Below are 72,089 nucleotides of genomic sequence, written 5' to 3' on the forward strand. Positions count from 1 at the left end.
AGATGAGCTGAGAGAGGGAAAAGGGGAAATGGAGAAGGAAGTCGGGTGGGGGTGGGGGCATTACCGGAAGTTTGAGAAATCGATGTTCATGCCATCAGGTTGGATGCTACCAAAAGGGAATATAAGGTGTTGTTCCTCCAGTGTAAGTGTGGCCTCATCACGACAGTGGAGGAGGAGGCCATGGATGGGCATATCAGAATGGGAATGGGAAGTGGAGTTAAAATGGGTGGCCACTGGGAGATCCCGGTTTCTGGTGGACAGAGCGTAGGTGTTCAGCAAAGCAATCTCCCAATCTACATCGGGTCTCACTGATGTACAGGAGGCCATCACCGGGAGCACCAGATAAAATAGAAGACCCCAACAGACACACAGGTGAAGTATCGCCTCACCTGGAAGGACTGTTCAGAGCCCTGGATGGTAGTGAGGGAGCTGGTGTAGGAGCAAGTTTAGCACTTGTTTGGCTTGCAAGGCTAAGTGCCAGCAGGCAGATCAGTGGGGAGGGACGAATGGACAAGGGAATCACGTAGGGAGTAATCCCTGCAGAACGTAGAAAGTGGCGGGGGGGAGGGAAAGATGTACTTGGTGGTAGGATCCCATTGGAGGTGGCGGATGTTTCGGAGAATTATGTGTTGGACACAGAGGCTGGTGGGGTGATGGTTGAGGACAAGAGGAACCCTATCCCTGGTAGGGCGGCGGGAGGATGGGGTAAGAGCAGATATGCGTGAAATGGAAGCGATGCGGTTGAGGGCAGCGTTGATGGTGGAGGAAGGGAGGCCACTTTCTTTGGAAAAGGAGGACATCTCCTTCATTCTAGAATGGAAAGCCTCATCCTGAGAGCAGATGCGGTGGAGATGGAGGAATAGAGAAAAGGGAATGGGTGATGTCAGAGGTAAGGTTTTTTTACACAGAGCGTGGTGGGTGCTTAGAACACCCTGCCGGGGTGGTTGTAGAGGCAGATGCATTTGGGATATTTAACAGACTTTTAGATAGGTGCATGAATGATAGAAAAATGAAGGGCTACATCGGAGGGAAGAGTTAGAATGATGTTAAAGGGTTGGAACAAGGTTGTGAGCTGAAGAGCCTGTACTGTGCTGTACTGTTTTATGTCCCATGGTCTATGAAAGGAGGGATAGTAGCCGGTGACAGAGGAACTGGGGAGCAGCAGCTCCTGGCATTGGTGGGGTTACTCATGTGCCGTGCTGTTCTGTGTTGTATGTTCCCTGTTCTATATTCAAGTCAGATAGTGTTGGAAGAAGTGACTTCTAGAAAGATGTCAAACCAAGATGTCTTCACTTACTTGGGCACCCCAATGACTCCACTCACTTTCAAGGACTGTGCCTTTGTTATGTATGAACTTTCATGGATTCTATTGTATTTCTTTATTTTCCTGCAGATGCCAGCAAGTAAATGAATCTCAAGACTGTATATGGTATATATACTTTGATAATAAATTTATTTTGAACCTTGAAGACTGTGTCTATATTGCGGACTGCAACCACGTTCCACCATTTTTATCTTGAGAAAAATCACTAAAATCAGATCATTGTGGGAGTTTGTTGTTGTGTTTTCTACGTTAAAACAATCACAACTTTAATACAACTTCATTGGATTTGAAAACTTCATTCCAATATTATAAGAGATGTTGTAGAACAGTAAGGCTTTTATTCCTAATCAGAATCAGGTTTAATATCACCAACGTAATTCATGAAGTTTGTTGACTTTGGGGCAGCAGTACAATCCGATACATAGTAATAATAAAACAGTAAATATATATAAAATAGTTAAAGTAAATCCACAGTGCAAAAATAAAAATAAAAAAGGAGTGAGGTAGTGATCATGGGTTCAATGTCCATTCAGGAATCAGATAGCAGAGGGGAATGAGCTGTTCCTAAAATGTAGGGAGAGGGTCTTCAGGCTCCTGTACCTCCTCCCTGATGGCAGCAATGAGAAGAAGGCATGTCCTTGGTGATGAGGTCCTTGATGGATACTGTCTTTTTAAGACACCGCCTTTTGAAGATGTCCTCAATGCTGGGATAGGCTACTGCCCATGATGGAGCTGACTAAGTTCATAACTCTCTGAAGCTTATCTCAAGTCTGTGGAGTAGCCCCTCCCCCATAACCAGATGGTGATGAAACCTTCCTGATGAAGGGTCTCAGCCTGAAAAATCCACTGCTTAACTGCCTGACCGAATGAGTTCCTCCAGCATTTTGTGTGTGTGTTGCCCTGGATTTCCAGTATCTGCAGAAACTCTGGTGTTTAAGATTTTAGTTTTGGTTTAGAGTCACAGTTCACCAGTTCTCAGTCAAATATGAATCAGCTTTTCATTAGCCTGCAATAAATGTTAAAGTATTTTAAACAGTGTCTACTCTTTATGGGTAAATCATACACTTCTCTTCTGTTCTGTTGACATTAAGCTCTTTATTCCCATGGTCACTCAGGGAAGTAACAAAGCAAGATAGACAGGAATAAATTCACTCATAAAAAGACAATGATTTGATTAGTCATATCCATAATTGATTATGGACTAATGGTTGCATATGTACTATATAACCAGACCGAAGATAGCATGACATCAACAAAAGAGATTCAGCAGATGTTGGAAATCCAAAGCAACATGCACAAAATTCTGGAGGGACTCAGCAGGCCAGGCAGCATCTATGGAAATGAATAAACAGTCGATATTTCAGGCCAAGAGCTTTCTTCAGGACTGGAAAGGAAGGGGGTGGCGAAGACACTAGAATGAAAAAGTGGGAGGAGAGGAAGGAGGGCAAGCTGGAAGGTGATGGGTGAAGCCAGGTGGGTGGGAAAGGTAAAGGGCTGGAGAGGAAGGAATCTGATAGGAGTGGAGAGGGGACCATAGGAGAAAGGGAAGAAGGATGGGCCCCCGGGGGAGGTGATAGGCAAGTGAGGAGAAGAGGAAAGGGGCCAGACTGAGGAATAGAAGAATTGGGGATGGGGAGGTGAAAAGAAAAAAATGAGAAAAAAAATACCTGAAGGCGAAATGGTTGTTCATGCCATCAGGTTGGCGACTACTTAGACAGAATACAAGGTGTTGATCTGCCATCCTGAGAATGGATTCATGGTGGCAGGAGAGGATACCACGGACCGACACGTTGGAACAGGAATGGGGATCGGAATTAAAATGGCTGGCCATTGGGAGATTTTGCATTTGGCTGATGGAAGCTAGCATGGGTAGTTTAAGAATGAATCCAAGACTTCTGCCCAGTGATATCCTCCACTTGACAATGCCAAAATCCTATCAATTCCAACTTAAGTATTATTTTCCATATTTAACATCTCCTTGTATTACAGCATGTGAGTAAATACATTTCAGGAACTAACAATACATTTCCAGCAATGACTCTCACAGTAGAAAACATGTCCCTGCAGTCTGTACACTTGCTTTAACTTAGGAATCACAACAAATGCTTGGGATAGCCACTATTGGTGGTGACTGTACTTTACTTGAAGGACTACTTTGAATTAAGGGAACGATTGAGCATATCGACAAGGAGTACTGCCACAAGAAAGCAGCATCCATCATCAAGGATCCCACCATCCAGGCCACGCTCTCTTCTCAGTGCTGCAGTTGGGAAGGAGGTGCAGGAGCCTTGGGTCCCACACCACCGGGTTCAGAAACAGTTATTACCCCTCAACCATCAGGGTGGTGAACCAATGTGCATACCTACACTCTCTTCAACTCTGAACTGATTCCACAAACAACAGACTCATTTTCAATGCTTTACAATTCATTTTCTCAGGTTTATTTATTGCTCTGTCTATTTGTTTATTTATTTCTCTGGTTGCCAATTTGGTTTTTTTGTTTATTTACTTATACTTGCACAGTTTGTCTTCTTTTGCACATTGGCTTTTGTCAGTCTTGGTGTGTATGTTTTCAAAGATCCTGTTGTATTTCTTTGTTTTACTGTAAATACCCGCAAGATAATGAATCTTAGGGTTGTATATGGTGACATATATACTTTGATGCGTTGGCGCGTGGCCAAATGGTTAAGGCGTTTGTCTAGTGATCTGAAGGTCGCTAGTTCGAGCCTTGGCTGAGGCAGCGTGTTGTGTCCTTGAGCAAGGCACTTAACCACACATTGCTCTGCGACGACACTGGTGCCAAGCTGTATGGGTCCTAATGCCCTTCCCTTGGACAACAGCGGTGGTGTGGAGAGGGGAGACTTGCAGCATGGGCAACTGCCGGTCTTCCATACAACCTTGCCCAGGCCTGCACCCTGGAAAAAAAGGCGCAAATCCATGGTCTCATGAGACTAATGGATGCCTATAAATATACTTTGATAATAAACTTAGTTTGAACTTTGAACTTTGAATTTACTATATTCCCATTGCTCCTCCTGACATAGGATGCCCCTCTGACCATTGTGTTTCTGCTAGCTCTCAAAGCAATTTCATACATCCACTTATTTCCCTGAAACTTATTCTTCTCACACGCAGCTGCAGTCTATCATGCCTCCTACTACCCTCCAATGATGGGGGGCACTGTGCAACAGCCAACTAACTTAGCAGCACATCCTCCAGATGTGGACAAAAAACAGAGCATGTGGGGGAGTCCCGAGCTGGGAGAACATGCAAACTCCACACAGACATCACCAGAGGTCGGGGTGGAAGATGGTTGCTGGAACAATGAATCATTGCTCTACCTGAAGCACAACGACATGGCCTCTAAGTAAACTCCAAGGTATATTTGCGTGAGAGGTGTAAATACATTTTATCATTGAAACCTATCGAATATTGAACAGCCTAGATTGAGTGGATGTGGAGAGGATGTTTTCTTTAGTGGAGGAGTCAAGGATCAGAGGGCACAGCCTCAGAATACAAGGATGTCTCTTTTGAACAGAGATAATGAGGAATTTCTTTAGCCAGAAGGTGGTAAATCTGTGGAATTTATTGCCACAGCTGGCTGTAGAGGCCAGGTCATTGGGTGTATTTAAAGCCATGGTTGATAGTTCCTTGATTAGTCAGGGTGTCAAAGGTTATGGAATAAAGGCAGGAGAACAGGTTGAGAGGGATAATAAATAGGCCATGATAGAATGGCAACACAGACTCGATGGGCCAAATGGACTAGTTCTGCTCCTTTGTCTTAGAGTCTTATGAGAGGCACAGATGGACTCCAAGCTTGCTGGGTTCCCGGTGATTTCCTAACCCTTTCACAACTGATGTCATAGTCATAGTCATACTTCATTGATCCCCAGGGAAATTTGGTTTCGTTACAGTTGCACCAACCAAGAACTGAGTATAAATATAGCAATATAAAACCATAAATAATTAAATAATAATATGTAAATTATGCCAGGAAATAAGTCCAGGACCAGCCTATCGGCTCAGGGTGTCTGACCCTCCAAGGGAGGAGTTGTAAAGTTTGATGGCCACAGGCAGGAATGACTTCCTGTGACGCTCTGTGTTGCATCTTGGTGGAATGAGTCTCTGGCTGAATGTACTCCTGTGCCCAACCAGTACATTATGTGGTGGAGTGAATTACGTGTGTGAGTGAATGCAACCTGGGGCAACTGTGTATGTGAGGATAATCAATTCACACATCACCCAACAGCTATCAATACAGGACTGTAGAGGAGCATGTCTAACAGAGGGTAAAAATTCATTTCACCAAGAACAGTCACATTTCAAAAAAAGATTAAAGAGCTAAAAGATTGGTAGTGTAACACTACTACAGAGCCAGTGACCCAGATTCAATTCCACCATGGTCTGAAAGGAGTTTGTACAGTATCCCCGTGACCATGTGGGTTTCCTCCAGGTGCGACCATTTCCTTCCAGGTTAGTAGGCACATGGTGTTACTAAGTGCCTATCTTGCCTGTCCATCGAAAGCCACTCCCCCAAGCTAGCTAGTGATTGGCTTGTTTAAGGAGCATTGCAGCTCCTCCCACTGACTGCTGATGACATCACAGTGATTATAAATCCAGCGTCAAATTCCATGCGGCCTCTCTTGTCACCCTGATTGAGGGTCACAGTGCTATGGAAACAGTAAACGGTGGGGGGGTGCTGCAGTAAAGAGGGTCCGGGTGCACACTTTAAGTATTTGCCACTGTGTGTATATTTGGTGTCCGTCTTATTAAGAGAAGTACTTGTAACTGAGGGTAACTTGAAATTTACTGAATGTTTAGTGTCTGTCTTGTCCTGTAAATAGTTACCTTACTTACCAGTAGGGTCTTCTGTCCCCACTCACCGAACCTGCAAACCTGATTTCACACAACACAGCATGCAACGGTTGAGCCAGAAGGGTATGAAACCATGCTGTATCTCTAAATAAAAAGTAGACTGAGAGAATACACATCAGCAGAAGCTAACAGATCCTGGTAGCAATGAGAAGAGGGCGGGTCCTGGGTGATGGGGATCCTTAATCTGATTTCAGTCTGAATTGCAGTTAAACTCTAGCTGAGGGAAGCAAATATATAATAGCCTGATTGAAGGGACCATTGGGGATCATAGACTTTTACATTTCTCTGCTTGGGACCCAGTTTCAGACCTGATGCCTGAGACTTACGTCAGTAAAGTGATGGAGGAACTCAGTAGGTCAGGCGGCATCTAAAGAAAAGAGTAAATAGTCAAGAAGGAGGGGCTCATCTTGAAATGCGAACTGTTTATGCTTTTCCATCAATGCTGCCAAACCTGCTGAAATCTCATCCCCCATTAATCTCAACCTCATGGACCCTGTACAGATTATAGAGGAAGAGATGTTTTCTACTCTGGGGCAAATCAGGGTGGATAAACTCCAGGGCCTGACAAGGTATTCCCTCAGACCCTATGGGAGATGGGTGCAAAAACTGCCGGGGTCTTAGTAGAGATATTTAAGATATTCTTAGTGTCAGGACAGCCAATATTGTTCTGCTTCTTTCAAAAAGGCTTGAAATATAAACCAAGAAATTATAGGCTGGTGAGTCTGACATCATCTGTGGGAAGGTTATTGGAAGGTATTCTAAGGGACCAGATATATAAATATTTGGATAGACATGGACTCATTAAGCATGGCTTTGTGCATTGTAGGTCATGTCTAACCAATCTTATAGACTTTTTTGAGGAAGTTACCAGGAAAGTCTAGGGCAGACATGATCTCAATGGCTCTCCACACAGCTTTGGATCACCTGGACAATACAAATACCTAAGTCAGGACTTTATTAACTTTGCCTCCAACTTTCACCCTGCCCTCAAGTTTACCTGGTCCATTTCCAACACCTCCCTCCCCTTTCTAGATCTTTCTGTCTCTGTCTCTGGAGACAGCTTATCCACTGATGTCTACTATAAGCCCACTGACTCTCACAGCTATCTGGACTATTCCTCTTCTCACCCTGTCTCTTGCAAAAACGCCATCCCCTTCTCGTAATTCCTCCGTCTCCGCCGCATCTGCTCTCAGGATGAGGCTTTTCATCCTAGGACGAGGGAGATGTCTTCATTTTTTAAAGAAAGGGGCTTCCCTTCCTCCACTATCAACTCTGCTCTTAAACGCATCTCCCCCATTTCACGTACATCTGCTCTCACTCCATCCTCCCACCACCCCACTAGGAATAGGGTTCCCCTGGTCCTCACCTACCACCCCACCAGCCTCCGGGTCCAACATATTATTCTCCGTAACTTCTGCCACCTCCAACGGGAACCCACCACTAAGCACATCTTTCCCTCCCCCCCTCTCTCTGCATTCCGCAGGGATCGCTCCCTACACAACTCCCTTGTCCATTCGTCCCCCCCATCCCTCCCCACTGATCTCCCTCCTGGCATTTATCCGTGTAAGCGGAACAAGTGCTACACATGCCCTTACACTTCCTCCCTTACCACCATTCAGGGCCCCAAACAGTCCTTCCAGGTGAGGCATCACTTCACCTGTGAGTCGACTGGGGTGATATACTGCGTCCGGTGCTCCCGATGTGGCCTTTTATATATTGGTGAGACCCGACGCAGACTGGGAGACTGCTTTGCTGAACATTTACGCTCTGTCCGCCAGAGAAAGCAGGATCTCCCAGTGGCCACACATTTTAATTCCACATCCCATTCCCATTCTGACATGTCTATCCACGGCCTCCTCTACTGTAAAGATGAAGCCACACTCAGGTTGGAGGAACAACACCTTATATTCCGTCTGGGTAGCCTCCAACCTGATGGCATGAACATCGACTTCTCTAACTTCCGCTAGGCCCCACCTCCCCCTCGTACCCCATCTGTTACTCATTTTTATGCACACATTCTTTCTCTCACTCTCCTTTTTCTCCCTCTGTCCCTCTGAATATACCTCTTGCCCATCCTCTGGGTTCCCCCCTCCCTTGTCTTTCTTCCCGGACGTCTTGTCCCATGATCCTCTCGTATCCCCTTTTGCCTATCACCTGTCCAGCTCTCGGCTCTATCCCTCCCCCTCCTGTCTTCTCCTATCATTTTGCATCTCCCCCTCCCCCTCCAGCTTTCAAATCCCTTACTCACTCTTCCTTCAGTTAGTCCTGACGAAGGGTCTCGGCCTGAAACGTCGACTGCGCCTCTTCCTATAGATGCTGCTTGGCCTGCTGCATTCACCAGCAACTTTGATGTATGTTACCTAAGTCAGGATGCTGTTTATTGATTACAGCTCAGCATTTAACACCATCATTCCTACAGTACAGATAACCAAGGCCTCTGAACCTCCGTCTGCAACTGGATCCTCTACTTCCTAACTAGAAGACCAGAATCTATGCGGATTGAAATTAACATCTCCACATTGCTGACAATCAACACTGGTACACCACAGGGATATATGCTTGGCCCACTGGGCTCTACCCTCTCTACACCCATGGGTGTGTGCCTAGATATATCTTAAGTGCAATCTGTAAATTTGCTGATAATACACCATTGTTGACAGAATTTCATATGCTTTAGAAAGGGTAAGATGAGGAAACACAAACCAATCCTCATAAAGCGATCAGAAGTGGAGAGAGTGAGTAAATTTAAGTTCCTGGGTGTCAAGATATCTGAGGATCTAACCTGGTGCCGACCAGCTATAAAGAAGGCAAGACAACAACTATATTTCATTAGGAGTTTGAGGAGATTTGGTTTGTCAACTAAAACACTACAAATGTACCATGGACAGCATTCTGATTGCCTGCATCACCATCTGCTATGGGGGGGGGGGGGGGGGTGGCGGCGTTGCTAATGCACAAGATCAAAATAAGTTATAGAAAGATGAAAAATTACTCAGCTCCATCATGGGTACTGGTCTCCACATTACCGAAGACACCTTCAAGGAGCAGTGCCTTAGGAAGGCGGCGTCCATTATTAAGGATCCCCACTACCCAGGACATGCCCTATTCACACTGTAACCATCGGGAAGGAGGTACAGAAGCCTGGAGGCACACACTCAGTGATTCAGGAACAGCTTCTTTCCCTCTGCCATCCGATTTCTAGATGGACATTGAACCCATGAACCTGCTGAGCTCCTGCAGCATTGTGTGTGCATTGATTGAACCCATGAACACTACCTCAATACTTTTTTTATTTCTATTTATTGCACTACTTATTTTAGCAGAACTATTTAATAGACATATATCTCCTTAATGTAACTCAGTTTTTCTCTCCATATATTTATTTATCATGTATTTCATTGTACTTGCTGCTGTAAAGTTAACAAATTTCACGACATATGCTGGTGATATTAAATCTCATTCTGACTCTTAAGTGGATGAAGGTAAGGCAGTTGTTGTCTACATGGACTTTAGTAAGGCATTTGTCAAGGTCCCACATGGGAGGTTGGTCAAGAATGTTCAGTCACTCAGCATTCAGGATGAGAGAGTAAATTGGATTAGACATTGGCTTTGTGGGAGAAGCCAGAGAGTAGTAGTAGAGGGTTGCCTCTGACTAGTGGTGTGCCACAGGGCTTGGTGGTGTGTTCTTTGTTGTTTGTGTTCTATATCAATGGTCTGGATGATAATGTGGTTAACTGGATCAGCAAATTTGTGGATGACACCATGATTGGGGGTGTAGTGGACAGTAGGGAAGGCTATCATGGCTTGCAGTGGGGTTTACATCATCTGGAAAAATGGGAGATGGAATTTAATGGACACAATTTTTTGCACTTCCATAGGACCAACCAGGGTAGATCTTACACAGTGAATGGTAGGGCACTGAGGAGTGTGGTAGAACAAAGGGATCTGGGGATACAGGTCTATAATTTGTTGAAAGTGGTGTCACAGGTAGATAGGGTCATAAAGAAAGCTTTTGGCACATTGGCCTTCATAAATCAAAGGACTGGGTACAGGAGATGGGATGTAATGTTGAAGTTGTATAAGATGTCAGTGATGCATAATACAGAGTATTGTGTGCAGTTTTGGCCACCTACCCACAGGAGAATGTAAATAAGGTTGAACGAGTGCAGAGAAAATTTAGAAGGATGTTGCCAGGACTGGAGGATTTGAGACATACATAAAAATTGAATAGGTTAGGACTGTATTCATTAGAATGTAGATGATTGAGAGGAAATTTGATAGAGGTATACAAAATTATGAAGTGTATAGATAAGGAAATGTCAGCAACTTTTTCCACTGAGGTTGGCTGAGACTGCAACTGGAGGTCATGGATTAAGGGTGAAAGGTGAAATATTTAAGGGGAACTTAAGGGGAATTTTCTTCACTCAGAGCATCGTGTGAGTGTGGAATGAGCTGCCAGCACAAGTGGTGCATGCGAGCTCAATTTAAACATTTAAGAGAAGTTTGGATAGGTATATGGATGGAAGGAATATGGAGGACTTAGTCCCAGTGCAGGTCGATGGGAGTAGGCAGTTTAAATAGATTAGATGGGCCAAAGGTCCTGTTTCTATGCTGAACTTCTCAATGACTCTGCCTGATTGCAATGGTATTCCTGAATCTCCACCCAGGTGAAAACCAAGAGACCATAAGACACAAGAGCAGAATTAGGCCATTTGGTCATTGAGTCAATTCCACCATTCAATCATGGCTTATCCTTTTTCTTCCCTCATCAGCCCCACTCGCTGGCCTTCTCCCCATAATCTTTGATGCCGTAGCCAATCAAGAACCTGTTAATCTCCACACCCAACAATCTGGCCTCCACAGCTTCCTGTGGTAACATATTTAACAAATTCATCACTCCCTGGCCAAAGAAATTTCTCCACATCTCTGTTATAAATGGATGCCCCTCTATTCTGAGGCTGTGCCCTTTTGACCTAGACTCCCCCACCATGGGAAACATCCTTTCCACATCTACTCTGTCTAGGCCTTTCAATATTCAATAGGTTTCAATGAGATCCCACTCATCCTTCTAAATTCCAGCAAGTATAGACCCAGAGCCATCAAATGTTCCTCATATGATAACCCTTTCATTCCCGAAATCATCCTTGTGAACCTCCTTTGAACCCTCTCCAATGCCAGCACATCTTTTCTTAGATAAGGAGCCCAAAACTGTTCACAATATTCAAAGTGAGGCCTCACCAGTGCCTTATAAAGCCTCAGCATCGCATTCCTGCCATTATATTCTAGACCTCTTGAAATGAATGCTAACATTGCATTTGCCTTCCTCACCACTGACTCAAACTGCAAGTTAGGGTGTTCTGCACAAGGATTCCCAAGTCTCTTCACAACCCAGATTCTTGGATCTCTGCCGCCACCTCTTTTAGAAGTGTGGTTCTTCTGGTCTGGGTGACTTATGCACCTTTAGGTCTTTCAGCTTTTTAAGCACCTTCTCCCTTGTAATAGTAACTGTACTCATAGTAGGGGAGTTAAGGGTTATGGGAAAAAGGCAGATAGGTAGAGATGTCCATGGCCATATCAGCAGATGGCCTACTCCTGCTTCTATTTCATATGCTTTTATGTTCTCACTCCTCTTCCCTCACATCCTTCAACACCTGGCATACTGCTACTGTCTTCCACAGTGAAGACTGATTAAAAATACTTATTTGGTTCATCTGCCGTCTCCTTGCCCCCCCCCATTATTATTTCTCCAGCCTCATTTTCTAGTGGTCCTACACCCACTCTCATCTCTCTTTTGTTTTCTACACACTTGAAAGAGCTTTTACTATCCACTTCGATATTGTTTGCTAGCTTGCTTTCATATTTCATTTTTTCCCTCCTAATGAATCTTTTAGTTGCTTTCTGTAGGTTTTTAAAAGCTTCCCAATCCTCTAATCTTCCTGCTATTTTTTTGCTTTGTTGTATGCCCTCTCTTTTGCTTTTACATTAGCTTTGACTTCCCTTGTCAGCCACAGTTGTACTATTTTGCCATTTGAGTATTTCTTTGTTTTTGGAATATAGCTTCCTCAGAAACTCAAGCCATTGCTGCTCTGCTGACATCCCTGCCAGCATCTCCTTCCAGTTTACTTTGGCCAACTCCTCTCTCATACCACTGTGATTTCCTTTATTCCATCAAAATACGGCTGCATCAGACTTCAATTTCTCCAGATCAAATTTCCAGTTGAACACAATTATATTGTGATCACTGCCTCCTAAATGCTCCTTTACCTTCAGTTCCCAAATTGCCTCTGGTTCATTACATAACACTCAATCCATGATAGCTGATTCCCTGTTAGGCTCAATGACAAGCTGCTCTAAAAAGCCAATTACTATCATAACATTGCTCTTTTGACACACCTTTTCCATGTCCTGTTGTAATTTGTAGTCCACATCCCAGCTACTATTTGGAGGCCTGTATATTACTGCTATCAGGGTCATTTAACCTTGCAGTTTTTTAACTCAGCCCACAAGGATTAATCTTCCAGTCCTATGTCACGTCTTTCTAATGGTTTGATGCCATTCTTTTCCAGCAAGCTACACCCCCCCCCACCATCCCCCCCCCCCGCCTACATTCCTGTCCCTTCAATACAATGTGTAACCTTGGACAGTTGTCTCCCAGCGAGAGCTACCTTCCAGCCACCGTTCAGTGATGGTGGCAACATCATGCCGGACAATCTGTAAAAGTGTAACAAGATCATCCACCTTATTCCTTATGCTCTGTGCATTAAGGTAAAACTCCTTGAGTGCTGCATTTGCTATCCTTTTTGATTCTGCATCCCAAAGGCACCGATACTCACCCTGCAGGCTGCATTTTGCCCTATCATCTGCCTGCCCTTCCTGACAGTCTGACGACACACTATCTTTGCTTTTTTCTTAACAATCTGTCTTATCCTGTGTCTCTTCACTCCGGTTCCAAATCCCCCTGCCAAATGAGTATAATTCCTTCTCAACAGCTCTAACAAACCTACCTGCGAAAATATTGGTCGCGTAGCAAAGGCAGCAAACCAGAAATTACTACCCTGGAGGTCCTGCTTCTCAGCTTTCTGCCTAGTTCTCTAAATTCTCGTTTCAGGACCTCTTTGCTTTTCTCCCCCATGTCATTGATACCAATATGTATCTGGCTGCTCCCCTTCCCCCTCCAAAATGATGTGGACGCGATCTGAGACATCCCTGACTCTGGCACCTGGGAGGCAACATACGATCCGGGTGTCCCGTTCACATCCACAGAATCTCCTGTCTGTTCCTCTAACGATTGAGTCCCCTATCACTAGCGGTCCCTTCTCTCTCTTTCCCCTCTGCACCACGGACCCATGTTCAGTGCCAGTAACCGTGGCATTCCCCTGGGCAGTCATCCTCCACAACAGTACCTAAAATGGTACATTTATTATTGAGGGGGATGGCCACAGGGGTGCTCTGCGCTAACTGCCTATTCCTTCTCCTGACAGTCACCCAGCTTCCCGTCTCCTGCACTTCAGGGGTGACTACTTGTGTGACTCCGATCGACGCATGCCGAAGGCCATCCAGCTGCTGCTCCAGATCCCTAACACTGTCCGTAACAAGAGGACGTGAACCACCAGAGATGAAGGGTCCTCATTACTGCCCTAAACACCGGCGGCGTAATGGGCAGTAAACTAAACTAAGTTAAACAGTGCACCGCAACCTCGCGATGATGAACCTGGTTCTGATTCTGATCTTCGCGAAGGTTCGGTGTGGGTTTTAGTCTGTGACTCTGATCTGTTCGCTGGTAGTCAGTGGGACCGTAGGAGTTCCCGCCGTGTCCTGCTTTTAAAGCATCATCCACTACCGTTTTTAATTTTGCCGGACTCACCAGGTTTGGCGGGGGCGCCGGGGTGTTAACGCGAAAAGCACCACGTGTCTATTGCGCCAAAACAGGGTGAAATTCGGTTTTGGGGCGTCAGTGTGCAGCAGAAGCGTAAACGGACTTGCGAGAAAACGAACTCCGGTGTTCGGGAATACACCGGACACAATGGGAATAAAAATGCCAGTTAACCATCGTACAGAGAAAATTTACAAGGATGTTGCCCGAGCTTGAGAGCCTGAGTTACAGGAAAAGGTCGAATAGGTTAGGTCTTTATGCGCGGGAGCGTGGAATAATAAGACCATAAGATATAGGAGCAGAAGTAGGCCATTCAGCCCATCGAGTCTGCTCCGCCATTCAATCATGGGCTGATCCAATTCTTCCAGTCATCCCCACTTCCCTGCCTTCTCCCCATACCCTTTGATGCCCTGGCTAATGAGGGGAGATTTGATAGAGGTATTTGAAATTATGAGGGTATAGACAGGGTAAATGTAGGCAGGCTTTTTCCACTGAGGTTGGGTGAGACTAGAAATTGAGCTCAGGGATGAAGAGTGAAAGATGAAATATTTAAGAGAAGCTGAGGGGGCGATACATCACTCAGGCGGTGATGAAAGTGTGGAACGAGCTACCAGCGGAAAAGGTAAATGAGGGTTTGATTGCAACATGGAGGGCTTATTGGACTAGGCAGAATAACAGTTCGGCACAGACTAGATGGGCCGAAGAGTTTCCCTGTTGTAGTGCTCCCTGTGACCCCAAATCACACCGCTAGAGTTTAATCCAATCTATCGCAGCGCTCGGCGTGCTTATAAAGTGTTTTTTAAAAAATCATGAAGTTCATTTATTAAACACAAAGAAAGATGAACAATGATGGACCTTTCATGGGCCTGGGCGATGAAGATCATTGGTATTTCTAAGTTTGGTTGTCAGACTATAGTTTGGTCATTTGGCAGAGGAATTCAGTAAAGGTTGAGGTATAATTTGATCTTAATGTGTTAAAGATTCATAAAACAATCAAAGCTACTCATGGAAATGTTTCGTCCGCCCCTTACTGTGAATAAATTTATACATCGCGCGGAGATCATCTCCGCTCGGGACGAATGTGTAAACTTCCGTGGGTAACAGGAAATCTGTTGATTCCAAAGCGTCTTTCTGCTGGAGATAACTTTCCCCATGAGATTAAAAATGAGGTGATACTTGGACAAATTGTTTGGTCTCAAGCACAAATAATGACAATATAAGCACCATGTACATTTCAGTGCGAAACGGACCACGCGAAACAGATCTCCAGCGGCAGTGGATTCTCTCCAGAAATTCAAGTTCAAGTTTATTGTCATCTGACAGCCTAGCAAAACACGCTCTTCCTGACCACGATGCGCCTGCAGAACAAACACCACACACTGCAGATAAAACTAATTAGTACCAGAAATAAGTTAATAAAATATAATTCAAAATGCAAGTGCGCAGCACAGGTAAACAGTAAACTGTACTGTCCTAGCGACTAGCCCTCGGTGGTGGCAGAGTATTCATTAGTCTCACAGCCTGAGAGAAGCAGCTGTTACCCAGACTGACAGTCCGAGTCCTGATGCTCCTGTACCTCCTTCCTGACGGTAGTGGGGCAAAGAGATTGTGGTATAGGTGGTAGGGCCCTTCATATACAACGCTCCCTATACATGTCACAAATCGGAGACGGGGAGACCCCGATGATGCTCTCGCGGTTTTTATTATCCTCTGTGGGGTCTTGCGGTTCCTTACCTTGCAGCTTTCGTACAACACAACGATGCAGCCGGACCGGACACTCTCCGTGGTACTCCTGTAGAATTTTTTGTGATCTGTAACCCCTGCGGTTGTGTGAGCTGGGAGACATGCCTGCGGTCTGTATTTAACGGTTGCCATTTGTGTACATGAATCTTTTGTTGTTCCGTGCCCGGTTCACTGTGCATGAACTTGCTACTCCGGCCGCGGTGCATCTTCGTACAACAGACAGGTTCTACCCTGGTCCACACCCGATCTACCTAATCCTTGGGAATCTCTGCAGACTGAGATCCACATACCCAAACGTAAGACAAAATAGCAAATGCTAGAAACGTATGCTGGTTATCATATCAGAGGATCTGTCCTGGGACCAGCTTGTAAGTGCCATCACAAAGAAGACACGACTCTACCAAGACGTTTGCGTGTCACCAAAAACATCAACTTTTCTCCGAACTGATTGCTTCTCGGCCAGATATGGAAACACCAGTGTCCAGGAATGGAAAAGTCGATGGAAGGTGGTTAATACAGGCGTACAGCTAGGAACAGTTATTACCGCACAACCATCAGGCTCCTGAACCCGTGTGGATAACTTCACTCATCTCAACTCTGAACTGATTTCACAACCTGTGGACTCACTTTCAAGGCCTCCACAACTCATGTTCTCAGTGCAATTTGCCTTCTTTTGCACATTGGCTGGTTGTCAGTCTTTATTTCTGTTTTGGTTTGCACAAATTCTGTCGTACTTTACTTTCCTGTAGATGAGGGCGAGAGACTGAATCTCAGGGTAGTCTAAAGTGACATAAATTACTTTGATTTTGGGGTTTTGAGGTCAGACTACATCTGTGGAAGGAGAAACAGAGATAACACCAGATAAATGGTCTTTCCTCAGAATACTGATACTGAGTAATTAGAGCCATAGAGATACACAGCACAGAAACAGGCCATTCGGCCCACTGGTCCATGCTGACCATCTTTGCCATCTAAGCTACTCTCATTGCCTGCGTTTGGCCTATAACCTTCTAGACCTTTCCGATCCATATACCTGTTCAACTGTCTCTTTATAGGACCTGCCTGAACCACTTCCTCTGGCAGCTGGCGCCTTACGTGTGAAAAACATTGTCCCCAAGTTCCCATTCAATTTCTCCCCTCTTACCTTTAACATGTGTCCTTTTGTTCCTGATTCCCCAACTCTGAGAAACTGACACTGGGTGCATTCACCCTTCCGTTTGCTCTTTGTATTTTAGATTTCCAGAATCTGCATCTTTTTAAAAATACATTTTCCACGAACGTGAATGCACGGTGACACATCCGTTTTCAGATTTTATTTTTTTGAGATAGAGCGAGGAACAAGCTCTTTCGGTCCTTCGCACCGCGTCGTCCATTAATCTCCCGATTTAATCCTAGCCTAATCACGGACCAATTTACAATGATCAGCCAGTTCGTCTTTGGACTGTAGGAGGAAACCGGATTACCCTAAGGAAACCCACGTGGTCACGGGAAGAATGTACAGAGTCTTTACAGGCAGCGACGGGAATTGAACCCGGGTCGCTAAAAAGCCTTGTGCTAACCACTACTCTTCCGTGCCGTCCATCGGGCGTCTTAAGTATTTAAAGATTTAAAGAATAGCTTTATTTTTCACATACACATCGAAACATACCGTGGAACACGAAACATATAGACAAGATATGCTGGAATCACAGTGAAATGTGTGTCGTTTTGCGTCAACGACCAACATAATCCGAGGATTGTGCTGGGGGCAGCCCGCAAGTGTCGCCAAGCTTCGAGGGCCAGCGTAGCATGTCTACAACTCAGTATTAGTAAGTTTAAAAATAAACATATTGCATTTTGTTTTAACCATCATGTCAAGTCTTGTGATTGTCAACCTGGGCCCTATCTGGAGCTACGTCCCTTTTGGGTTGCTGATCGAATTCAAATGAAGCGGGGAGCGTTCGTTCATTATTTCAAACTTACTGAAAGCTGATGTTTTGTTCCACAGAACATCATCAGTCCTCCTATCAACACCTCGCAGTATTACTTACCTCGTTTCGCAGTCAGAATTTGTCTATAATATTAATACATTAGCGTCGTAATTCGGAATTCAGGTCCGGCGTTCTCTGCAAGAAAGGTTGAACGTTCTCCCCGTGAGCGCATGGGTTTCTTCGGGGTGTTCCGGTTTCCTCCCACAGTCCAAAAACATACTGATTAATAGGTTAATTGGTCATTGTAAATTATCCTGTGATTAGGCTAGGATTAAATAGGTTGGTTGCTGGGCGGTGTGGCACATTGAGCCGGAAGACTGATCCGCGCTGTTTCTCTGAATAAATAAATACTTGTTGAGACCGCAGTTACGTGAGTCTCTGCAGTAGTTGTAATGTGATCACTCCAGTTGAGTATGATGTTCCCCTAAGGGCTTGTCTATTGGTGAGTCCTCAGGCGGCTGTAGAGGCCGATCGGGGGTCCACATTTTCTGGTGCGTTATGGCCGTGGTCTTTTGGTTGTTCGCTCTCTCCCTTCGCTATTGCCGTTTTTTTCCCTCTTGAACCCATTTCCTCCAGGAGTATCCATTGAGTGCAATGTCTTCCCAGTGCTTAGATGTAATGTTGTATTTCTGATTTTGATGTTATCTTCGAAGTGGGCAAAGTCTCTGCAACACAATCAGATGGAGGAACTCTGGGTCGAGCAGCATCTGTGAGGGAACAGACGAAAGGAGGGCTTTAATCGCAAATATCCACAATTACCCCCCTCACCCGCCCCCCCACCCCGCCAGATGCCGCTGGAAACAGCAATGAGTTTGAATTTGATAACGAGTTTAATGTTTGGAAAGTGAGCTATTTGGATAATATATGGAAAATGAGTTTGATATTTGCTTCACTGTTGTCAGGTAAGAGCATTATTGGTTTTGGAACCGAGACGGACGGATGGGGTTAAATGCTACAGTTAAGAGACCAAGCAACCAACTAATTAACTAACTAAAGAACTTTAATGAGCTCTCCCCACTTGTAAATTCCTGAGGAACGGGTTTCCCTACTGCGGAGTGAGGGGAGGGACAGAGTGTGGGCGTGTCCAAAGTTATTAATTAATAAGTAGATCGGCTTTCCACTCCTGATGTTAATACGGGATCGGTCTACAGTATGGCTATAACTATGACTATGACTGTGTCCTTCCAGTCAGGCCCCAATGTGATCCACGCCCGCGTTCTTTGATAAAACCACAAGAACATAAGACATAGGAACGGAAGCAGGCCATTCGGCCCATCGAGTCTGCTCCCCTCATTCGATCTTCGCTGATTTATTAGCCCTCTCAACATTATTCGCCTGCCTCTCCCTCGTATCCTTTAAAGCCCGTCGATAGATCTGGGGGTGGGAGGGGCAGACCCGCTCTTCTTAGAACATAGAACAGTACAGGAACATGCCCTTCGGCCCATAATGTTGTGCCGAACCAAATTAAATTAATATTCACCTGCGGAAATGTCAAACCTTTAACTACAGGAACTGGAACTTAATATCCCGACCATAAAGCCGGTCCTGTTCATCAATGGCCAGCGGCGGAAAGGATTTTTGTGTGAACACTATCTCAGAGCACCAGTGCCTTGGGCACAAGAGGCTGGCACAGCGGTCGGAACCCCGGCGAAGGCATAGCGGTCAGCTCTACAGAGATTACTGATCACTCCATCTTAGTTAATCAGTTAATTCAGGCTTTTTAAATAGCCGGTTCACTATTTAAAAGGGAGGGCGTTTTAGGTTTAGACAACAATTTAGAAGAATTATAATGACGACAGAACATTTAATTCCCTGACCGAGAGTGCATGCCAATTATAGAAGCACAACAAACTGCAGATGCTGGAATCTGGATGGGAAAAAGCTGTTGTAAACTCAGCCAGCTCCATCATGGGTCATTAGCCTCCCCAGCATCGAGAACATCTTCAAAAGGCGGCACCTGTCGTGAAGGGCCCTCGCCATCCAAGACATGCCTTCTCCTCATTACTACCGTCAGGAAAGTACACAATCAGCGTTTTAGTAACAGCTTCTTCTCCTCTGCTATCAGATTTCTGAATGGTTTATGAACCCATGAACGCTACCTTACTATTTGCACTACCTCCGCACCACTGCCACACGCGGGACTTCCTGCTGGCCAAACATTTTAATTCCCATTCCCATTCCTGTTCTCACGTCAGGGGAGAGGAGGAATTCCGTCTGGATTGCCCTCCAACTTGATGGCATGAATATCAATTTCTCATTCTGATAAACGAATTTTCCCACCCATTTCCTCTATTCCCCGCTCTGTCCTTTTACCTCTTCTCACCTGCCTGTCATTTGATCCTGCGACCTCCTCCTTCCCTTTCTCCCATGGTCCACTCTCATCTCCTATCAGATTCCTTCTTCTCCAGCCCCTAACCTTTCTCACCCAGCTGGCTTCACCTATCTCCTGGCAGCTAGCCTCTTTCCCCTCCCGCAACATTTTTATTCTGGCATCTCCCCCCCCCCCCGCTTCCTTCTCAGTCCTGACGAAGAGTCTCGGCTCGAAATATCAGCTATCTATTCATTTCCATAGATGCTGCCGGGCCTGCTGAATTCCTTCAGCGTTTTGAGTGTGGTGCTCTGGATTTCCAGCGTCTGCAGACTTTCTCATGTTTTGTTTTGTATACATTTCTTATTGTAATTTCTCCGTTCTGCTGCCGCAAAACAGCAAATTTAACGGCATGTGTCGGAGATAATAAACGAGCCGCTGGAAGAACGCAATAGGTCAGGTAGCAACCGTGGGCGGGGGGGGGGGAGGGAATGGACAGTCCAGGTGAGGGGTCTTGTCCCAGAACATCGACCGCTCATTTTCCTCATCGGACGCTGCCTCCAGCGCCGAACTCCTCCGGTGTTTTGTATGTGTTATTCCATTACACCCATGTCGTTTTTTTTTATTGACGCGAGCCCTCGCTTTGCATGTCTTTCTGCTAATATCTCGCAGTTGATAAACAATAACTAGTGTTTTTTTCTAAAGCCGTGGATTATGTAATAGCATCGCCGAAGATCTCCATTAATCGGACCCGCATCCACGTTAGCACAGTGATGCACAGGGCTCTATTTCGAACCGATTGCTCATCTATTTCATAATTTATTATCAATAGACACAATTTATAAAGCTTCGATTGCAGGCTGCCCGGACTGGAAAGTTGGCAAGGCGGGTCTATTTCATGGGCCGGCGCGGGTTAATTACAATTCCAGGACGGTACTAACTTTCTTCACCACAAAAGCAACCGAGGATTTATTTGCTCGAGTTAATTGCTGATCCGCGTATTTTCAGCCAATTGACATTATGAGTCTTGAGGGCATCAACAATAAAGAGGTTAGATGAAATTAAAGGCAGTCACCTTGACTAATTTGACATTTACGTGAAGGGAATAGAAGTTTGAAAGGGAGGCAAAATCTCGCCGACATAAGTAATTCACGCCGAGGTTTTTGTATTGATGGGGTGATTTCGGCGCCTTACTGCATGACATGTTCTGCCCAGTACTTGGCGTCGAGAAGCGTTTTGTTTTATTTTCACTATTCTCTCAATAAAACGAATGCACGGCGACCAACGGCGCGTTTTCTCACTGACCACCAACCTCTCAAAATCGTGCTACAGTTGTGCCTGGCTCCGTGAAATGGAAGATCATGGAGGAGGGCCCGCTGCCCCAGCAGCGGACGGTCCGGCCAATCCCTACCGCCGTCACCACCGTCAAACATTATTTCTCAGTTAGTCAGAATTGAGCTGTAAATCCCGCTCTCTTTCTCTCATTAAGGACAGCTGATTGATAAGTCAATGGGATCGATAAGTGGTCCAAGTGAGGATGCATGAGGAGGTGCTTCAGCAGTTGGGGGTACACCCGCCCTGCCCTGGTATCACAGTACCTTCTCTTCAACAGACCAATTTCGCCCGGGAATATTAGCACCAACCCCAGGCATACCAGCGCTGCCCTCCGAAAATACACCAGCCCCGCCTGGGTGCACCTACCCCGCCCGGATACGCTCTCCCCGTCCCAAATACGATACCGCCCGGTTACACCTTATGTAACAGTCTTTTGTCCAACCGACCCATCCCACCCTGAAATATTACCCCCAATCCCGAGAACACTAGTTCCGCTCAGGGGCACCCACCTCGTCCCGATATATCGATCCCGCCCAGGTACAGACGCCCAGCCCCGGATACACCTGTTCCGCCCGGATACACCGCCCCCCATGTAACAATTCCTCCCTCCAGCAAACCAAATCCCGCAGAGAAATGTCAACCCCGCCTAGAAACAGCCTCCCTGTTATAACAGCCTCCTCCCCCCCCCCCCATGGACTATTCTCCCCAAGAAATGTCAGTCCCAACCCCGGGAACACCAATCCCGTCCAAATTCAACCTTCCTGTCCCGAATATACCGAACCCAACTGGGAACACCAGCCTCGCCCTGTTATAACAATCCCTCGCCCCTAATAGACTATTCTCGTTCGGGAACATTAGTCCCAATCCTGGATACACCAGCCCCGCCCGGGTACATAATGTCTCGTTATAACAACCCCGCCCCGACCCTGATTGGCCCTCCCCTGCCCTCCCTGTTATAACAGACCTTACCTCTGAATAGACCAACACCCACCCCGCCCCGCCCCCACCGATATCCCACCTCGCCCCACCCGGAACACCAGGCACACGCTGCTCTCTACTGTATTTGAATCGCTCACCTGTTTCGGAGTTTTCCGGCAGAGGGATGACAGTTATACCAGTGACCCTCAAGCACCCCCATTTGGAGTGTGGGTCAAGTGAGGGTGCATGAGAAGGTGCGTTAGTCCCGCTCCAATACACCGGCCCCCGCAAGGGTACCCCCGCCCACCCTGTTATAGCAGACCCTTCTCAAAACAAACCAATCCCGCCCAGGAATATCAACTCCAAACCTCGGTATTCCAGCCCCGCCTTCCGGGAATACACCAGTCCCGCCTGGGTGCATCCACCCAGTCCGAATACAACAATAAATCTTGTAACTATGAGCCAGAAGCCTTAAAAATACAATTGGAAACAAAGTGGACGGAAGAGAGGGAAAAAAAAACTTATCAACAGTTGTCTGACTTGCAGCTCATAGACGCTCCATCTGAACATCTTGCAAAGGTCATAAACCAACTTTATTTTCCGTGGCGCATAAATTAATTACGCGCATTTAATAACCAAAATATCATTATATTCCCCCCTAATATCATCAAGGCTTTACGCTAGGGAAATGCTTAATAGTGCAGGGGGCTCTAACGGGCTATTATCTTTGCGTAATGCTATTACAGAACCAATTGTGCGCCATTATACTTGCATTTTTTGCAGTTTATATGATTTAGCCCAGTCCCGCGCCTCGACTTGAAATTTTTAGCGAGTGCTTAAAGCGCAAATTGCAGGAGGCGGGAACCGCGCGGTGTCTGCTCCAGACTCTAATGCGTTTTAGAAATAATATCATAGCGTCCCCTGCACATCATTTACTGACGGAAGCGGCGTAAATCGATGCACCCCTTGCTGTGAGTATCTGAAAGAGGTAGCGATGTGACAGCATCCAAACCGCGGCTTGTGCGCGGCGCTCGCAGCAGCGGGTCGCCGGGGTGTTTCACTGGGCGGTGAGAGTGGAGCGCTGTGATAGGGGTGACTCTCACGAGAAATCGTCTCATCTCCGTCGTGTGGGGAAGGTGTTACAGCCGGGAGGAACGATGGAGCGAGAGGGTGCACGGTTTCGGAGATGCGGACTCCCTTCTGCAAATGGGTGCTGTTGAGAAATGACGTTCCAGACCACGTGCGCATTTTAGCAAAGCCCAAAGGGCCTATCTAAGTTACTCACCGAAGACAATGCTGGAAATAATTAGATTAAACCCAATTATGCGTGAGATTATAAAGGCAGAGTCTGCCGCAGACAGATAGCGGCAGCTGGTCAGTCGCTCGCTGAGGGTTGGCCACTCGCTGCCGGGAAGGGTTCGCAACCTCCCCCACACCCTCAGCCGGATCCAGGTACCGGTCACTTGCTTCTGTTCCCCTGACTGTGGCAGAAGGCGCTCGGGCCTCCCTTCTTCTTCTCGCAGACGGAAACTTTATGGTGGAAACCAGCTGGAGATTATTCTTATTCTCGTTATTAATATTATTAATTTTTTTTCCTCTTCTCAGATACAAAACAAATTTTTGCCGAGTCCTCTGGTGTTACACGATGTTTTACTTCCACTGCCCGCCGCAGTTAGATGGGGAGTGTTGCCGGACTAATTCCTGTAAGTATGTTCGGCCGGTTCTGAAACCCGTGCCTGTAACTTGGCGTAAATTAACCGTGTGCGGTAACGGCGAGGATCCAACTGAACATATTTAATTGCCAAAAAACATCGTCTGCCAATGGCCATGGAAATAGAGTAATAATTGTGTTATAGTAATAACGGAATTTTCGTACTTTATAACGAAGGTTCAAATCCATGTATTCCATTAGAACGTTTCTTTACTTAGATTTTTCATGTCGGATAGTCCGCGGTTTTCCGCACCTGGGCGATGTGCGAAGGTGCGGTGCCGGTGCCGTAGCCTAACTGAGCGCATCTTTTAACGGAACAACTCTGGCGAGAGTCAAATGCGGCCGCTAACTAACGAGTTAAATGAATAGTGAGTGTGCCTCATCATATCCTGTGTGTATCTGATCTGATTTTGTTCTGCACAATCTTAAAGGTTTGCTGTTAATTATTTATGTTTTACAGAATTATTGAATCTCTGTGTAATGACGGATATCCTCTTAAGGCGAGTGCCCTTCGCGCGGCCCGTGTTCGGTGCTCGCCCTGATCCGCCGCGAAGCGGGCCACCTGCTTCCTTCATGCCTCTGCGGCTATAAGCGAGCCTTCCCTTTCGCCCGGGGGTTAATTTAGGCTCTTACCATCGCAGATGTTCGGTGTCATGCTTCGAATCAACGCCTTAACATGTGGTCGCGCTCAACCCCCTTTGCCAAACGGCCCGCATGAATCTTTTATGTTGTTTTGCAAACAAATAATACACGGGGTGGGGTGGGGTGGGGGGAATAGATTTATTGGAAGTTTTCACTCCCTGTCCAAGTGCTGGAGGTAACGTTCCGATTAGAACTGAAGATCATTGCCGAGAGATTTGGGAGAATTGTTTTGAGAAAAACAGTTTTTGATAATCTCATCAAGGTGCATTCTTGATGGATATTTTTAATGTCTGTGTTTTATTGAGGATCTGTCATTTGCAAATCAAAACTAAGCAGAGTATTTTCTAGGCGAGAGACCCCCTACCCAGTTCACTGGCCCCCGGGGATTGTCTCCTGTAACTGTTACCTAACTGAACCACAATCTGAACAAGCAAATACGGGATTTAAAAATGCGATTTTAAAAGCTGATCTTACTTTCCCAAGGGATACAGTGGAGTTTCCCCCCTCTCTCTTAAATAGTCGATCAAGCTTTCCTCCATGTTCAAGTCAGTAAAGGTTATGCCTCTTCTTTCTCAGTGAATTCCAGCGGCTTCGGAGGTCACAGCGCCGGCGATTTCGATGACGGGTTTCTCCGCAGAAAGCAGCGTCGGAACCGGACAACGTTCACCCTTCAGCAGGTCGGCCCGCCGCGGGAGACCTGCTCGTGAGACGCGATTAAAGTACAAACAAGCTGTGTAATATTGTTCACGGGGCTCTCTCGATGGTCAAAACTTTCCTTCAAATCAAACCGATTTTCGGATGGTTGCAAATTTAACTATGATGTTTCTCACAAACGAAATCGGTTGACAAGAGGGTGAGGCCTGAAGCAATTCGTCGAAATAAAAAGATATCATTGAAATTCTGCGGAATTCATTACCACAAACGGCTGTGGAAGCCAAGTCATTGGGTATATTTAAAGCGGAGGTTGGTAGGTTCTTGATTAATCAGGGCGTCAAAGGTTACGGGGCGAAGATAGGAAAATTGGGTAAGAGGGATAATAAATCAGCCGTGGTGGAATGATGGAGCAAACTCCATGGGCCGAATGGCCTAATTCTGCTCCTATCTCATGGTTTTATGGAAATCTGACTATTTCCAAAGTGTGAGAAATTTGATGACACTTTGAACATTCGTTTCAAATCGCAATCTAACGGGGCAAATTCCGAATCACGGTATTGTCGCTGATTTATAGGGAGATTTGCTTATTAAAAAGGTGCGTTCTCTCACTCTATTCCAGTTAGAAGCTTTAGAAGCCGTCTTTGCACAGACACACTATCCAGACGTATTCACTAGGGAGGAACTCGCAATGAAGATAAATCTGACCGAAGCACGAGTCCAGGTAAACGGGCTTTGAAGGACAGCTCAGACCTTTTGATATTGTCAGTGTAAAGTGCATATCTGGCTGTAGATATAGGAATGAAAGACTATCTGTCATTTATGTGATGCACTTTAATAACGTCAACATAATGTGGAATATTAGATTAGGTTGATTAATCGGTCATTCATAATTAACTAGTGATAATGTTCTACACTAATTTGTCCGTGTCTCTAAGGCACTAAATTACATCAATGCACATCCATTTCCTTGCCTTGGAAAAAAAAGTCCCAAACTCTCTCCTATATTGTGAGCGCAAACTGATTTTTGTCCTTTGTGAAAAAGAGAGGGTGCAGAAGAGGTTTAACAAGCCGCTGCCTGGATTAGAGAGCGTGCGCTGTGACGAGAGGCTGGACAAACTTGCGTCGTTTTGTCTGGAGGGTCGGAGGCTGAGGGGAGAACCTATAGAGGTTTATAAGATTATCAGAGGCATAGATAGAGTATCTGTTTCCCGGGGTTGAAATGTCTAATACCAGAGGGCATCCATTAAAGGCGAGAGGGGTAATTTCAAAGGAGATATGAGGGGCAAGTTTTTTTATACATATTGGTGGGTGTCTGGAACACGCTGCCTGGGGTGGTGTACATTAGGGACTTTTTAGAGACGTTTATACAGTCACGTAAATGTGAGGAAAATGGAAGGATGTGGACATTGTGCAGGCAGAAGGGATAAGTTTAGATGGCCTTTTATTTACTAATTTAATTAGTTCGGCACAACATTGTAGGCCGAAGGGCTGTTCCTGTGCTGTACTGTTCTGTGTTCTACGCTGAATAAGAGCTGGAAACCGCGCTGTCAGTGGAATTTTTGAATTATCTGGCTGCATGTAATTTAACACAAAGAGCCGGCTTAAAAAAAACTCACCCCGTGTTTAATAAAGGATTGCACAGACATGCAGTTATGAAGTCTGTTGTAGGTGAGATCTATGGTAATTGCAAGAATTATAACAGTTTGTCTCTGGGTCACGATTCTATCGTTGTAAAGTGAATGAACGCAACGCGATAATGGAATTCGCTGCTCTGAATTAAGCTTTGTAAACATATGATTCTTCCTTAAACGGATTAAGGGCTCCTGCTTATTAAATCTAGACATGATTCGACGTTCACTTGGAGGCGTATTGTTATTTTTCAATGGAACCCTATTTTAGGTGTGTTTAAAGTGCTTCTTCACCGTCGCCTGCTCCCCTCCTGCCTAAAGAGAAACTGCAAATTAAGATAAATGTAGCAATTAGGGGCATTGAGGACGGGCAGCTCACGACTTTGTGCGGGAAGGTGCAGGGGTGAGATAGCAAGTGGAGACAATTACTCTGTAAACCGGAGCCTGAGATTTTCAATCGTCTTTTTATTTTCTTGAGACAAAAGAGAACTCGGAAAACAAAGCCAATAAAAAAAAATCCGGGACATGGAATCCGTAGACCACTAAAATATGATTAATGTGTTAGAAAGCCCAGCCTTAATCGAAGCTGATGTTGTCAAACAATCACTAAATAGGATATAAACGACTTCATCATGCATGTGACTTTGTAGCGGACTGTCAGTGGAAAGTCATTAAAATATGATAATGAAAAATTGCTCAATTAAATATTGTTATAGCCAACGACCTTCAGTCAATTATGATGCAAGAAGTTATCTGCATCTGGTCCACACTTAACTGACCCAAGTTTACGTGATTATAAAGTCATTAATATCGTCGTGAAGCTAACAGAGAAATTTCAATCGCGCATGCATAATTGGGGCAGAGAGTCGGGTCCGCCCTTCACCGAGTGTCCGCTACCAAATTTAACAAAACGGACTAAATTAGAATCTGAATCAGGTTTAATATCACTGGCATACGTCGTGAGATTTGTTGTTTTATGGCAGCAGTACAGTGAATAATAAAAACTATAAATTGTAATGAGCATATATATACTAAATATATAAAATTAAATTAAATTAGTAGTGCAGAAAGAGAGGAAAATAGTGAGGTAGTGTTCATGGGTTCGTTGTCCATTCAGAAATCTGATGGTAGGGTGGAAGAAGCTGTTCCTCAAACGTTGAGTTTTGTGCCTCCAGGATCCTGATGAAGGCAACAGGAAGAGGGCACGTCCTTCCTGACCGATGCTGCCATTCTGAGGTATCACCTTTTGAAGATGTTCTTGATGCTGGTGCCCACGTGGAACTGGCCCAGATAACAACTTTCTGTAGTTTTCCCCCGATCCTGTGCAGTGTCCGCGGCATACCACACAGAATGCTCTCTATCGGACATCTTTAGAAATTTGCGAGTGGCTTTAGCGACATACCAAAACTCCTCAAGCTCCCAACGAATTTTTAAACAAATCTGAACTTGAACATTATTGCATTTTGATCGGGCGGTCATTACCAAGGCTATGTTGTTCTCCACGGCGGGGTCTTCCTAACGGGTGGTGGCAGTCTTTGAGTGCGGAGGGGTTGGAGGGATCGGGGTAGTAGGAAAATCTGGGAAGGGGGAAAGGTCCTGGTGCTTCACCTTAGTTATCAGATTGTAGAATCTCAGAGCGGCGGATAGGTAGTTGCCGTTTTGCGGGAACACTCACTGACAGCACGACCAGTGTCCTTGGGAGCTCGGCCTGACTTTGAACAGAAGTGTCAGAGCCCCATTCGATAACCCGACCACTTATTATCAGGCCAGAAAAACACAAATAGTGGGTGCTCGAACCTGACCTCACATCCCGAGCTTTGAATTGACAGGTATGGTTCCAAAACCGACGAGCGAAATGGAGGAAGACGGAGAGAGGGAGCGCGGAGCAGGAGACGGGGAAAGAGATCTCGGGAGAAGGATCGCCGCCGATGAGAAACCTCAACTCTCCCTCTCAAATGGAGCAAAACCGGAACAAGAAGGAGTCTTTAGAAATGCAGCAGAAGTAAGGGGATACCGATTTTGCGTCTTGCTTGTCGCGTTTGAGCTGTTGATGTTTTAACTGCCTGTGATGGTCCCGCTAAACTTGGCGTTTCTTTCAGTCTCAGCAGAGCGGTCGGTCCCGCCGGGCCCTTCTTCCCATCGTGTCTGCCTACCACTCTCCTCAACACCGCCACCTACGCCCAAGCTCTCACCCAAGTTGCATCGTTAAAAGGTGAGTCTGGCTTGCAGTTCGCTCGGTAGATCGCAAATGAAGATGTACAGGTACACCTCTTCTTCCCAGCCGGAAGGATAGGGGTGTGGGGTGAGGTCGGTGAGTGCACTGTTTCCGACCACTTATGTAAGTCTTGGGGATAGAACGAGACGCAAGGGGTTCATCAGGAACGATAAAAGGCAAGATGACCTTTATTTGTCACATACATATTGAAACAGCAAAAACATACAGTGAATGCACTTCGTTTGTGTCAACGATCAACACAGTCTGAGGATGAGATGGGGGCAGCCCGCAAGTGTCACCGTGCTTCCGGCGCCAACATAGCGTGCCCACAACTTACTAACCCTAACCCACGTCTTTGGAGCGTGGGAGGAAACGGGAGTACCCGGAGGAAACGGGAAGAATGTATAAACTCCTTACAGACGGCGGTGGAGATTGAACCCTGATCGGTGGTGTAGTAAAACATTACCTATTAAAAATGGCACTTCGGTCCTCCTTCCTGCATCCCAGGAGTCCAGCGACAGGGAACCCGAGTCTGAGGCTGTTTTCTCCCTGGGAGAAAATGGGCCAAGCTGTGATGATGCCCACAGTAAGGCGGGAGAGAAACATAGAAAACCTACAGCACAATACGGGCCCTTCGGCCCACAATGCTGCGCCGAACACGTACTTACTTTAGAAATTACCTAGGCTTGCCCATAGCCCATAGAGGGAGATCAGTTGACCCCTGACCCCTGCTGCCAAACCCGTCTCAGTATCCGAGACCCAAGCGCCCTCAATGAAGAGAATCCTTAAGTGAGACTTTTAGCCCGTTGGGGTTGAACACAAGTGACGGGGGAGCCGGCTTTGGCCAGTTACGCCTGATAATGGAAGAAGACATGGGTTGACATTTTTCCCCTCGTTAGACCAGTTCAGGAAAATGCTGACGTAGAATCTAGTAATGCCATTAGATGGGAAAGCAAGGTATGCCCGCCCTAGTGCTAAAGGCCGGCAGATGTAATTACATAAACGTTGCTGATTTGCTGAGTTCCTCCAGCAATTTGTACATTGCTCAAGATTTCCGACATCTGCAGAATCTTTGTGTTTCCAATTTGCATTGAGGTCTTCAAACAGAAATTTCCATCAGGCGGTAGGACTCCTCCACTCCACGCCTGTACTTACCCCATCGATGCCCCGTAGAGACATCACACCACCCTTTCGGGGTAAGATAAGTCGGTGGCAGCGCCAGTAATTGCACCGGCGCCCTCAAAGACTCGCTCAGAAGGAATTCCAGGCGCGGTGCTGTTTTACAGACCCCGACCACCGTCCTGTTGCAGATCCAATCGAGCTGTGATTTTAAACATTATTAAATGCGGCTAGATATAAAATTGTCACCAGGTACGACCTGTTACTCACCTAGCAGATTTGAGCAGAGAGTGGTGGAGCGGTTGTGCCTCAGATTGGAGAGGTAGTCCCGTGAAATATAACTGATTTGATTCCGTTTTAATTATTGATCCCTGCACAGAGGTGCCGGTATCACATCGAGCGTGATTAAGGAGGCGAGAATTGCATCAATTAATGTCTGGACTGTAACATTCACAAACTATTGTCACTTTCAATATTTATACCACAAACTAACGAATCTATTGGAGACGGAAACAAATAAGCTTAGAAATAATTGTATTTGAATCGGACGGATGCATCAGGTACAGATTCAGAAGAAATAGGGGTTGGGTTAAAGTTAAACATGGGTGAATGTCATGATTAAAGTCCCGTTGAAGAGTTCGCATCCGAAACATCCACTCTCCATGGATGCTGACGTGCCTGCTGAGCTCCTCCAGCATTTTGTGCGTGTTTCTTTGAGTAAAACTTGGCATTTTATCTCGTGTTCTAGTTAGCTGGCGCAGAGCGAAGGAAACCACAATGCATTTTCTCGGTTGGTCCAGGTTTGATGTGGGTTTTGAGTTTACTGCGAATGACGTGTTTATAGGGTGGAGATCCACGACAGACCCTCAGCTTCAAGCTAAAGTATGAACAGATTTGTAAATCGGTCACAGATGCGGGCAACCGCAAAAATGCTGTGCAGATTACATGTGTTTGCCACAACAATGGCATTGTTCCTTCCAGTCACCATGAGAGTTGATGAACAGCTCTGATAGTACTTGGTCCTCAAGCCCCTTTCGCCACAGAGAACTGATCAGGAAATTCGAAGCAAATTTCTCTCCAGATAACCCCAATAGGTTGTTTGAGCCACCCCAACACTGAACTGATTCCACAACCTATGCACTCACTTTCAAGGACTTTACAACTCATGTTCAGAATTGGAATCCTGTTTAATATCGCTGGCATGTGTTGTGAAATTTGTTGTTTTGCAGCAGCAGTACAATGTATATATAATAATGAAAACTATGTGACAATAGGTATATAGCCAACTGGTACTGAGGAAGTGTTGACGGGTTCATTGTCAGTTCAGAAATCTGACGGCAGAGAGGAAGAAGCTGTTCCTGAAAAGTTGAATGTGTGTTTTCAGGCTTCTGTACCTCCTCCTTTCTCAATATTTATTAGTTATTTATGTACTAGTATTACTATTTTCTTGTATTTGCACAATTTGTTGTCTTTTGTACTTTGGTTGCTTTTGATTTTGAACATTTTTCATTGATTCTATTGTGCTTTCGTTTGGTATTTACTGTGAATGCCCACAAGAAAATGAATCTCAGAGTAGTATATGGTGACATATATGTACTTTAATTTACTTTGAAGTTTAAACTTTGAAATTTCACATGAGCAGGACTAAGTAGGATTCAGAGTCCAGATGAAATTATATCATCTAATTGTTAAAATGAGTAAAAATACCTTAATGTGTTCAGTAATAATTGATTAAATCCACATTCTGGAATCTGAATTAAATTGTGGCACTATGAAACATACAGCAATTTATAAATAAATTTAATGCAAATTACTTTCTGGGCAGTTGATGATTTTACCATACAAAAGGACATGGTATGATAGAAGGTGATGGGGGTGCATCATTTTAAGGTGATTGGAGGAAAATATAGGGGGAGAATGTCAGAGGTCTTTACACAGAGTGGTGGGTGCGTGGAACACTCTGCCTAGTGTGATGGTAGGGACAGACACATTAGGAACATTAGGGTTATGTAGGAGGGAAGGGTTAGATATTCCTTGGAGAAGATTAAAATCCTGTACTGTGCTGTAATGCTCTATTTTCTATGATATTCTGTGCATCTCCAGAGCTCAAAGTCCAAGCACATGTTTGGTCAAGGGGCCCAAACATGTCCTTCCAATCTGGACCAAATAGTGGAATGAGATAGATGAGATCAATGACTTTGAGGAATCTGAGTGAAAAGCTGTTAGCACAATGCTATTACAGCCTGGAGCATCAGAGTTCAATTCTGGTATACTCCGTCAGAAGTTTGTACGTTCTCCCTATGACCATGTGGGTTTCCTCGGATGCTGCAGTTTCTTCCCACAGTTCACAGATGTACGGGTTAGTAGGTTAACTGGTCATTGTCAATTGTCCTGTGGTTAGGCTAAGGTTAAATAGGTGGGTTGTTGAGGAATGTGGCTCATTGGACCATAAGGGCTGTTCTGGGCACTACTTCTAAATAAAATAAAAGCAAGGTTCCCTTGCAGAAATCTCGGCCAATTGTTTTACAGGAGCAGATGGCAAGTCAGGTAACCAAAGTGGCATCAAGTATGTGTTGCTCATATTTGATCAGCTTTGTGAGCTGGAATCAGACATCTGAAGTCATTGCCGTACAAAGCAACCCTTTAATCCCTGGACCTTTTAATGATATTTTACCTTTCCTACTTTTTTCTATTAATAGAAATTTAGGCATATATAAATTGAGATCAAAATCCAGAATTCTTTCAAACCTAGTTGATTGTAGCCATTAAAGTTTGAAGTGATGCTTCTTACTGTTTATATTTGGTCTATCAGTACCAAGGAATTGATCTAGTGCAACTTGATCTGAGACAGAGGATTCTATATAGTAAACTATAGATTTGCCAATGATAATACACAGTGGGAAAGAATTCAGTTTTGAGGAAGATGACCATTAATCTATTAAATGTCCATAAGACCATAAAATATCAGAGCAGAATTAGGTCATGTGGCCCTTCGAGTCTGCTGTGCCATTTCATCATGGCTGATTCATTTCCCTCTCAGCCCCAGTCTCTTGCCTTCTCCCCGTGTCCATTCATGTCCTGACTCTATCAGAGCATATCAACCTCTGCCTTAAATAATGCCATGACCTCCACAGTCACCTGTGCCAATGAGTTCCACAGATTCACCACCCTCTGGCTAAAGAAATTCCTTCTCAGTTCCATACTAAATGGATTCCCCTCTATTCTGAGGCTGTGTCCTCTGGTCCTAGACTCCTCCACTACAGGAAACATCCTCACTACGTGCACTCTATCTTGGTCTTTCAATATACGGTGGGCTTCAATGAGATCACCCCTTATTCTTCTAATCTCCAGTGAATGCAGGTCCAAAGCCATGAAGCACCCTACTTACATTAACTGTTTCATTCCTGGAATCATCCTCGTGAACCTTCTTCAGACTCTCTTCAGAGAGTACAGACCCATAGCATCCACTGTTCCCCTTTCATTCCTGGGATTATTCTCATAAACCTCCTCTAGAGCCTCTCCAATGCCAGCAGATCCTTTCTTAGATATGGAGTCCAAAAAAACTCACACATAGTCAGACCAATACCTTATAAAGCCTCAGCATTACATTCTTGCTTTTATAATGTAGTCCTCTCAAAATGAATGCTAAGAATACATTTGTCTTCCTTACTACCATCTCAAATTTATTTATTTGTTTAGAGATACAACACAGAGTAGGCCCTCTGGCCCTTCAAGCTGCACTGCCCAGCAACCTCCAACAATCCCGATTTAAAGCTAACCTAATCACAGAACAATGTTCAGTGACCGATTAACCTACTAACCCATATATCTTTAGATTGTGGGAGGAAGCTGGAGGATTCGGAGAAAACCCACACATTCCATGGGGAGAACATACAGAGACTTGTTAGAGATGGCACCAGAACTGAACTTCAAACTCCAACACTCCAAGCTGTGATAGAATTGTGCTAACTGCTAAATTACAGTTGCAGCCAAAGCAAGTCAACCTTTAGGCAATCCTGCACTAGGACTCCCAAGTACCTCTGTATTAAATATTAGCTTATAAACTCTGCAAGATAGAGTATTTGTGTATAATTCTGAAAGATACTTGAGGTAACTGTGTATTTTTATTAATTTTTCAAAAGAGACCGGTTTTACATGTTATACTAGAAATCTGAAGTGAAGCAAAAGAATCCCAAAGGAAACTATCTCCACTGCTCTGCCAGACATGTCATTAATGCATTAACTACTATAAAAATTGGACCTGGGGGACACAGTTTTGGCTTTTTAGATACTGCCTGAGAAGGGCATTGTTGGTTCACCAGACTGATTCCTGAGATTGCAGGACTGCGGTATAACAATTGATGGGTCAACCAGATTTGCCTTCACTGGAGTTTAGTAGAATGAGGCTAACTCTTATTGGAACGTATAATATTCAGACACACTCAACACATTATTGCAGGGAGAATGTTTCCCTTGAATGCGGATCATCTGGAGTTAAGTATCACAGAGACAGAACAGGGAACTGAGATAAAATGCTTACAAGAGGTTGGTGAAGCTGTGGAAATATTCTCCAAAGAAATGTATGGAGACCAAATCACAGGATTTATCTAAGAAAGCAATAGAGCATAGGACATGGGACAGTACAGCACACTAACAGGGCTATAGCTGAGTAGCAGCACACTTGACTGTGAATTTCTAGTCAACAGTGCTTTTTATTTTTGTAATCTACAATTTGTTGTGTGTGTGATTTGTATGTGTGTTGCTGTGTATTTCCGTTTTGTGTATTGTGTGTGTATTTGTGTTTTGTGTGTTATGTGTTTGGTATTATGTGTGTTATGTGTGTGGTGTTGTATGTAACTGCTCTGTGTGTGCTGTGTGTATCTGTTCTGTGTGTGTTGTGTGTGTATTTCTAAACAAAAAGCATAAAGGACCAAAGAGAGAGAGAGTAGAAGTATGGTATTATGAAAGAGGATCTTCCAGAATAGAATGAAAAAGGAGCAGGCTTGAAGGCTGAATGACCCAATGCTGCTCCTACTTTTCTACAGTCTATGATTCAAGGACTTGACCAATCAGAACACAACTCCAGGGCAAGGTCTTTGCAGAGTGGATGTTAAGCTTTCCCAGGAATAAAGTTGGGATAGTGCACTGGTTTGCTCAATAGAAACCTTGCCTATGTGTTCATTACAATTTTAGTTAGCATGTTTCCTTTATTTCCTTCCCTAACTTTGTGGAACTGGTAGGAAGTTTTGTTTGAACGGATGCAGGTATGCAAAGTATTAGAGTCATACAGCATGGAAACAGGCCACTCGACCCAACCTGTCCATGCCAGCAAGCAAGTCCCATCTACCTGCTTATGTTCCATAGCCATCTAGAGCTTCCCTCTCCATGTACTTATCTGCATGGCTTTTAAATGTTGTTAATTGAAGCAAGAGGCAGACTTAATTACTCAACCCATTGATCCTTGATCCTATAATTACTGATGGAAGGGTATCCTTGTCAGATGATTATGATAAAGTACTTTCGGTTGGACTGAAGTAATGCAGATTGTTGTGAAGTGTTGATGACTTTTGCAGAACATGCCACTTTCCACCAGATTTGCAACAGTGATTCTTTTAATTATTTCACAAAGAAAGGAAACATCTGTTTTAATGTTACCAAACGGTGACCTGTACTCTGTGCAATAATGCAACTAATTTTTTATTTATGGTAATTGTTAGTAAAATACCTTTTCATTAAAGATTAAAATAATAAGCTTTATTTGTCACATGTACATCAAAACTTTAAGATAATGTCACTTTATTTTGCTCTCCTTTCACACTATTTAATTTAATTATATATGTATATTTACTATTGTAATTTATGGTAGTTTTTATGTATTGTTCTGTACTGCTGCCATGAAACAACAAATTTCATGTAAATGTCTGTGATATTAAACTTGATTTTGATTTTCTTAAAATAGCAGCTCGTCAACTGATCTGGCTTGTCTTGGGTTGGCAAATATGATTAGAAACAGTGAGTTGTCAAATTGCCTAACCTGGAACTGTTCTCAGATTTATTGAAATGGATGCAAAGCACAACATGAATTACTAGAATGCATAATTTTTCAGTCTCAAGATACCTTATCCAACCACATTACTGTGTAAATTTTAAACTTCCCATATTAACACAAAATGCTGGAGGAACTCAGCAGGTCAGGCAGCATCTTTGGAGAGGAATAACCAGTTGACATTTTGGGCCAAGACCCTTCATCATGGTCCTGATGAATGGTCTCAGACTGAAACGTTGACTGTTTATTCTTCTCTATAGATGCTGCCCGAACTGCTGAGCTCATCCAGCATCGCGTGTTTGTTCCTCAGAGTTTCCAGCATCTGCAGAATCTTTTGTGTTGATGATTTCCATATGCAAAGGAACATTATTAATGTACTTGTGTTCATTTCAGGGAACTCCCTGTGTTCCTGTTGCACACCAGATCCAATGGGCCTGTCCTTCCTGCCACCATACGGTTGCCAGAGTAATCGAACGGCCAGTGTGGCCGCGCTACGGATGAAAGCACGTGAACATTCCGAGGCTGTGCTCCAGTCTGCCAACCTGCTTCCGCCATCCAACAACAGCCCCGCCATTGGAACAAAGGCTGCCTTGGATGGCGACCAGGAGAAGGCAAGCCTCCCCAAAGAAAAGATGGAGAGTGAAAGGAACCTATGAATAGCATAACTGTAGAGACAACACTTGAGATCACTTTACGACATCTTTGTGAATGTTCTGACTATGCTGGATCTACACTACCATCAAGCCGTGACTCCGACTGTACAGAAGCTAAGACGTTCTTACCTGAGTCAAAGCCAAAAGATGTAAATAGAGGGATTCTGAACTTTTGCAGCAGAATATTTGCCTGCTTTTGTTTCCTTTAACCATGTTCATTCAACTCTTGGATTAATGGGAAGGTAGGAACTTTTTAGCATAGCTGTGCAGTGGCTGTGGTCTTGGTGTGGATGAACGTCGCCAAGCATTTCCTCAGATCACATGCAGTTTTATCTATTCTCTGATCACTATGCAGGAAGGAGGTTATAATCCCTGTCAGGTAAGTCATCACCGACCAAATGTGAATGGACACAGTAACAGCAGATTACTGATAAATTTGCATATACGAGTGGTTCTTCTGCAAGCTGAGACCATTGGTGTACGATCCAAGTTTCTAGGTCATTATGATATAGTAGATTTCTATTAAGTGGATAAACTGTTAATAGGAATTCATTTAAAATATTAATAGCACAATTTCTGGTATACTTTCCACTGCAATAGGATTTATGAATTTAATTTATGCTGTTAATTTTAACTTGAAGTTCTGATGAAATATGAATACTATAACAGTTACAAAGAGTGAGATATTTCAGGGCTCTATGTATTGTGGGCTGTAAATACGATTAAAATGTGTGATTTTAGAAAGAAAATATCTTGCATTTAGTTAAGGGGAAAACAAGAATGAAACATTAAAATGTAAAGATCCTAAATTTTAAAAAATGTTCATTGTTGCTACTTTATTTGAATTAATTGGGTGTTTTACTAAGAAAGTACAAGTGGGCACACCATGAATCAGATTTCTAAATTCCAGAGCAATATTCCACTGTAATTTCTTTAAATAGCCTCTGTCTTAGATTAATTGCCATATGCTGTAATAAACTGTGCATTCCAGTCTTTAATAATCAAGTTAATACCATTTCCTTCTAAAATATGATTAACCGGCATAAAATTCAACTTGATATGATCCAGGGTTCTTGTAACCTAACTTTCATATTTAATTGTTTGATTAAATTTGTATTTCCAACAGAAAGGTGCATAAATAAATGACGATTGAACAAATTAAGAATACTTAACAGCATTGCATCCGAAAAGTAGTTACACTGATTAAATTTTCTGTCCTTGTGGATTTTCAGGAAATTACTTTTGATCGTCAATAACACAATTAAGTAAACTACACGCACATTAGCATGAATAATTGATAAGAAATTATGTATTACCACGAAGTACTGATTTAATAATTCACGACGCGACACTAGTGACTATTGCCATAGCAGATAACGTGGATTTCTTGCCTGGGTTCGAGACAGTGTGCAATTACAGGGGGTGGAAGGTTGTGTATTTATGATGCATGGTTTAACCTCTTTGTTTTAAAAAAATAAATTAATAAAGATTAAAAAGCTATTGAGATGGCTCAATTTATTTAACAGGACAATAAGCATTAGGAGAAGAATTAAATCATCCCACAGATCTGTTCATACAGTCAGTGCTCTCGAAGTGCTCAGCACACTAACCTGTTTTATTCATGGCAATTTTATCCTCGTAACTGTTGTTTTTGCAACTCCATTGGAGCTGTGAATTCCATTTTGAATCCCAAAGCTTTTAAAGTTATTTGACTAGGATCTGATCAATTGCCCAATCAATTTTGAGCATCTCAGCTGCAAATCATTAAAATACTATTCTTTTGAAATGTTGTGCATCCTGCAGGATGGCACTGTGGGTGGATACTATAAAGCTTGTTCAGCAGCCCTGTAAAAGCATGGACGTCGTTCCTTTCTGCCTTATTGAATATCACTTCCGACCTCACTGTCAGTAATATATCATTGTTGAACTATTCTAGTGCCTGATGCCCCTCACTGCCAATCACTTCATTTCATTACTTAGACTCTTCTTTTTTATTTGAAGCATTTTACAACCATTTCAGAATCAGGTGTAATATCACTGGTGTATGTCGGGAAATTTGTTGTTTTGTGGTAGCAGTACAATGCAATACATAATAATAAAAAGCTATAAATCACAATAGGAACTATATATATATATGTTCTTTACATGTATGTGTATGTTCATATATATAAATAAAAATTATATATATATATGAAATTAAATAACTAGTGTAAAAAGAAAAAAATAGTGAGTTAGAGTACATGGGTTCATTTTCAGCTCAGAAATCTGAGGACAGTGGAGAAGAAGCTTTTGAGTGTGTATCTTCCTGTCTCTGTACCTCCTCCTTGATGGTAGCCATGAGAGGAGGGCATGTCCCGGGTGATGGGGGTCCTTAATGATGGATGCCGCTTTTTTGAGGCTTTGCCTTTTGAAGATCTTTATTTGATTGCAAAGATGTTCACACAAGAAGAAAGTATTCCAGATCAAACAGAGTTTAAACAATTGGTTGAGTGTGTGGAAAAGAATTTTCTTTCTGAAATTTCTCTACTCTACCATTGTGTTCTTCGGTCAGTGACCAAGACTTTGGAGAGGGTGCAGAATAGGTTTACCAAGATGCTGCTTGGATGAGAGGGCATGTGTTATCACGAGAGGTTGGACAAACCTGAGTTGTTTTCTCTGGAGGGGAGGAGCCTGATTGGAGATCTGATAGAGGTTTATAGGATTGAGAGGCATAGATAGAGTAGAGAGACAGTACCCCTTTCCCAGGGTTGAAATGCATGCATTTTAGGTGAGAGGGGTTAATTTCAAAGGAGATGTGAGGGGCAATTTTTTTTTACACAGAGGGTTGTGGGTGCCTGGAATGCACTGCCTGGGGTGGTGATAGAGGCAGAAATATTAGGGACATTTAGATAGACACATGGATGTGAGAAAAATGGCAGGGTATGGACATTCTGTAGGCAGTAGGGATTGGTTTAGTTGGCCATTTGGTTACTAATATAATTGGTTCGACACAACTGTGGGCTGAGGGGCCTGTCCCTGTGCTGTACTCTTCTATGTTCTGTTTTTCTCTACTCCTCCCAAGTGTTCTTCAACTACTGACTGAAGTTGTGCTCTGACTCCAAAGCTGCTGGCATTTGGAGCCAAAGACAGACTGCTGGAGGAACTCAGCAGGCCGAGCAGCCTCTAGAGGGAGGGTAAAGCGGGGGGTGGGGAAGGGTGAAAAGAAAGAACTGTCAAAATTTTGGGTTGAGACCCTTCCTTAGGACTTGCTACTTAACCAACTGTGTTCTCCTGGTATTTTGTTTATTACCTCTCCAGTTTTTTGTGTTTCACATTTGGCATCAGCTTACTACTTAATATTAGATTTGTGCAGCACAGGTTTTCTGCTGGTTTCTGGGGGTGATTTGCTACTGTACACCTGGTCCCTTATTCTTCACTTTCTTTAGCCAATATTTGTGAGGTTTGTTTATTTAAAAAGGATTTTTCTGGTCCTTATTTTCTTTGACTGGCATTAAACGTAGTCAACAAAATAACCGTGATGAATGTTTTAAATTAGAGAGACAAGAGATCAGCAAATGAAGGAAATCTTGAACAGCACCCACAAGATGCTGGAGGAACTCAGCAGGTTGGGCAGAATCTTACCTCTCACCCGCCAGTTTAACATTTTCACCCTCCCCCTACCTTATTCTGCCTTCTGCTGCCTTCATTTCCAGTCTTGCTGAAGGATTGTGGCTGGAAATGGCGGCTGTTTATTAGATGTTGCCCGACCCGCTGAGCAATTTTGTAAGTGTTACTCAATGTCTTAAATTATTTGGAAGTTTACGTAATATGTTGATTTTTTTGGATTAGGTTCTTTAGGTTACTGCAGGGTTTCCCCGGCACCTCAGTCTGCTTCTACATCCCAGAATCCTGTGTGTTTAATTGGCCACAATGGCTTTCTCTCACTACAGGTGGGGAGGCACAGGAAAGGATCATCTGCAGGATTTCTGGGGAAGTAAGGAGAGGGAATGAAATGAATTCAGACTTCATGTACCTGAAGGGCTTAATGGCCTCCCCAGGCCGTAATAAGCGAAGTAAAATGGTTGAGGAGTTCACAACAATGGAGTCACATTGATAAAAACAATGCTAGGAATTGTAATAATCTCTGTACAAAAATTCATGGAGCATCAAAAGCTGTTTTTCTAATTTCAGGCTCATTTAGAGGAACCATCCAATATTTAAATCCATTCCTTGCAAACGGTATTTACAGGGAAGGCTCTATATTTTATCTACCCTTCTTGCTGTCAGGACATTGATGGTGACTATCTACACCCCAATGCTTTTATGTTGAACTATTCCATGACTTTCATTCACTGACAATGAAGGAAAAACACTGTTTGAGCTCAAACACAGGAGACTCTACAGATGCTGGAAGTTCAGAGAAACTTGCAGAGGAACTCAGCAGGTCAGGCAACACCAGTTATGAGGAATAAACAGTCAACATTCTGGGCTGAGAGCCTTCATCAGGACTGGAAAAGGAAGGGAAAGAAGCCAGTAAAGAAGCCTTTCCTGGCTTCTTCCCCCTCCTTTGCAGTTCTGATGAAGGGTTTTGACCTGAAATGTTGACTGTTTATTACCCCCCATAGATATTGACTGACATGCCATTTGTAGGTGGCAGTGTTGCTGTGAGGTGCTGGTGCAGATGTTCAATTTGCTGAAGTGTGTGGATTTGGGAAGAGCTGCGTGAGGAGCTTTTGGTGTCAGAAGATATAGAGGTTTAACACACAAGCAGAGCAGCCAAGCGGATTCAGCAGGAAATAACACTTTACCAATAAACTGCGAAATAACAAGCCACGGTGGCAGGCGGGCGGCCAAACAAGAGACAACAGGTACCTAACGCAACAAGGCAATGAGGTAACTGAAGGCAAACAGCAACCGGCTGAGGATGGGCAACAAAGTTTGTGGATGAGAACTGGGTTTAAATAGGCTGCAGGTGATGAGCTGGAAATGGATGGCAGGTGGCTCCTGTTAGCTGGGTGGAGACTGGGAAGTGTTTTCCTGGGTGGAGACTGGGAAGTGTTTGCCTGGGTGGAGACCGGGAAGTATTAGCTGGGTGGAGACCGGGAAGTGTTAGCTAGGTGGAGACTGGGAAGTGTTTTCCTGGGTGGAGACTGGGAAGTGTTAGCTGGGTGGAGACTGGGAAATGTTTGCCTGGGTGGAGACCGGGAAGTGTTAGCTGGGTGGAGACTGGGAAGTGTTTTCCTGGGTGGAGACTGGGAAGTGTTTTCCTGGGTGGAGACTGGGAAGTGTTAGCTGGGTGGAGACCGGGAAGTGTTTTCCTGGGTGGAGACTGGGAAGTGTTTTCCTGGGTGGAGACTGGGAAGTATTAGCTGGGTGGAGACCGGGAAGTATTAGCTGGGTGGAGACCGGGAAGTGTTAGCTAGGTGGAGACTGGGAAGTGTTTTCCTGGGTGGAGACTGGGAAGTGTTAGCTGTGTGGAGACTGGGAAATGTTAGCTGGGTGGAGACTGGGAAGTGTTTTCCTGGGTGGAGACTGGGAAATGTTTGCCTGGGTGGAGACCGGGAAGTGTTAGCTGGGTGGAGACCGGGAAGTGTTAGCTGGGTGGAGACTGGGAAGTGTTTTCCTGGGTGGAGACTGGGAAGTGTTTTCCTGGGTGGAAACTGGGAAGTGTTAGCTGGGTGGAGACCGGGAAGTGTTTTCCTGGGTGGAGACTGGGAAGTATTAGCTGGGTGGAGACCGGGAAGTGTTAGTTGGGTGGAGACTGGGAAGTGTTAGCTGGATGGAGACCGGGAAGTGTTTGCCTGTGCAGGCCTGACATCTGGAGAGTGTTTGCTGAACACCCACCCTACTCTATAACTCTATTAAGCAGAGTGTGCAGCCACATCGATATTCTTCCTTCCTTCACTCGCGACGGCGTCTGTTGCTGCTGGCACTCATTTGCTGATGTCTCTGTCTATTGAATGATTTTTTATAATCATATTGTATTAGCCCATGGCTCTTTACAGGGTGGTAACAGGTACTGTGCTTAACTTTACATTGCAATACAGTGTTCCTTTTTTTGGAGCCTTTTGTTTGCGCCCAGAGTTTTTTTAACCAATTTTATAATGTTGCACTCACTGCAGTAAACCTGCCAGTGTTCACTGTTGCATAGGGCTGACCACGGTTCTGCAGTTTACTGCTGAAATCGCAGAGCCGCAGAATGTGAAGCAGTACGTCGTCACAGAGAGGCCCATGCTCTCAGCTTCTCCATTGCAATCATTCTGACATCACCAGAACAGGCAGCATTGATGGAGTGGAATAAACAGTCCTGATGAAGTGTCTTTGCCCAAAACGTTGACTCTTTTTTCCTCTCCATAGATGTTGCCTGGCCTGCTATGTACCTCCAGCATTTTTTTGCGTGTTACCATCCATTTCACCCTTTTTACAAGCTGCTCTTGATATAGAAACATAGAAACATAGAAAATAGGTGCAGGAGTAGGCCATTCGGCCCTTCGAGCCTGCACCGCCATTTATTATGATCATGGCTGATCATCCAACTCAGAACCCCGCCCCAGCCTTCCCTCCATACCCCCTGACCCCCGTAGCCACAAGGGCCATATCTAACTCCCTCTTAAACATAACCAATGAACTGACCTCAACAGTTTGCTGTGGCAGAGAATTCCACAGATTCACCACTCTCTGTGTGAAGAAGTTTTTCCTAATCTCGGTCCTAAAAGGCTTCCCCTCTATCCTCAAACTGTGACCCCTCGTTCTGGACTTCCCCAACATCGGGAACAATCTTCCTGCATCTAGCCTGTCCAATCCCTTTAGGATCTTATACGTTTCAATCAGATCCCCCCTCAATCTTCTAAATTCCAACGAGTACAAGCCCAGTTCATCCAGTCTTTCTTCATATGAAAGTCCTGCCATCCCAGGAATCAATCTGGTGAACCTTCTTTGTACTCCCTCTATGGCAAAGATGTCTTTCCTCAGATTAGGGGACCAAAACTGCACACAATACTCCAGGTGTGGTCTCACCAAGGCCTTGTATAACTGCAGTAGTACCTCCCTATAAAATCAGCTTTGTGGTTCAACATGTTTAAGAACATAGAACAGAGAACAGTACAGGCCCTTCGGCCCATGAAGTTGTGCCAACTTTTTAACCGATTCTAAGATCAATCTGGTACTTCCCTCTCACACAGCCAGCCGTTTTTCTATCATCCATGTGTCTTTCTCAGAGTTCCTTAAATGCCTCCAATGTACCTGCCTCCGCCTCCACCCCTGGCAGAGCATTCCACTCATTTACCACTCTCTGTGTAAAAAAAAATCTTACTTCTGACACCCCCTTTACTTTCCTTCAATCACCTTAAAGTTATACCCCCTTGAATGAACCATTTCCACCCTGGGAAAAAAGTTTTTGCACTTTTTTTTCTTTTAAAAAAAATCCGCCCCCCACCGGCACTTTTTTGACAAGCTGCTTTTGATAAAAAAATTTGTTTTGAGGTCTAAAATGTTTAATATTTCTAAAAATTACTTGTATTGTAATTTATTTGCATGATTATCTTATCATAGAATATAAAGGATTTAGTAATCTTTTTATGTTTTAAAACTTACCTTACTGTATTTGTGTATTCTGTTTTTGTTAACCATGTTTTATGTAAAATCACTCCCAAGTTTGCTTTAAGAGGGTGATTCAATGTCACTGGCTGCTGAACCAAATGCAGGAATCAGTGCTCAGCAATAATAAACCGGATTCTGACCCTGAATCCTCTTGCCTGCAGGTGCCAAAATCCGGAACTTCCCAGCACTTAGGGGGTAGATGTCAGAGGGCTATCACAGAACTGCTGGCCTTTGCCAGCAAGATCACACTCAGTGCTGGTAACAAAGATGTATTGCTAAAACATTCACTAAGGTCAGCAGAACTCAGACTTAGATAGTTCTCTGGCATGTCCGAACTTATTGATTTATTTATTGAGATACAGCCTGGAGTAGGTCCTTCTGGCCCTCGAGATGTGCCACACCAGCAAGCCCCAATTTAAACTTAACATAATTACGGAACGATTTACAATAGCCAGTTAACCTATATCTTTAGACTATGGCAGGAATATATGCTTCTTATCATCTTATGCACCTTCATCATGATAAAGCAGAGGAAAACATGAGGGTCATGGGGAGAACATACAATCTCTTTACAGACAGCAGTTGGAATTGAACCTGGGTCACTGGTACTGTAAAGCGTTAAGCTAACCACTACACTACTGTGCTTTGGTTAGCAATGCTTTTATTGAACATAGAACACTACAGCACAGCACAAGCTCTTTTGCCAACAATATTGCGCTGACCTTATAGCCTACTCTAAGATCAACCTATCCCTCCCCTCCCACAGAGCCCTCCATTTTTTAAAATCATCCATGTGCTTTCTAAGAGTTTCTTAAATGTCCCTAAAGTACCTACCTCTACCACCATCCCTGGCAAGGTGTTCCACACACTCACCATTCTCTGTGTAAAAATACTTACATCTGACATCCTCCTTATACTTTCCTCCAAGTTCATTAAAGTTATACCTCCTTGTATTAACCATTTCCACCCTGAGAATTTGTCTCTGCTCTGCCTGTCCATTCTGTCTATGCCTCTTGTCCTCTCTATCAAGTCACTGCTTATCCTCCTTTTCTATAAAGAGAAAAGCCCTAGCTCATTCAACCTATCAGTGTTTTCTTTGGTTTTCACCACTCAATTCCACACATGAGCAAAGGACTGAACTTCAGAGGTGATGTGGCAATGTTCCGGCTAATATTTTTTTCAGTTGTGCAGACCAATCATTGCTGTGAGCAGGAAACTTTTACATGGCCTGAAAATGGCACAGTACTTTGAATGTTTTTTTTGTAATATGCACATTAAACAAGCACAAACCACAAATCACAACACAAATAAACAATGTCAGGCAGTCAAAACAATTGACAGACACAAGGCAAAAGTAAAATGTTTTGATTAGACAGAATTGGTGTTCAGTGGACCCGTGGTTTATTGACAATGAGCTACTGACTTCTATTCTTTATTTATTGTTACAATTGTAGCACGGTTGTAACTTGAAATACTGACAATGTAAATATGTTGAAACTCTAAAATCTTTTAAAGTCGTGGTACTTTTATTATTTTGAAAATGTATGGATTATACTCATTAACACAATTAATTACAGGGTATTTCATAATTATAGCTTTCAAGATTATATTAACAAATTTTTAAAATTATATTAACATTATATAAAAAATCCAGCTACGAGGCAACAAAGGCTATGTACGTGGGAGCATTTCAGTTAGTGCGTGGCTGTGCACTAACACAGCCTCGAAGGAACAGTGCATGAGAGTTATTGCCTTTGACATCAAAACTGCACTGAACTGAGTTTGGCATCAAGGCAACCTGGTAGGATGGCAATCTTTGTACTGTCTTACACAGAGAAATACAGTTGCATTTACTGGATGAGTCCCCAGGACACCACTGCCATAAGACCATAAGACATAGAGCAGAATTAGGCCACCAGGCCCATCAAATCTCTTCTGCCATTCCACCTTGGCTGATTTATTATCCCTCTCAACCCCATTCTCCTGGCTTCTCCTGTGACCTTTGATGTCCTGACTAATCATGAACCTATTAACCTCTGCTTTAAATACACTCAATGACTTGGCCTCCACAGCCATCCGTGGCAATGAATTCCACAGATGGCTAAAGAAATTCATCTCTGTTCAAGATGGACATCCCTTGAATCTATTCTGAGACTGTGCCTGTGGTCCTGGACTCCCTCAATGCAGGAAACTTCCTCATCATATCCACTCCGTCTAGGCCTTTCAATATTTGATAGGTTTCAATGAGATCCCTCCTTTATTCTTCTGAATTTCAGCTAGTAAAAAGAGCCATTTTCATGGGGATTTGAAAAGTGCTAAACTTTTATGAAGTGCTTTACATTCTGATACTTTATTCCAGTGAAATCAAGGAAGGTATATACTTTCTGTGATCTCGGAATTTGCCACCTTCACAAAGACCTACACCCATCCTCATCAGACCCACAAGAGTGAGATTGTTTGTGCTCTGTACCCTGCATGCAAAGAGCAAGGTGAAGTGAACCTACCCGAAGAGCAATCGAATCCTTCCCTCCCGCATAGCCCTCTATTTTCCTACCATCCACGTGCCTATCCAAGAGTTTCTTAAATATCCCTAATGTAGTGTATCTGTCTCTATCACCACCCCAGCAGAGTGCTTTCCATGCACCCGCCACTCTGTGTTAAAGACCCACCTCTGACATCCCCCTACAGTTTCATCCAATCACCTTAAGATTACGTCCTCTCAGATAAACCATGAATATGGAAATCAGAGCACCTGGAGAAAACACAGGGAGAATGTACGAACTCCTTACAGACAGTGGCGGGAATCGAACCCGGGTCACTGGCACTGTAATAGTGATTTGCTAACCGCTACACTATGGTACCACATAACCAAGCTCTTGCCCATCTGCCCACTTCGACTGATGGAGAGCCACCCAGACTTACTGCCTATTAAGACTCCTCATGCTGCCAGACGGCAGGACCCCAAACTATCCACTTGCAGCATCCTGAGCTGCATCTGACCTTTCACTCCTGGTTGTCACCTAGGTAACGGAGTTCCATGGTCTAGGTTCACGTAACTATATAACAAGGTTCCCAACCTCGGAACATCCAAGAGTCATTGACAGCACAGTGGGGATCAGCCTTCTGTTCAAGTTGAAAGGGGTTGCTTTACTCTTCAAGCAAGGATGATGCACAAATTCTTGAAACATTCAATATTGTACTTCTTCAAGGATCCCCACCTTGTCATGGAGTAGAAGCTTGTGAGTTCTTCAGATCCTGAGAGTGATGCCTTCTGGAACTTAGCTCTGGTAGGGTCACCCATAGCCTTACAGTCAAGTGGAAAGTTCCATCCAACCAAGACCTCAGCGGCGAAGATGGTAGAAGATGATGACACATCACGACGGCAGTAAAGGGTCCCCAATCATCTTGCACTCCATATCACTGAACCTGACCCCGACCTGTCAAAGACTGTGTGGTGGCTGCCCATGAACCAGCCTCCCTACATTAGACAAAGTCACACGCACGCGTTCTCCATTAAGGGAATCCACACTAACATCCCAGTCCTTCTCATGTAGCATAGTTCCCTTTTGAACAGATTTCCTCCAGGTGTATCTATCGAGTGAAATGTCTTCCCAGTTTTTAGATGTAGTGTCGAATTTCCTCAGGCTGATGTTGATGAATGTTTCAAACATTTCCTTTGCCCACCGAGAGCTCGCTGATCTTCCTTCAACTGGGAGCAAAGGATCTGCTTGGGGAGATGAGATTTCGGTATTCGGTGACGTGACCTATCCATTGGAGTGGTCCCAGTGGCTACACATTTTAATTCCACATCCCATTCCCATTCTGACATGTCTATCCACGGCCTCCTCTACTGTAAAGATGAAGCCACACTCAGGTTGGAGGAACAACACCTTATATTCCGTCTGGGTAGCCTCCAACCTAATGGCATGAACATTGACTTCTCTAACTTCTGCTAATGCCCCACCTCCCCCTTGTACTCCATCCGTTATTTATTTTTATACATACATTCTTTCTCTCTCTCCTTTTTCTCCCTCTGTCCCTCTCACTATACCCCTTGCCCATCCTCTGGGTTTTCCCCCCCCTCCCCCTTTTCCTTCTCCCTGGGCCTCCTGTCCCATGATCCTCTCATATCCCTTTTGCCAATCACCTGTCCAGCTCTTGGCTCCATCCCTCCCCCTCCTGTCTTCTCCTATCATTTTGGATCTCCCCCTCCCCCTCCAACTTTCAAATCCCTTACTAGCTCTTCTTTCAGTTAGTCCTGACGAAGGGTCTCAGCCCGAAACGTCAACCGTACCTCTTCCTTGAGACGCTGCCTGACTTGCTGCATTCACCAGCAACTTTGATGTGTGTTCATTGGAGTTGGTGTTGCTTTATCGTGGTGGAGATGCTGTTTATGTTGGCTTCCTCCAATATGTCGGTGTTAGTACATCTGTCCTTCCAGCAGTCTAAGCAGCCTATGGTTTTCAAATTTATTGCTCCTCAACTAGTAACAACAGAGGAGGCCATTCTGCCCATTGAGTCTAGGCCAGATCCCAGGGAAGTAATCCATATCACCTCAGTTCCCCTTATTTGTCTGTTTCTCCTGCAATTTGGTCTCTCTCTATCTGGCCATTAACTTCCCTTGGATTCTTTACTGCCAGTAAATTACACCATGTGCCATCTACAGTGGCTAATTGAAGTCAAAAGAAATTGATTATCAAAATAACTATATGTTACCACATACTACTTTGAGATTCATTTTCTTGCAGGCATCTACAGGAAAATAAAGAAATACAATAGAATTTATGAGAAACTATACATAGCAAAGACTGACAAGCTAGCAATGTAAAAAAGAAGAGAAATCTTGCAAATAATTAAAAAAAAGACAATATTGAGAACATGAGATGCAGACTTCTTAAAAGTGAGTCTGTAGACTGCAGAATTACAATAGTTCATTATTGAGGTGAGCGAAGTTGTCCTTTCCGGTTTAGGAGCTTAATAGTACACTGTTCCTGAACCTGGTAGTGTGGGACCTAAGGCTCCAAGACTAGCTTACTATTGGCAGCGGTGGGAAGAGAGCATGACCTAGATGGTGGGGTCCTTGATAATGGATGCTGCTACCTTGTGGCAGTGCTCCTTGCACTCCTTGTAAATGTGGTCAACGATGGAGAGGGCTTTGCCCTGTGACAGACTGGGCTGTATCCATCAATTTTTGTAAATGTTTTTGTTCCTGGGCATCTGTGTTTGCATACCAGTTAGGACGCTCTCCACTGTGCATCTAGAGAGCCTATGTACAAGCACATTTCTGGGATGTGGGACGAAGTTGGAGTGCCAACCAGAAAACGCGACATCTATCATTAAGGACCCGCATGGCCCAGGACATGCCCTTTGCTCATTGCTACCATCAAGGAGGAGGTGCAAGAAAATGAAGACACACACCCAATGTCTACCATTGTTGGTAGAATCTCAGATGATGACGAGAGGGCACACAAGAGTGAGATATGTTAACTAGTGGAGTGGTGTCGCAGCAACAACCTGGCACTCAACGTCAGTAAGACAAAAGAGCTGATTGTGGACTTCAGGAAGGGTAAGACAAAGGAACACATACCAATCCTCATAGAGGGATCAGAAGCGGAGAGAGTGAGCAATTCCAAGTTCCTGGGTGTCAAGATCTCTGAGGATCTAACCTGGTCCCAACATATCGATGTAGTTATAAAGAAGGCAAGACAGCAGCTATACTTCATTAGGAGTTTGAAGAGATTTAGTATGTCAACAAATACAGTCAAAAATTTCTACAGCTGTATCAAGGACAGCATTCTGACAGGCTGCATCACTGTCTGGTATGGGGGGGGGGGCTACTGCACAGGACCGAAAGAAGCTGCAGGGGGTTGTAAATTTAGTTGGTTCCATCCTGGGTACTAGCCTACAAGTTACCCAGGACATTGTCAAGGAGCAACGTTTCAGAAAGGCAGCATCCATTATTAAAGACCCTCAGCACCCAGGGCAGGCCCTTTTCTCACTGTTAGGAGGGACAGAGGCCTGAAGGCACACACTTAGCGATTCAGGAACAGCTTCTTCCCCTCTGCCATCCGATTCCTAAATGGACATTGAATCTTTGGACACTGCTTCATTTCTTTAATATATATTATTTCTGTTTTTTTCATGATTTTTAAACTATTCAATATACATATACTGTAATTATTTATTTATCTTATTATTATTATTTTGTTTTTTTCTTCTATATTATGTATTGCATTGAACTGCTGCTGCTAAGTTAACAAATCTCATGTCACATGCTGATAATAAGTCTGATCCTGATTCTGAAAACAACTTTGTAGGAACAGCTTCTTCCCCTCCGCCATCAGATTTCTGAATGCACAATGAATCCACACTACCTCACTACTTTTTCCCCCTTTTTTGGTCTCTTTTCGAGTTATTTAATTTTAAAAGATATTACCGTAATTTATATTGTTTTATTATTATGTATTGCAAAGTAGTGCTGCCACAAAAAATAATAATCACAAGATGCAGGGTATGCCAATGATATTAAACCTGCTTCTGATTCTAATGTTGATTCTGAACTGCATGTGTTTGAGGAGGGAGCGTATAAACTCCACATAGACAGCACACAAGGTCAAGACTCGGGACTAAACCTGCGCAGGGTCCCTGACAAAGACAAGTTGAGTGATAGAAGGATCAGCAATTAGTGTGTCCTGAACTTTTAATGCATCCCTTCAGAATTAGATATGGAGTTAGATATGGCCCTTGTGGCTAAAGGGATGGGGGGGTATGGGGGGAAGGCTGGTACAGGGTTCTGAGTTGGATGATTAGCCATGACCGTACTGAATGGCGGTGCAGGCTCGAAGGGCCGAATGGCCTACTCCTGCACCTATTTTCTATGTTTCTATGTTTCTAATTACAAGTCACAGTAATAACGTTTGAGCAAAATATAACCTGTAGGTTCAACCTGACTGAATGTAACATAGAACATACAATAGAACACAGAACAGACCTGCACAGTACAGGCCCTTCGGCCATGATATTGTGCTGACCTTTTAATCTAGTCGAAGTTCACTCTAACCCCTCCCACCCAAATAGCCCTCCCTTTTTCTATCTTTCGTGTGCCTATCTAAGATTTTTTTTAATGTACCTAAGGTATCTGCTTCTACCTGCACCCCTGGCAGGGCATTCCACCCACCCACCACCCTCTGTGTAAAAAGCCTCGCTCTGACACCGCCCCCCGGCACAAATCACCTTAAAATTATGTCCCCTTGTATTCGTCATTGCCGCCTTGGGAAGAAGTTTCTGGCTGTCCACTCTATCAATGTCTCTTATCACCTTGTATATCTCTATCAAGTCACCTCTCATCCTCCTTCTCTCCAAAGAGAGGAGTCCCAGCTCACTCAACCTCTCCTCATAAGACATGGTTTTCAGTCCAGGCAGCATCCTGGTAAATCCCCCCTGCACCCTCTCTAAAGTCTCAATCCCCTTGTTTTTAATTAGGTCTTATATCCGCAAATACAAAAATAATAAATTTATATTTTATGTTTCCACCTGAATATTGAGATTATTTCCATACCGAGATCATTCCAGAGTACAATTCAATCCTTTCAGTGCCACTAAAGAATGATTAAGATTTACATGTCAGTTTCAAGACTTCTGCCTCGGGGCCTTCTACACAATTATTCCTTCATCCATGGAAATCTGGTGCTTGAATTAGGTTTTAATATTAGCAGCATTAACTGATCACTTACTTGTCCATGTATTTGGACAGGAGATTTGAAAAAAAAGCACCCTGGGTTCCATTCCACTGGTGCATGTACGTTGTCCCCATGACCGTGTGGGTAACCTGGTTTCTTTCCACATTCCAAACACGTAGGTTAATGCTCAGTGGGTATAGCTGGGCAGCACAGGAAGGTCCTGTTACTACACTGTATTTCTAAATAAAGTTTAAAAAATAAATGAATGAAAATGTATAATACATATTGATTCAATATAAGCTGCACATCCTGAGTACCTTCTATGATGTTGGATTTAAGCTGTTATTAAAAACTGACTGGAAGATCAAACAGACGTTGATGTTTGACAATACTTTTTGGTGTTAGCTCCAAAGCAGAATCATCATACCGCGGGCGCCACGGTAACTTAGCGGTTAGTGTGATTTTATTCCAGCTTAGGGTGTTTCTGGAATTCGGAGTTCAATTCCGGCACCATTTTGTAAGGAGTCTCTCCACATCCTCCCCCATGGAGTGTGTGGGTTGGCCCCGTGTGCGCCAGTTTCCTCCCACAGTCCAAAGATGTACAGGGTAGATAAAACAGTTATTTTAAATTATCCCATCATTAGGTTAGGGTTAATTGGGGTTGTGGAATCGCTGGGGCAGCGTGGTTCAAAGGGCTGGAAGGGCCCACTCCGCATAGCATCACTAAATAAACAAATAAACTTCCCAATCCCACCGTATGTGAGACTGGGAAATACACGTTCAACGCTCTGCCTCAATTCTTTCCTCTTTCTTCTGGAAGGTCTTGATATCTGCGTAGATGGTGACCCTGGCTTTGTTTGTCGGTGGCCATTGATCATCTCTCTGTTATCAGTTGTGCAGGCTCACTCTGACTACAGCAAAAGGACTGGGATTTGCAAATCACCATCATAAGAGATCCAGCAGGTTCTGGAAATCCAGAGCAACACACACAACTCAGCAGGTCAGGCAGCATCTATGGAGAGGAATAAAGAGTCGATGCTTCAGGCTAAGGTCTTGGCCCAAAATGTCGACTGTTTATTTCTCATTCTGCAGATCTGTTTTGGTTTGAAATTTTCATTTTATGAAGATGGTTTATTTCCAACATACTACAAATTATAACCATTTGTTCATCCATCTTGTCATTGCTTCACCCTGATTTCTCTTCCCTGCCTTACTTTCTTTTCAGGTGTTGGAAATCTTGAGAAAAACACACAAAATTCTGGAGGAACCCAGCCGGCCAGGCAGCATCCATGGAGGGGAACGAACAGTCAACGATTTGGGCTGAGACCTTCTCAGGACTGGAAAGGAAGGGGGAAGAAGCCAGAATAAGGAAGTGTGGATAAGGGAAGGAGTCCAAGCAGTCAGGTGACAGGTAAGACCAGGTGAGGGAGAACACTCCCCTTCCTCTGGCTGCACTCTGCACACCCAGCTCCCCAGATCACACTCAGACTGAGACAGATGCCGCAGCATCAGGGTTTCTCTGCAATTGGTGCTAGATTCTCGGAGTGAACTGTTCCAGGCCTCAGTTACACTGCTGACCAAGACATCGTCTCAGTGTTAATTCAAGATCAGACTCAGGACTTGCCTTGATCTGGTCAGGGCAGATAGCATAAAAAGACCCTTGAAGAGAAATGGATAGACTCAAAATGCTGGAGGAACTCAGCAGGCCAGGCAGCATCTATGGAAAAAAGTACAGTCGACGTTTTGGTCCGAGACCCATCGGCAGTACTTTTTCCATAGATGCTACCTGGCCTGCTGAGTTCTTCCAGCACCTTGTGTGTGTTGCTTGCATTTCCAGCATCTGCAGATTCTCTCTTGTTTGTGAAGAGAAAAGGATAGATTGTTATTCTGAAAAAGTAATTATCTTTGAATTATTCCCAAATTTACTCATAAAATGGAAATTTTTTTCTTTGGTTGTCTGACAGAAATTCTAACTGGACTTTTAACATGTAATAGCCTATTCATACTAACATATAATTATTATATTTACCTTGTTTATGCAGAAGGATTGGAGGCAATTTAACTTTGTCACACTTGTTTATCAGAATCAGGTTTAATATGTCCAGCATATGTCATGAAATTTGCTACCTTGGCGACAGCAGTTCAATGCAGTACATGATAAATATAGAGAACATAACTGTGAATTACAGTAAATATAAATATATATATATATATATTTATACTAAACAGTTAAATTAAATAAGTAGTGTGAAAATAGAAGTAAAAGGTAATGAGGTAGTGTTCATGGGTTCATTGTCTGTTCAGAAATCGGATGGCAGAGGGGAAGAAGCTGTTCCTGAATCGTTGACTGTGTGCCTTCAGGCTCCTGTACCTCCTTCCCTATGGTAACAGTGAGAAAAGGACATGTCCTGGGTGCTGGGGCTCCTTCATGATGGATGCCGCCTTTTAGAGGCATCGCTTCTTGTTGTCCTGGATGCTTTGGAGGCGAGTGCCTGTGATGAAGTTGACTAATTTTACAACTAGGTCAATGAATATTAGTTGTCTGTTCACTTGCATGCTACTTTAGCTTTCTGCAACATCCCTGTTATTTCAGTTTAAATGGTTATAGCATTCACAATTCAAGATTTAAGATTCAAGTTTATTACGCATGCATTGAAGCATACAGTGAAACGCGTCACTTGTGTTAAAAACCCGTGTGTGTGCTCGGGACAGCCTGCAAGTGTTGCCACTCTTAGAACCAGAGTCAGAATCACATTTAATATCACTGACGTCTTTGGTGCCAATATCGCTTGCCCTTACGAACCTTCGAGTGTATGTACTGTGCCTGCCCTCGAGTTCCTGCACAGCTCTGGATGAAATAACACTAATTGATTATCCATACACTGGAGCAAAAATGAGATCATATGGATTTCTGGTCAAACAGACTCCATTATAGCTCAGAACCCTTTGCACTGCTGATTTGGTGTGAGTATTGTCACTGATTGTCTTTTGGGCCAAGATTATAAAGAAACAACACAACAATTCCAGCAGATCAATTAGCGGCAGGGGCAGGCCACAGGGCTGAGTTTCTCACAGGTTGGCGACGCTTGTTTAAAAGTGCAGAAGGGAGAAGCGGGGCAGCCATTGCAGGGAGTGGGCCAGTGAGAAGAGTGAGAGTTTCAGGCTTTGGCTCAAAGGAGGCTTCAGCTCGGAAGAGGTGTTGGCTCAGGGAAAGCTTCTGTTAAGGTTCTCTTCTTTTTATTATCCTGTACCTAGTGTAGTAAATGGCCATTGTGTGCTCCTCATGCTGGATGTTGGAGTCCTGGGGGACCCAGAGTCTCCCGGGGAACTACGTCTGCATGAAGTGCATTGGGCTGCAGCTCCTTGAAGACTGGGTTAGGGACCTGGAGCAGTAGCTGGATGTTCTTTGGCTTGCAGGAGGTGAGTAGCTGGTGATGGTCAAGAGAAATGGAAATGTGAATAGGCAGTTAACACAGCGCACTCCTGTGGCCATTCCCCTCAATAATAAGTATACCGCTTTGGATACGGTTGTGGGGGATGACCTCTCAGGGGAATGCCATGGAGACCAGGTTACTGGCACTGAGCATAGGTCTGTAGAGCAGAAGGGAAAGGGGAGAAGAGGGAAGTGGTAGTCATAGGGGACTTGATAGTGAGGGGAACAGACAGGAGATTCTGTGGACGTGAACAGGACACCCGGATGGTATGTTGCCTCCCAGGTGCCACAGTTAGGGATATTTCGGATTGCATCCAGGAACTCTTTGCTTTTCCTCCTATTTCATTGGCACCTATATGTACTAAGACATCTGGCTGCTCTCCCTCCCTCTTCAAATAGGTCCTGAAAAGAGAATTTAGAGAGCTAGGTAGAAAGCTGAGAAGCAGGAACTCCGGGGTAGTAATTTCTGGATTGCTGCCTGAGCTACATGCCAGTGAGGGTAGAAACAGGATGATTTGGCAGATAAATGCGTGGCTGAGAAGCTGGTGTAGTGGGCAGGGCTTCAGGTTCTTGGATCATTGGGATCTCTTCTGGGGGAGGTATGACCTGTTCAAAAGTGACGGGTTGCACATGAACCTGAGGGGGACCAATATTCTCGTGGGCAGGTTTGTTAGAGCTGTTGGGGAGGGTTTAAACTAATTTGACAGGGGGATCGGAACTGGAGTAAAGGGACTCAGGATAGGACAGATGGCAAAAAACAAAGCTAGCGTGCAGTCAGACAGTTAGGAAGAGCAAGCAGATGATAGGACAAAATTGCAGCCAGCAGGGTGAGTAACACTAAGGGGCAGAAGACGCTGGTGGAAGTTGTGTACAGGCCACCTAACAGTAGTAGTGAGGTCAAAGATGGTATTAAACAGGAAATTAGAAATGTGTGCAATAAAGGAACAGCAGTTATAATGGGTGACTTCAATCTACATGTAGATTGGGTGAACCAAATTGGTAAAGGTGCTGAGGAAGAGGATTTCTTGGAATGTATGCGGGATGGTTTTTTGAACCAACGTGTCGAGGAACCAACGAGAGAGCAGGCTATTCTGGACTGGGTTTTGAGCAATGAGGAAGGGTTAATTAGCAATCTTGTCGTGAGAGGCCCCTTGGGTAAGAGTGACCATAATATGGTGGAATTCTTCATTAAGATGGAGAGTGACATAGTTAATTCAGAAAAAAAGGTTCTGAACTTAAAGAGGGGTAACTTTGAAGGTATGAGTTGTGAATTAGCTAAGATAGACTGGCAAATGACACTTAAAGGATTGACGGTGGATATGCAATGGCAAGCATTTAAAGGTTGCATGGATGAACTACAACAATTGTTCATCCCAGTTTGGCAAAAGAATAAATCAAGGAAGGTAGTGCACCCGTGGCTGACAAGAGAAATTAGGGATAGTATCAATTCCAAAGAAGTAGCATACAAATTAGCCAGAGAAAGTGGCTCACCTGAGGACTGGGAGAAATTCAGAGTTCAGCAGAGGAGGACAAAGGGCTTAATTAGGAAGGGGAAAAAAGATTATGAGAGAAAACTGGCGGGGAACATAAAAACGGACTGTAAAAGCTTTTATAGATATGTAAAAAGGAAAAGACTGGTAAAGACAAATGTAGGTCCCCTGCAGACAGAAACAGGTGAATTGATTATGGGGAGCAAGGACATGGCAGACCAATTGAATAATTACTTTGGTTCTGTCTTCACTAAGGAGGACATAAATAATCTTCCAGAAATAGTAAGGGACAGAGGGTCCAGTGAGATGGAGGAACTGAGTGAAATACATGTTAGTAGGGAAGTGGTGTTAGGTAAATTGAAGGGATTGAAGGCAGATAAATCCCCAGGGCCAGATGGTCTGCATCCTAGAGTGCTTAAGGAAGCAGCCCAAGAAATAATGGATGCATTGGTGATAATTTTTCAAAACTCGTTAGATTCTGGACTAGTTCCTGAGGATTGGAGGGTGGCTAATGTAACCCCACTTTTTAAAAAAGGAGGGAGAGAGAAACCTGGGAATTATAGACCGGTTAGCCTAACGTCGGTGGTGGGGAAACTGCTGGAGTCAGTTATCAAGGATGTGATAACAGCACATTTGGAAAGCGGTGAAATGATCGGACAAAGTCAGCATGGATTTGTGAAAGGAAAATCATGTCTGACGAATCTCATAGAATTTTTTGAGGATGTAACTAGTAGAGTGGATAGGGGAGAACCAGTGGATGTGGTATATTTGGATTTTCAAAAGGCTTTTGACAAGGTCCCACACAGGAGATTAGTGTGGAAACTTAAAGCACACGGTATTGGGGGTAAGGTATTGGTGTGGGTGGAGAATTGGTTAGCAGACAGGAAGCAAAGAGTGGGAATAAATGGGACCTTTTCAGAATGGCAGGCGGTGACTAGTGGGGTACTGCAAGGCTCAGTGCTGGGACCCCAGTTGTTTACAATATATATTAATGACTTGGATGAGGGAATTAAATGCAGCATCTCCAAGTTTGCGGATGACACGAAGCTGGGTGGCAGTGTTAGCAGTGAGGAGGATGCTAAGAGGATGCAGGGTGACTTGGATAGGTTAGGTGAGTGGGCAAACTCATGGCAGATGCAATTTAATGTGGATAAATGTGAAGTTATCCACTTTGGTGGCAAAAATAGGAAAACAGATTATTATCTGAATGGTGGCCGATTAGGAAAAGGGGAGGTGCAACGAGACCTGGGTGTCATTGTACACCAGTCATTGAAAGTGGGCATGCAGGTACAGCAGGCGGTGAAAAAGGCGAATGGTTTGCTGGCATTTATAGCGAGAGGATTTGATTACAGGAGCAGGGAGGTACTACTGCAGTTGTACAAGGCCTTGGTGAGACCACACCTGGAGTATTGTGTGCAGTTTTGATCCCCTAATCTGAGGAAAGACATCTTTGCCATAGAGGGAGTACAAAGAAGGTTCACCAGATTGATTCCTGGGATGGCAGGACTTTCATATGAAGAAAGACTGGATGAACTGGGCTTGTACTCATTGGAATTTAGAAGATTGAGGGGGGATCTGATTGAAACGTATAAGATCCTAAAGGGATTGGACAGGCTAGATGCAGGAAGATTGTTCCCGATGTTGGGGAAGTCCAGAACGAGGGGTCACAGTTTGAGGATAGAGGGGAAGCCTTTTAGGACCGAGATTAGGAAAAACTTCTTCACACAGAGAGTGGTGAATCTGTGGAATTCTGTGCCACAGGAAATTGTTGAGGCCAGTTCATTGGCTATGTTTAAGAGGGAGTTACATATGGCCCTTGTGGCTACAGGGGTCAGGGGGTATGGAGGGAAGGCTGGGGCGGGGTTCTGAGTTGGATGATCAGCCATGATCATAATAAATGGCGGTGCAGGCTCGAAGGGCCGAATGGCCTACTCCTGCACCTATTTTCTATGTTTCTATGTTTCTATGTATCAGTGCACTAGGGATGCAGAATCAAAAAGGGGAGCAAATACAGTACTCAAAGTGTAATTTATCAATGTATAGAGTATAAGAAATAAGGTGGATGATCTTGTTGCACTATTTCAGATGGTCAGGTATGAAGTTATGGCCATCACTGAATCATGGTTGTAGTTGGGAACTAAATATCCAAGGTTACATATTGTATTGGAAGGATAGGAAAGCAGATAAAAGTGGGGTAGCGGCTCTGCTGGTTAAGCATGGCATTAAATCAGTAGAAAGATGTGACATATGATCGGAAGACGTTGAATCCTTGTGGGTTGTGTTAAGAAACTGCAAGGGTATAAGGAGGCAGCCACGGAGCAACGGAGGCCTAGAGGTGATTGGTGGAGACAACAGAGGGCAGCAGATGATGGAAGCTGTTGGGAAGGGGAGGTGATGGGAAGCATCATATGAGGGAAGGGTAGATGGCAAGTTGGTGAGTCCAATTGACGGGAGGGAGGGGTGGGGGGGTAAAAGGAGGGATAGACATGTGAGACAGAACAGGTCACAGGGGTACATGGGGAATACTGTTATGGGAATTTCCTGGGAGCAGGTATTGATGCAATTGGTCGAACGCCCACCCTCTAGATCAGGGGCTCCGAACCTGGGGTTCACAGACCCAGGGTAATGGCAGTGGTCCATGGCATAAGTAAGGTTGGGAACCCCTGCACTAGAGCCTCAGACTGTAGAAACGGACCCTTCAGTCCATCAGAACAGAATTGTCAAAAAGTGCCCAGAGGTTTGCAGTGAATACACAGCTCTGTTGGGATGGTTGATGCTTCAGTAAGACGTAGGGTACAGTGCGGAAGAATACAGCTATGTAGAAGTGAGAGGGGCAGGTGAGGCAGAGGTCCCTCGGGGATAGGCAGAACTGAATGAGAGGGTAATGATGTTGGTGGAGTGGGCGAGAGGAATGTTGAGACAGAGGCCCCTTAGTTACAGCCATCAATGTTTGCATCGTACATAAGATCCTGTACCAGGGATTAATATTGTGCCAGAATATCTTGGAGGAGCCATACTTGGGACAGGTCCAATTCTTTGCAGCCACCATGTAATGAGCAGCTAATTAGTCCCGACGGGGAGATCTTTGAAGGGCAAACTCTTATGCATCTGTAGGAGGGGGTACCTCGCAATTACTGAGTGGGTAGTGGGTCTCTCAACAGCTGCAACTATTGCACCTTGTGAACAGGAGTTTCAGAGTTTCAGAGCTGGTGCTGATGCTTGTGTGCAGCGATTCCTTCAATAAACAGACAGAAAATGTAATGCAACACACACAAAATGCCAGAGGACTCAGCAGGTCAGGCAGCATAAACAGCCGACATTTCAGGCCAAGGCTGTCCTGATGAAGGGTCTCAACTGAAATGTCAACTGTTTATTCATTTCCATAGATGCTGCCTGACCTGCTGAGTTCCTCCAGCATTTTCAATGTGTTAAGCTGAGTTTCCAGCGTCTGCAGAATCTCTCGTGTTTAGGAAACGTTATGTTCTCTGCCTTCGATCTGTCACTTCCTGGAGACTGTTACTGTTTGATGGTTAAAGACTTGTGCTCAAACGTGTTGCCACCAGGGGAGATGTTGTAAAAGCTGGCTTTATTTTCTTGTCATTATAAGGCTGCCTCAGGTAGGCGAAATTAAGCAGCAGGTTTCAGATTAATGCCGTGCTAAATTAGAACTCTCTGCAACCTAGCAATCCTGAAGTAAGGACATTAATTTGTAAAGACGCTACCTGGTGTTCACTGTTACCGGCAGCTGGGAGGTAGGAAGCAGAGAAGTTGGTCATTTCAGATCTGAGGTTTCCTAATTTCTAGGAAGGATCAAAAATGTGGAGGATCAATTTATTTATTTAGAGATACAGCGTGAACAGCCTTTTCCAGCCCTCTGAGCCACACCACCAGCGACCCACCTGTTTAACCCTAGCTGAATTACAGGGCAATTTACAATCTGCAATTAACAAACTAAGCAGTATGTCTTTGTACTGTGGGAGGAAACCACAGTACCCGGAGGAAACCCACGTGCACACGAGAAGAATGTACAAACTTTCTTACACAGGACACTGGAATTGAAGTCGAATTCCGATGCTCCGAGTTGTAATAGTGTCGCACTAACTACTGTGCTACCATGGCACACTAAGAAGGTTGCAGTGTAATCAGAGAGTCTGTGAACATAGGAGCAACAGATACAAACTGCTGGAGGAACTCTAAATCAGGCAGCATCTACGGAAGGAATAAACAGTCAACAATTTGGTCTCAGTCCAAAATGTCAACTGTTTATTCTCCTCCATAGCTGCTGCCTGACCTGCTGAGTTCCTGCAGAATTTTCAGCATCTGCAAAATCTCTTGTGTTTGTGAAAATGGAATCCTTGACGTAAACCAACATAAAAACTTACACAGAGAAATAGAGAACACCTTATAAAACTCAGCAAGTCAGGCAGCGACTATGGAGAGAGAAGTAGCTAATGCTTCAGGTCAAATACCTCAGATCAGAACTATGAAAATGTATAAGAAGTCCAGTGTAAGTTGTAAAATGCTGATTGTGCTGCTGTCTGCATACAAAGGCATCGGAGTCGGTGCATAAAGGTGCCGTGCAGTCTAACAAACCGTCTTAGATGTTTCTCTTGTAATCGTAAGACTCTATTGGACATTATTAATATAAAGTACTTCAAGCCCGGTTCACTGAAGGGGGAGGAGCTGCGTGGCCTCAGTTGCAGTGAAGACTAGGCCTTATGATGTGGTGTTGCCTGTTGCAGCCAACCAGGAGGGGAGATGCTGGGAGCGGCATGCTGTGATATATATCCATGCAGGGTTAGGGACTGCTGTGGTATCTATCCATGCTGGGTTAGGGGCTGGTGTGGTATCTATCCATGCTGAGTTAGGGGCTGGTGTGGTATCTATCCATGCTGGGTTAGGGGCTGCTGTGATATATATCGATGCTGGGTTAGGGACTGCTGTGGTATCTATCCATGCTGGGTTAGGGGCTGGTGTGGTATCTATCCATGCTGGGTTAGGGGCTGGTGTGGTATCTATCCATGCTGGGTTAGGGGCTGGTGTGGTATCTATCCATGCTGGGTTAGGGGCTGCTGTGATATCTATCCATGCTGGGTTAGGGTCTGCTGTGGTATCTACCCATGCTGAGTTAGGGGCCGTTGTGGTATATATCCATGTAGGTTCGCGGCTGGTTTGGTATATATCCATGCGGATTAGGGACTGCTGTGGTATCTATCCATGCTGGATTAGGGTCTGCTGTGGTATCCACCCATGCTGGGCTAGGGGCCGGTGTGGTATCCATCCATGCTGGGTTAGGGGCTGGTGTGGTATCTATCCATGCTGGGTTAGGGGCTGCTGTGATATATATCGATGCTGGGTTAGGGACTGCTGTGGTATCTATCCATGCTGGGTTAGGGGCTGGTGTGGTATCTATCCATGCTGGGTTAGGGGCTGGTGTGGTATCTATCCATGCTGAGTTAGGGGCTGGTGTGGTATCTATCCATGCTGGGTTAGGGGCTGCTGTGATATCTATCCATGCTGGGTTAGGGTCTGCTGTGGTATCTACCCATGCTGAGTTAGGGGCCGTTGTGGTATATATCCATGTAGGTTCGCGGCTGGTTTGGTATATATCCATGCGGATTAGGGACTGCTGTGGTATCTATCCATGCTGGATTAGGGTCTGCTGTGGTATCCACCCATGCTGGGCTAGGGGCCGGTGTGGTATCCATCCATGCTGGGTTAGGGGCTGGTGTGGTATCTATCCATGCTGGGTTCGTGGCTGGTTTGGTATATATCCATGCGGATTAGGGACTGCTGTGATATCTATCCATGCTGGGTTAGGGGCTGCTGTGATATCGATCCATGTTGGGTTAGGGGCTGCTGTGGTATCTATCCATGCTGGGTTAGGGGCCGCTGTGGTATCACACATGCTGGGTTAGGGGCCGGTGTGGTATCTATCCATGCTCGGTTAGGAGCTGCTGTGGGATCTATCCATGCTGGGTTAGGGGCTGCTGTGGTATCTATCCATGCTGGGTTAGGGGCTGCTGTGGTATCTATCCATGCTGGGTTAGGGGCTGCTGTGGTCTTTATCCATGCCAGGTTCGCGGCTGGTTTGATATCTATCCATGCTGGGTTAGGAGCTGCTGTAATATATATACATGCTGGGTTAGGGGTTGCTGTGGTATCTATCCATGCTGTGTTAGGGGCTGCTGTGATATCGATCCATGCTGGGTTAGGGGCTGCTGTGGTATCTATCCATGCTGGGTTAGGGGCCGCTGTGGTATCACCCATGCTGGGTTAGGGGCCGGTGTGGTATCTATCCATGCTGGGTTAGGAGCTGCTGTGGGATCTATCCATGCTGGGTTAGGGGCTGCTGTGGTATCTATCCATGCTGGGTTAGGGGCTGCTGTGGTATCTATCCATGCTGGGTTAGGGGCTGCTGTGGTCTTTATCCATGCCAGGTTCGCGGCTGGTTTGATATCTATCCATGCTGGGTTAGGGGCTGGCGTGGTATCTATCCATGCTGGGTCAAGGGCTGCTGTGATATCTATCCATGCTGGGGTTGGGGCTGCTGTGGTATATATCCATGCTGGGTTAGGGGCTGGCATGGTACCTATCCATGCTGGGTTAGGGGCTGGTGTGGTATCTATCCATGTGGATTATGGGCTGCTGTGGTATTGATCCATGCTGGGTTAGGGGCTGGTGTGGTATCTAACCATGCGGGGTTAGGGGCTGTTGTGGTATCAATCCATGCTGGGTTAGGAGCTGCTGTGGTATCTATCCATGCTGGGTTAGGGGCTGGTGTGGTATCTATCCATGCTGGGTTAGGGGCTGGTGTGGTATCTATCCACGCTGGGTTAGGGGCTGCTGTGGTATCTATCCATGCTGTGTTAGGGGCTGCTGTGGTATCTATCCATGCTGGGTTAGGGGCTGCTGTGATATCTATCCATGCTGGGTTAGGGACTGCTGTGGTATCTATCCATGTTGAGTTAGGGGCTGGTGTGGTATCTATCCATGCTGGGTTAGGGGCTGCTGTGGTATCTATCCATGCTGGGTTAGGGGCTGGTGTGGTATCTATCCATGCTGGGTTAGGGGCTGGTGTGGTATCTATCCATGCTGGATTAGGGGCTGCTGTGGTATCTATCCATGCTGGGTTAGGGGCTGTTGTGGTATCTATCCATGCTGGGTTAGGGGCCGCTGTGGTATCTATCCATGCTGGGTTAGGAACTGCTGTGGTATCTATCCATGCTCGGTATGGGGCTGCTGTGATATCTATGCATGCTGGGTTAGGGGCTGCTGTGGTATCTACCTATGCTGGGTACGGGCTGGAGTGGTACCTATCCATGCTGGGTTTGGGGCTGCTGTGGTATCTATCCATGCTGGGTTAGGGGCTGGCATGGTATCTATCCATGCTGGGTTAGGGGCTGGAGTGGTATCTATCCATGCTGGGTCAAGGGCTGCTGTCGTATCTATCCATGCTGGGTTAGGGGCTGCTGTGGTACTTATCTATGCTGGGTTAGGGGCTGGTGTGGTATCTATCCATGCTGAGTTAGGGACTGCTGTGGTATCTATCCATGCTGGGTTAGGGGCTGCTGTGGTATCTATCCATGCTGGGTTAGGGGCTGGTGTGGTATCTATCCATGCTGGGTTAGGGGCTGCTGTGGTATCTATCCATGCTGGGTTAGGGGCTGGTGTGGTATCTATCCATGCTGGGTTAGGGGCTGCTGTGGTAACTATCCATGCTGGGTTAGGGGCTGGTGTGGTATCTATCCATGCTGGGTTAGGAGCTGCTGTGGTATCTATCCATGCTGGGTTACAGGCCGGTGTGGTATCTATCCATGCTGGGTTAGGAGCTGCTGTGGTATCTACCCATGCTGGGTTAGGGGCTGCTGTGGTATCTATCCATGCTGGGTTAGGGGCTGGTTTGGTATCTATCCATGCTGGGTTAGGGGCTGCTGTGGTATCTATCCATGCTGGGTTAGGGGCTGCTGTGTTATCTATCCATGCTGGGTTAGGGGCTGCTGTGTTATCTATCCATGCTGGGTAGGGGCTGCTGTGGTATCTATCCATGCTGGTTTAGGGGCCGGTGTGGTATCTATCCGTGCTGGGTTAGAGGCTGCTGTGGTATCTATCCATGCTGGGTTAGGGGCTGCTGTGATATCTATCCATTCTGGGTTAGGGGCTGCTGTGGTACCTATCCATGCTGGGTTAGGGGCTGCTGTGGTATCTATCCATGCTGGGTTAGGGGCTGCTGTGGTATCTATCCATGCTGGGTTAGGGGCTGGTGTGGTATCTATCCATGCTGGGTTAGGGGCTGCTGTGGTATCTATCCATGCTGGGTTACTGTCTGCTGTCGTATCTATTCATGCTGGTTAGGGGCCGATATGGTATCTATACATGCTGGGTTAGGCGCTGTTGTTGTATCTATCCATGCTGGGATTAGGGGCCGGTGTTGCATCTATCCTTCTGGGTTATATGCCAGTGTGGTATCTATCAATGCGGGGTTTGGGGCCGGTGTGGTATCTATCCATGCTGCGTTCGGGTCTGCTGTGGTATCTATCCATGCTGGGTTAGGGGCTGGTGTGGTATCTATCCATGCTGGGTTAGGGGCTGGTGTGGTAACTATCCATGCTGGGTTAGGGGCTGCTGTGGTATCTATCCATGCTGGGTTAGGGGCTGCTGTGGTATCTATCCATACTGGGTTAGGTGCTGGTGTGGTATCTATCCATGCTGGGTTAGGGGCTGCTGTGGTATCTATCCATGCTGGGTTAGGGGCTGCTGTGGTATCTATCCATGCTGGGTTAGGGGCTGCTGTGGTATCTATCCATGCTGGGTTAGGGGCTGCTGTGGTATTATCCATGCTGGGTTAGGGGCTGGTGTGGTATCTATCCATGCTGAGTTAGGGACTGCTGTGGTATCTATCCATGCTGGGTTAGGGACTGCTGTGGTATCTATCCATGCTGGGTTAGGGGCTGTGTGGTATCTATCCATGCTGATTTGGGGCTTGTGTGATATTGATCCATGCTGGGTTAGGGGCTGGTGTGGTATCTATCCATGCGGTTAGGGCTGCTGTGGTACTATCCATGCTGGGTTAGGGTGGCCGGTGTGGTATCTATCCATGCTGGATTAGGGCTTGCTGTGGTATCTATCCATGCTGGGTTAGGGGCGGTGTGGTATCTATCCATGCTGGGTTAGGGGCTGCTGTGGTATCTATCCATGCTGGGTTAGGGGCTGCTGTGGTATCTATCCATGCTGGGTTAGGGGCTGGTGTGGTATCTATCCATGCTGGGTTAGGGGCTGGTGTGGTATCTATCCATGCTGGGTTAGGGGCTGCTGTGGTATCTATCCATGCTGGGTTAGGGGCTGCTGTGTATCTATCCATGCTGGGTTAGGGGCTGCTGTGGTATCTATCCATGCTGGGTTAGGGGCCGGTGTGGTATCTATCCATGCTGGGTTAGGGCTGGTGTGGTATCTATCCATGCTGGGTTAGGGGCTGCTGTGGTATCTATCCATGCTGGGTTAGGGGCTATCACATCGGGTGGGCTGGTGGTATCTATCCATGCTGGGTTAGGGGCTGCTGTGGTATCTATCCATGCTGGGTTAGGGGCTGGTGTGGTATCTATCCATGCTGGGTTAGGGGCTGTGGTGTGGTATCTATCCATGCTGGGTTAGGGGCTGCTGTGGTATCTATCCATGCTGGGTTAGGGGCTGCTGTGGTATCTATCCATGCTGGGTTAGGGGCTGCTGTGGTATCTATCCATGCTGGGTTAGGGGCTGCTGTGGTATCTATCCATGCTGGGTTAGGGGCTGGTGTGGTATCTATCCATGCTGGGTTATATGGCTGTGTGGTATCTATCCATGCTGGGTTAGGGGCTGGTGTGGTATCTATCCATGCTGGGTTAGGGGCTGCTGTGGTATCTATCCATGCTGGGTTAGGGGCTGCTGTGATATCTATCCATGCTGGGTTAGGGGCTGCTGTGGTATCTATCCATGCTGGGTTAGGGGCTGCTGTGGTATCTATCCATGCTGGGTTAGGGGCTGCTGTGGTATCTATCCATGCTGGGTTAGGGGCTGGTGTGGTATCTATCCATGCTGGGTTAGGGGCTGCTGTGGTATCTATCCATGCTGGGTTAGGGGCTGCTGTGGTATCTATCCATGCTGGGGTTAGGGGCTGCTGTGGTATCTATCCATGCTGGGTTAGGGGCTGCTGTGGTATCTATCCATGCTGGGGTTAGGGGCTGTGTGGTATCTATCCATGCTGGGTTAGGGGCTGCTGTGGTATCTATCCATGCTGGGTTAGGGGCTGGTGTGGTATCTATCCATGCTGGGTTAGGGGCTTGTGGTATCTATCCATGCTGGGTTAGGGGCTGGTGTGGTATCTATCCATGCTGGGTTAGGGGCTGCTGTGGTATCTATCCATGCTGGGTTAGGGGCTGGTGTGGTATCTATCCATGCTGGGTTAGGGGCTGTGTGGTATCTATCCATGCTGGGTTAGGGGCTGTGTGGTATCTATCCATGCTGGGTTAGGGGCTGCTGTGGTATCTATCCATGCTGGGTTAGGGGCTGTGTGGTATCTATCCATGCTGGGTTAGGGGCTGCTGTGGTATCTATCCATGCTGGGTTAGGGGCTGGTGTGGTATCTATCCATGCTGGTTAGGGGCTGCTGTGGTATCTATCCATGCTGGGTTAGGGGCTGCTGTGGTATCTATCCATGCTGGGTTAGGGGCTGCTGTGGTATCTATCCATGCTGGGTTAGGGGCTGTGTGTATCTATCCATGCTGGGTTAGGGGCTGCTGTGGTATCTATCCATGCTGGGTTAGGGGCTGCTGTGGTATCTATCCATGCTGGGTTAGGGGCTGCTGTGGTATCTATCCATGCTGGGTTAGGGGCTGCTGTGGTATCTATCCATGCTGGGTTAGGGGCTGGTGTGGTATCTATCCATGCTGGGTTAGGGGCTGTGTGGTATCTATCCATGCTGGGTTAGGGGCTGCTGTGGTATCTATCCATGCTGGGTTAGGGGCTGTGTGGTATCTATCCATGCTGGGTTAGGGGCTGGTGTGGTATCTATCCATGCTGGGTTAGGGGCTGCTGTGGTATCTATCCATGCTGGGTTAGGGTGGCTGTGGTATCTATCCATGCTGGGTTAGGGGCTGCTGTGGTATCTATCCATGCTGGGTTAGGGGCTGCTGTGGTATCTATCCATGCTGGGTTAGGGGCTGGTGTGGTATCTATCCATGCTGGGTTAGGGGCTGCTGTGGTATCTATCCATGCTGGGTTAGGGGCTGCTGTGGTATCTATCCATGCTGGGTTAGGGGCTGCTGTGGTATCTATCCATGCTGGGTTAGGGGCTGCTGTGGTATCTATCCATGCTGGGTTAGGGGCTGGTGTGGTATCTATCCATGCTGGGTTAGGGGCTGCTGTGGTATCTATCCATGCTGGGTTAGGGGCTGCTGTGGTATCTATCCATGCTGGGTTAGGGGCTGGTGTGGTATCTATCCATGCTGGGTTAGGGGCTGCTGTGGTATCTATCCATGCTGGGTTAGGGGCTGGTGTGGTATCTATCCATGCTGGGTTAGGGGCTGCTGTGGTATCTATCCATGCTGGGTTAGGGGCTGCTGTGGTATCTATCCATGCTGGGTTAGGGGCTGGTGTGGTATCTATCCATGCTGGGTTAGGGGCTGCTGTGGTATCTATCCATGCTGGGTTAGGGGCTGCTGTGGTATCTATCCATGCTGGGTTAGGGGCTGGTGTGGTATCTATCCATGCTGGGTTAGGGGCTGGTGTGGTATCTATCCATGCTGGGTTAGGGGCTGGTGTGGTATCTATCCATGCTGGGTTAGGGGCTGCTGTGGTATCTATCCATGCTGGGTTAGGGGCGGTGATCTTCTGTGGTATCTATCCATGCTGGGTTAGGGGCTGCTGTGGTATCTATCCATGCTGGGTTAGGGCTGCTGTGGTATCTATCCATGCTGGGTTAGGGGCTGGTGTGGTATCTATCCATGCTGGGTTAGGGGCTGGTGTGGTATCTATCATGCTGGGTTAGGGGCTGTGTGGTATCTATCCATGCTGGGTTAGGGGCTGTGTGGTATCTATCCATGCTGGGTTAGGGGCTGCTGTGGTATCTATCCATCCATGCTGGGTTAGGGGCTGTGTGGTATCTATCCATGCTGGGTTAGGGGCTGTGTGGTATCTATCCATGCTGGGTTAGGGGCTGCTGTGGTATCTATCCATGCTGGGTTAGGGGCTGCTGTGGTATCTATCCATGCTGGGTTAGGGGCTGCTGTGGTATCTATCCATGCTGGGTTAGGGGCTGCTGTGGTATCTATCCATGCTGGGTTAGGGGCTGCTGTGGTATCTATCCATGCTGGGTTAGGGGCTGGTGTGGTATCTATCCATGCTGGGTTAGGGGCTGGTGTGGTATCTATCCATGCTGGGTTAGGGGCTGCTGTGGTATCTATCCATGCTGGTTAGGGGCTGCTGTGGTATCTATCCATGCTGGGTTAGGGGCTGGTGTGGTATCTATCCATGCTGGGTTAGGGGCTGGTGTGGTATCTATCCATGCTGGGTTAGGGGCTGCTGTGGTATCTATCCATGCTGGGTTAGGGGCGCTGGTGTGGTATCTATCCATGCTGGGTTAGGGGCTGCTGTGGTATCTATCCATGCTGGGTTAGGGGCTGCTGTGGTATCTATCCATGCTGGGTTAGGGGCTGGTGTGGTATCTATCCATGCTGGGTTAGGGGCTGGTGTGGTATCTATCCATGCTGGGTTAGGGGCTGGTGTGGTATCTATCCATGCTGGGTTAGGGGCTGGTGTGGTATCTATCCATGCTGGGTTAGGGGCTGGTGTGGTATCTATCCATGCTGGGTTAGGGGCTGCTGTGGTATCTATCCATGCTGGGTTAGGGGCTGTGTGGTATCTATCCATGCTGGGTTAGGGGCTGCTGTGGTATCTATCCATGCTGGGTTAGGGGCTGCTGTGGTATCTATCCATGCTGGGTTAGGGGCTGGCTGTGGTATCTATCCATGCTGGGTTAGGGGCTGCTGTGGTATCTATCATGCTGGGTTAGGGGCTGTGTGTATCTATCATGCTGGTTAGGGCTGTGTGATCTATCATGCCGGGTATCTATCCATGCTGGGTTAGGGGCTGGTGTGGTATCTATCCATGCTGGGTTAGGGGCTGCTGTGGTATCTATCCATGCTGGGTTAGGGGCTGGTGTGGTATCTATCCATGCTGGGTTAGGGGCTGGTGTGGTATCTATCCATGCTGGGTTAGGGGCTGCTGTGGTATCTATCCATGCTGGGTTAGGGGCTGTGTGGTATCTATCCATGCTGGGTTAGGGGCTGGTGTGGTATCTATCCATGCTGGGTTAGGGGCTGCTGTGGTATCTATCCATGCTGGGTTAGGGGCTGGTGTGGTATCTATCCATGCTGGGTTAGGGGCTGCTGTGGTATCTATCCATGCTGGGTTAGGGGCTGGTGTGGTATCTATCCATGCTGGGTTAGGGGCTGGTGTGGTATCTATCCATGCTGGGTTAGGGGCTGCTGTGGTATCTATCCATGCTGGGTTAGGGGCTGGTGTGGTATCTATCCATGCTGGGTTAGGGGCTGCTGTGGTATCTATCCATGCTGGGTTAGGGGCTGCTGTGGTATCTATCCATGCTGGGTTAGGGGCTGGTGTGGTATCTATCCATGTGCTGGGTATCATGCGGGTTAGGGCTGCTGTGGTATCTATCCATGCTGGGTTAGGGGCTGGTGTGGTATCTATCCATGCTGGGTTAGGGGCTGTGTGGTATCTATCCATGCTGGGTTAGGGGCTGTGTGGTATCTATCCATGCTGGTTAGGGGCTGGTGTGGTATCTATCCATGCTGGGTTAGGGGCTGCTGTGGTATCTATCCATGCTGGGTTAGGGGCTGCTGTGGTATCTATCCATGCTGGGTTAGGGGCTGGTGTGGTATCTATCCATGCTGGGTTAGGGGCTGGTGTGGTATCTATCCATGCTGGGTTAGGGGCTGGTGTGGTATCTATCCATGCTGGGTTAGGGGCTGCTGTGGTATCTATCCATGCTGGGTTAGGGGCTGTGTGGTATCTATCCATGCTGGGTTAGGGGTAGGGCTGCTGTGGTATCTATCCATGCTGGGTTAGGGGCTGCTGTGGTATCTATCCATGCTGGGTTAGGGGCTGCTGTGGTATCTATCCATGCTGGGTTAGGGGCTGCTGTGGTATCTATCCATGCTGGGTTAGGGGCTGGTGTGGTATCTATCCATGCTGGGTTAGGGGCTGCTGTGGTATCTATCCATGCTGGGTTAGGGGCTGGTGTGGTATCTATCCATGCTCGGTTAGGGGCTGCTGTGGTATCTATCCATGCTGGGTTAGGGGCTGCTGTGGTATCTATCCATGCTGGGTTAGGGGCTGGTGTGGTATCTATCCATGCTGGGTTAGGGGCTGTGTGGTATCTATCCATGCTGGGTTAGGGGCTGCTGTGGTATCTATCCATGCTGGGTTAGGGGCTGTGTGGTATCTATCCATGCTGGGTTAGGGGCTGGCTGTGGTATCTATCCATGCTGGGTTAGGGGCTGCTGTGGTTGGTATCACATGCTGGGTTAGGGCTGGGATCTTCAGCTGCTGTGGTATCTATCCATGCTGGGTTAGGGGCTGCTGTGGTATCTATCCATGCTGGGTTAGGGGCTGGTGTGGTATCTATCCATGCTGGGTTAGGGGCTGGTGTGGTATCTATCCATGCTGGGTTAGGGGCTGGTGTGGTATCTATCCATGCTGGGTTAGGGGCTGGTGTGGTATCTATCCATGCTGGGTTAGGGGCTGTGTGGTATCTATCCATGCTGGGTTAGGGGCTGCTGTGGTATCTATCCATGCTGGGTTAGGGGCTGCTGTGGTATCTATCCATGCTGGGTTAGGGGC

At 45.6% G+C, this 72,089-nt stretch overlaps 1 protein-coding gene across 1 annotated transcript; it reads left to right on the forward strand.

Moving 5' to 3' along the window:
* The first annotated feature begins 23,991 nt into the window (after nt 1-23,991).
* Nucleotides 23,992-37,017, forward strand: drgx (dorsal root ganglia homeobox). The gene is made up of 6 exons (XM_063070130.1): nt 23,992-24,029; nt 25,286-25,376; nt 25,973-26,074; nt 28,811-28,983; nt 29,081-29,193; nt 36,755-37,017. The coding sequence occupies exons 1-6, from the start codon at nt 23,992-23,994 to the stop codon at nt 37,015-37,017; spliced, it is 780 nt and encodes a 259-aa protein (XP_062926200.1).
* Nucleotides 37,018-72,089: the final 35,072 nt, after the last annotated feature.

Source organism: Mobula hypostoma, chromosome 18, assembly GCF_963921235.1.
Source record: "Mobula hypostoma chromosome 18, sMobHyp1.1, whole genome shotgun sequence".
NCBI classification, from domain to species: Eukaryota; Metazoa; Chordata; class Chondrichthyes; order Myliobatiformes; family Myliobatidae; genus Mobula; species Mobula hypostoma.

Bases quoted from the DNA above. Each gene is read 5' to 3' on its own strand.
- drgx (XM_063070130.1), top strand. From the start codon at position 23,992: ATGTTTTACTTCCACTGCCCGCCGCAGTTAGATGGGGA. The intron at 25,377-25,972 runs GTCGGCCCGCCG...ACTCTATTCCAG, and splicing joins CAACGTTCACCCTTCAGCAG to TTAGAAGCTTTAGAAGCCGT. The intron at 28,984-29,080 runs GTAAGGGGATAC...CGTTTCTTTCAG, and splicing joins TCTTTAGAAATGCAGCAGAA to TCTCAGCAGAGCGGTCGGTC.